The sequence below is a fragment of the Gadus chalcogrammus genome, chromosome 20, assembly GCF_026213295.1.
Source record: "Gadus chalcogrammus isolate NIFS_2021 chromosome 20, NIFS_Gcha_1.0, whole genome shotgun sequence".
Classification (NCBI taxonomy): Eukaryota; Metazoa; Chordata; class Actinopteri; order Gadiformes; family Gadidae; genus Gadus; species Gadus chalcogrammus.
This window is the reverse complement of record NC_079431.1, coordinates 22,810,563-22,873,248: the sequence shown is the minus strand read 5'-3', so window position 1 is coordinate 22,873,248 and position 62,686 is coordinate 22,810,563. Positions and strand designations below refer to the sequence as shown.

The following is a 62,686-nucleotide window of genomic DNA, read 5'->3' as shown; positions in this document are numbered from 1 at the left end:
AAAACACTACAAAAACAATAGGGATCCAACCTGTTGGCTTGGACCCCTAACTAGTATCTAGAACCAGAGTTGGAGCTGCGAGATATTGGTGCAAACGTTGATATGATACGCGGTGAGAATATAGGTTTTGGAGGATAGCAATATCTGAGTAGATAACGTAACGGGCGGTTATGCGACGTCATTGATTGCAAATATCAAGAAAACTAAACAAAGAAAAAGAGGAGGAAGAAGACGACACACAGACCACCATTCCCCAGATTCGAGAGAAGTTTAAGGGAATTTATTCTTTGCTGTTGAAAAGCTTACACAATGCATCAATAGGTTCTGCAGAACAGAGAAAAAACGTTAAAGGCCCGAAAGTCCGAGCAGTGGCGGACTCAGACTGTTTGAAGGGCAGGGGCGAAAAAATAAAAAAGGGCACATTCTGCACAACATGGGGCCCAACCAGCGTGCAAAAAGCTATGATGCATCATGTATTGCACTTTCTCTCGTATTCACCACTCTAGGGGCACTTTTTCAACCATGGAGGCACTGTAAGGGCATTAAGAGGGCACTCATTGAGGCACGTTATCGAATTTTCTTGTTCTAGAGGGCTCATCATAATTTATTGTATGAAGGGGCACCAGAGGGCACCTAATTATTTTTTTCACATGTAAAGGGCAGTCAATAAGGCACTTTCTCTCGTATTTGCCACTCTTGATGGCACTTTTTCAACCATGGAGGCACGGGGGGGGCAGTCCTGACAGTCCTGTCACGCCAGTCTCAAAGCCACATCACCAATACCAAAGTCTGCCCCTTCCGGGAGACCCCCATGGGACCTCAGGATAGAAAAAATTAGAATGGGTTTCAATGGAGAGAAAGTAATTGTTTTCTTGTCCCAGTCTTTATAGGCCCCGGATTACACATATGTTGTTTGTGGATTTAAATGATAATTTTTCATGTCAAGAGTTTGACCGTTTATTGTGCAATTGTTCAGTTAAAGGCTTTAGAGAAAACAAAATGAGTAAGACTACATGTCTCGTGTGTGACATCACGCTCCCTGCGACTGGCATGGAAAGGGCCGACAATCTCCCCATCGGCATAACTGAAAATCTACACATGCCCCGACTTACAATTGTTTTCACCTCTTTCGATGCTGTTATCCTCCCCTTGGAAAAAAAAAGCGGTGAAGTGGAGCAGAGAGATCGCAATGTCTGTACCAGAGTGGTGGTGACGTTTCATTCGCGTCGAGAGCAGCGAGGGGCTAGTTCACAAAGCGGCCTCACACAAAACCTAACATTATCAAACTTCTTCGCAATTTTTTTTGTTTTCTTTGCATGAAAAATTATAATTTAAATCCACAAACAACATAATGTGTAATCCAGGTTATATAAAGAAAAAAAAATAGAAAATAATTACTTTCTCTCCATTGAAATCCATTCTAATTTTCCAAGCCCAGCCCAGTCTACTAGTACAACGTAGTGATGGATTCAATGATTATTTTCCTTGATTCAGTTCACGTTGGTCAGTTCACCAAGAAGAATAGTTTGTTCGTTCAGTCGAGTTTCCGGTTGCGGTGAATCGAATCATGGAATGCACAGTTCTCAGCTGAGTCAGTCAGACTCAGCTCCTCCCTTGTTCTTATTCTCAAACGATCGTGGAAGTCACAAAGCCTCTTCCCTCTTCACCACTCACAGTCATTGAACGAACAGCAAGTCAGTGACTAGTGGGTCTGGGAGGAGTCGAGTCTGGGAACGAACAAGACGAACGAGAGAGAAGAATCAGTTTGGTTCGTTCTTGTTAAAGATTTGTTCATTCGAACTGATTCGGTCGCGAACGACCCATCACTAGTACACCGAAGGTAGGATTAAGCTCCAGCAGTCCCTTAATATCTGATGTGCGAGATCTGGCAAACACATTTGGTTGCGAGACCTTTTAATTGCTGGTTCTGGGTTCCAAGTTTACCAAGAAAGGCAATCTGAACTGGCATGAAGAGCTCCACCATGTAATAACTTGACTTACGACAACAGGTCAGGTTCTGTTGCTCGACCCAAGCTTTAGGGTAAGAGATCAGATTAATGGAGAATGGCAAAGCAGCGTTGTTTAGGAGGAATCCACTTCTCAAAAACCTCTCTCCAATCCAATAACAGAGAGATGACCAAATTATTTCTGTATTTATACAGCAAAGCCTTTACTATTAATACCATACATTAGCAAACTGTGAGCTCTGCATGCCACAAATCCACTTCAAAGCCCAGTGAAGGATTTGTTATCTGCCTTCACCACCAAGTCTCTCATCCTTATTATCATGTTTTATAAAAAACACGTCACACAAATGAAAAATTATAGTTTTATAATGTTGTAAACGTTTATTTCATTCATTTATATTCCATTCAATTTCCATCTCTTTGGCAAACATATGAAATCAAGAAATATCTCATACAGACTAAACCAGCAAGATTTCAGCATTTCAATGTACATTTAGACAGTGTTTGAATGATGTATTTTAAGTATCTTTACATTGACCTTTCAGGCGACACCATCAGAACAAACTTTAACTGTATCATGCCTTTGCAAAAGATTGTGTTCATTCAGTTGTGTTCAATATCTTTAACAAATCGCTATACTTTCAGGATTTGAGCTAGTGGACTAGCCTCAAATTTATTCAAATAATTTAAAGCTACCTAACATTAAAAATATGACAGTGATCCTCATCTTTACATACATGGCAACAAGGTGTTACAAAGAGAAGAGTTGGCTTAACCAACGTTCTCTTTCTCTCATGTGTAAAGTAATGGACAACAGATCTAAAAACCAAACACCAAAGAGCGATGTATCCACTACACATACAACTAATCAGGAAAATGTCAAAAAAGTAGAATGAGATTACTCTCCAAGTCAGCTGATGAATTTAGTCTTGACTCAGGATTGTAGGGAGTGTCCCAAACCAATAGCGGATTAGGGCCGGTTGTACTTTAATCGGTTACCCGCCTGGTCACAAAGCCAGGAGGGTGAATAGACCATCCGTTAAATCAGGAGGGACCACAGACCACCCGTTAAATATGAGGGTCAATAGACTAGCCGTAAAATCAGGAGGGTCCACAGACCACCCGTTAAAACGCCTTGAAGGAATAGGAGGAAATCGATTGAAATGATGTGAGATATCATGGAACATAATTTTCTGATGCTTAGTGCACACATCGATTCATAACATCATTAGAAGTACATTACAGTTTTCTGTTGTCCATTTCTTCAAATGTCAACAGATTGAAGAAATGTATTGATCTCATCTTATGAAAACTATGTATTTCCACCGGATGATAATGATCACATCCTCGTACAGTAGTACACCAGTACAACACAGTTATAAGTTAACAAACACTGAAGTTAATACGAATTATATACATGAAGAAGGTTATTCCAAAATGTTGCAATGAGTGATAGAGTGATGGACATCTTCAGATCTATCCTTTCCAAGCACTCAAAGCCACTAATTATTATAGTTTTCTGAGTGACATAACAGCTGTACAATAATATAACTTAATCTGGAGGAATTGTGTGACTGATCTTGTTTCCGAGGTATTAGTAGCTGAGAGCATAAACTTTGAGTTAGGATAAAAAAGGTCTTCTCTGATTTCTGCAAGCCTTATTCAAACATGGTTTCAATTTTAAATAGCAATAATAGTTTAAATGGAAGGGCCAAATGAGGCCAGCGCAGTGCAAGACAAGTTCTAAATAAAAGAAGGATTTTACCTCAGATGATCAAACCTTTTCCAGTGTATCGTCTAAAACCTTCCCGCATTTGATCGATTGTCTGAGAAACCAACACTCGTAGGCAGAGTCATACCCGGTCTCACACGGACGACGTCTGGGCCAGTTCGCAGGGGGCCTTGCTCTGCAGGGTCCCGGAGAGGGTGTCTGAATCCAGCAGCTCCACAATGCTGTATGGTGAGCAATCCTCCAGCCCCAGCTTCCCGCACGCCCAGCCGCAGAAGCCCTTCTCCAGGTCCCTGACCGCCTGCCACCAGGGCCCGAAGGCCCAGGACACTTGCACCACCGCTGAGTACAGGGCCAGCGCCAGTGCCACAGGCATGATGAGCAGGGGGTAGAAGACGATCAGGAAGGGGCAGACGGTGATCTTGTGCCAGAACGTCCGCTCCTCATTGTACACCAGGAACACGTTGTACCAGGTGAGGGTGCCGTAGTAGAAGGACGTCACAAAGGAGAGCAGGAACACCAGCGGGGCGCAGGAGAGGCTCCAGAGGACCACGTGGGGCCCCTGGCAGACCCCCAGGCCGCAGCGGCGCGAGGAGCCTTCGCCGGCCTCGCACTCGGCGTCCAGGCGCTCCTTGGACTTGGCCAGCTCCCGCAGCTCCTTCTCCGTCATGGTGACGTGGATGTCCACCAGCTGGCCCTTCTTCTTGCCCCGGGTGATGGTGCCGGTCAGCGTGACATAGCGGCTGTCGGGGGGCAGGCTCCAGCCTCCACCTGTAGAGAATCCACACACACACACACACACACACACACACACACACACACACACACACACACACACACACACACACACACACACACACACACACACACACACACACACACACACACACACACACCACATGAGGATACCTAAAGTCTTACTTCAAGAGAAACATGTTGTTTCAATGGTTTCTTATTGCATCCAATAATACTTTTTATTTGTACATTGTATTTTCTAAATAACAACTAGTTTTGATTACACTATTCAAAATCCACCGTAGTTGAACATTTTTGTATCACTTTGTATCGTCTATCACGATTAACCAACTGCTTTGGGTGACTTTAGATATTAAATGATTCATCCCATGTTTTCTTTGTTTTACCTTCACTTGTTGGCGTGCAGAGGAACTTGGCCGCCTCCTCGGCGCTCCTCTCCGGACCCTCCTCCCCACCGTGGTCCTCCCCGCCAGTCCTCTCCGACTCGGACCGGAACACGATGATGGACTCGGGACGGGGGTCCTTCTTCTTCCTCCTCTTCCTCCTCATGGCCGGTCCCACCATCCCCCCTTCCTCTGCGGGCTGCTCCGGGGTCTCCGACCTCAGGGAGATGATCTGGGAGCTGCTCTCCCCCTTGGCCAACTGCTCTTCTGCCTCGGCCATGGTCTCCAACACCTCAGCAGCCAGGAGCTCTGCTCGGTTCCTCTTCTGTCAGAGATCATATGGAGATAAAGACTCATCTTCAAGATATGGAAGATGATATGGAATAAGTAAGACAAGTTAAGTGGAATAACCATAAGTTGATGTACAGGGGGGCCCCATCACGGTGTCACACACACGCACACGCACGAGCACACGCACACACACACACACACACAGCGCGCCAGGGGTGATGCGATCCCAATCCTTCCATCATCCGCTTTGTTCACCAGAGCCGTCGACCTCAATGATCGGGACATCGACATATTTCTGAACCGATATTTGAGCGACCGATTCCGTAATAACATACAAATGGAAATAAACACAGAAGAAATGAGCCGGAAACCATCAGATAGCATTTTAATAGCCTCTAGCTCATCGGGTCTTATGAGGAGCATCTGGAGCGCCTCTGTCGACGCCTGGCTTTGATCACCTAGTGCTGCTCTAGGTCTTTTCTTTATACCAAAACTACAATAAACCATCACCAGGATTATCGTGAAGGATCATTAACATTAGTAAAATACATGACAATTCACAATGAATCCACAGACACCACGTTGATCCCTCTATCGGTCACACCCATATCTCCTCACCCACAGGAACCATGCACCGTATCCTGAAAGGCCGGCACATCTTACCTTGATCTGACCTGTTAGATAAGCAGCCACACAACCATAGTGGTTAAAATGTTAGATGTTATAGATCCATATTATGTAGGCACATGCCGATCCAATTCACACCGTTGTGTGTACATCCAGATGCGCCGCAAACTGGGTTCCAGCCAATAGGTCCATGGTTCCAGCGGAGGCCTCTAGTCCCGCCCCCTTCCTCTGCATGACCCAATCACTGACCAATAGGCCAACCGATCGCAAACCAATCACCTCGCAGTCATGTTCGCAATGTGAAAGAGGTCAGAATTAATTGTTTCATGTTATTCCATTTTTAATTTACATAAAAAAATATCACCATGCGCATACGTGTTTTTGATTAAAATAGCCTATTTTGACAGATATAATATAGGACAATTATTTGCTAAAAAATAAAAAATAATCTTGATAACAACATTGATATCTATTAGACTTCTATTAGCCTATTAGACTTCTATATTATTTTACATAAAACAGATCTGCATCTTGATCTTCTACAACCGGGCTTTCTCTAAAGACCTACCTGCGTGGAAAAGGTGTTAGATACCGTTCCCCCTCTGTTCCATAGGAAAGGATGTTCCATATAAAGGAGGCTCAGACAAGTATTAAAGACTTTAATAACTAACTTTTTAGAACAAACTGTTATTATTCAAATCCAATCAACACAAAATTAAATGGCAACATTTGCAATGCTTGTCTGAGCCTCCTTTCCTATGGAACAGAGGGGGAACGGTATCTGACAGTAATATTCCAAGCTGTCAGGATGTGTTCCCCCTGTTCTAAATGGTCAAATTTAGTGATATTAGCCTGAAAATCACAGCACTTATCTGTTGTGGGGAAATAAGTCAGCAGTATGAATTTGAAAGATGTGTGAGCCTCCTTTCCTATGGAACAGAGGGGGAACGGTATCTGACAGTAATATTCCAAGCTGTCAGGATGCGTTCCCCCTGTTCTAAATGGTCAAATTTAGTGATATCAGCCTGAAAATCACAGGACTTATCTGATGTGGGGAAAGAAGTCAGCAGTATGAATTTCAAAGATGTGTGAGCCTCCTTTCCTATGGAACAGAGGGGGAACAGTATCTGACAGTATTATGAATGAGCACACTTCCTTCCAAAAGTCCATAACATTCAAAATGAAAAGTCTCTCACAAAAATAATATTTTTTATTGATAGAAATCTACAATACAACATCTTCAGATAAAACTCGCTAAAGAAAGTCAGTTTTGAACCTTAGCTCTCTCCAAAGTGCCTCTGTGGTACGAGCACAGCAGCTCGTGGGCGAGCTTTTTGTGTACGCGCGCTTCCTTCGCTCTTCGGGTAAATTCGGACGGGGGCGGGGACTAGGGGAACAGTGTTGCCAGGTGTACGATAATTATCGTAATTGTACGATAATTTGGCCCTCTGTACGATGTACGATCAATAATCCCAAAAAAGGCCAAAAATACGATAATTTGACCATTCAGTGAATGTGTGGTTGTAATATGTTGTAATCAGCCTGTCGCAACTGTTTTTTTGTGAACCCTGAAGGCATCTCTTTCCATGTGACAAATTTCAAGCCAATCGTGCTTTTCTAAATGTGAGCTTACCTCAGAACAACGGCAATGATTGGCTGAATAGTCCGCTGCGCCCGCCCCAGGAAAAAGAAAAAAAAGAAAAGAAGAAGAAGCAGAGTACAATATCTTTATTTGAGTTTTAAGCACCATAGCAAAGAGAAATACGGTCTTTGACATTCCTGCAACATGTCAACATATGTCCGCTGCCTTACTATGTTCAGAACAGAACATAAAATAAAATCACATAGAACTGCACTTTATTTTAAGTTAGAACCTGGTGTAGGCACTTTTAAGTTTTCATAAGTGCAGTTTTTGTTTATTTTATGAATTGTTGTCATTTTGAGGACAGAGACAATGTTGTTTCTCTGATAATAAAATTTCAATCTGTGAAACCAGATCTTTATTTTCTTGTCAGTTATCATGAATACTATTTCCCTTTTAAACCTGGTGCTATGTCTATTTCCTAACAGTGGGTGGCCTCCAGGCCTCATGATTTGGCTCATTAGTTCCCACCCGTCATTGTTTATGGGGGACACGTTAGCCTAACGCAACTGTGGGGCTGCTGATGAATCCATTCCGTACCAACGCAAAGCCGTGAGTGCCCGTTAGATGCTATTCAACACTCGAGTGACTATATAGCGCATCAATAGCCACCTTATTTTGATTATGACGGGTGTACGATAATTTCCCTAAAAATACGATAATTTTATGTCTCTGGTACGATAATCCTACATTTCCCACCTGGCAACACTGTAGGGGAAACACATCTCGACGTGAAACCCATGGGGAAACCGATCTCGACACAACACCGGCACATCATGCGGACCGGAAGCGCGCGAACTCAGCGTTGAGCAGCCTAGCCGTTAGTTGATCTCAGTTTGTTTAACTCGTTAGTGTAATTCCTTAGTTAACCACTCCTTTAGTTTAACTCAGTTGGTTTAACTCATTTGTTTTAACTGTGTTAGTTTAACGTTTTTAGATGGAAGAACAACAACGTTCCGTCGTTCTGCTCGATAGAACCATTTTCCAGTTAGGCAAGTTCATCCATATTTTAAATTTCCCTGTCTAATGTCTATTAATTAGTTTTAAGGCTAAGCGTGCCAATAGGAGCATCTTAAGAGAATAGCTAGCTAGAAAGTTAACGTTACCCTGGATCCGTATTGCCCTAATATCACATACTAAAAGAGTACTAAAGTGAAAACGTCACGTTGTCCTGGCAACCGGATTTTCGGTTCTAAACAACCGAACGAGAGATGGCGTTTTCCATTTCTTCCAAGCGTTGTTTCTTTCAAAAAGAACATAAATCAATTTCAAGAGGTGAAAATCACTACCAATCGAAACATGTCGAGGCGTTCATGTATTCCCCTGGGGTATTAAAAGGAAAAGTTTACACGACGTTAGTATAGTTATTTTTTTTATATGAAGACAATCTATTCTCAATATTAATTACATCATTGGTAAAGCAAACTCGCAAATCAATTCGCAAAAAAATCGTTCCTTTTCTATAAAACGTTCGGGTGGCATAGGATTTCCCCTTGATCATTTGGTTAGTTTAGAACCGAAAACTGGCTGCTATGGAAACGTGGCATCACACTTTAGTGCTCTATTATTACAGCTTTACAAACAAGAGAGCTTTCTCGGAGGAGAGATGAGCTCACTCTGCAGATAAAAGGTAAGGGATGGTTCTTTAGAACAAACAGGAGCATTGACTTTAATCCTCCACTAATGACCAGCATAACCCTTGAGCTGATATTTTTCACAGCCTGCGGAGCGGACATCACAGAGAGGAAGTCATTCACTGAAACAATGCATAAACATATCAAGGACCTGGAGGAGGAGATCACCGTGATGCAGAACACAGTGAAGCAGATCAAGGACAACGCCAAAAGGTTAGACCCTTCTGAGTGGGGTCTCAGCCAGGTCATCATATTTCAGATGGAGAGTGATATGAGGTTGGAGGATTTTCAGTGACTGGTCAGAAGAACCATGTCCTATGGAGGTAGATGGGAATCTTACCCGTATCAGTCTCTCAAAGGCTGGAGAACCAGACCGGGCTGGGAGATGCAATGTGTATTTGTATAATTGTTTGTGTGTATATTTGAATTAGGCCTACATATACTGCAATTACAATTCCGACCACAGCATGAAGGCGAATAACCGCCTTCTACAACACTATGAGATGACCCTGAAGGAAGAACTGGAGAAGAAACAGGAGAACTACATTCAAGATAAGTATGTTTATCTGCTTATTCTGCTATTTTCATTCTGACACTTTCTGTGAATTATTTTAAAATTGTTTATCCACAAAGGAAGGAGTACGAGGAGAGGATTGCGAGTTACCGGAACGTGTTCCAACAGCACAAAGAGTTTTACTGCAGGAATCCTCTGGCCAAACAGCTCCTCGCTATTCAGTCTGAGAAAGAGGACATTGAGGGGCGGATTAAGGCTTTGGAGGATCAGATAGCCCTGAAACAGGAGGATGTACTGGGTAATCACATCATATGAAAAGAACATGACACACAGCTAGCTAGCTTGGGAAATAATGCAGCGGTTTAAATGGTTGATTTATGAATGAATAATGTCTGATTAGGAGCGGCAGTCAACTCCTCCCTCAGCGAGAGCCAAGCAGAAAGGTATCTTCATTAACATCATCAAACATATAAAGTCTAATTTCTTTGATGTTAACTCTCTCCTGCTATTCCTCACAGCGTCTCTGCCCAGCTGACTGAAGCAGAGCCAGTAGCACAACGCGACCAACAGCCAGAGGTGGAGGCTAGTTTCTCCATCGCCTCTCTCCATCTCACCCCCACAGAGGAACCCCTCAGAGTGGGTACAACGGACCTACTTTATACATACAGAGGGGAACGGACTATTCACCTGTTAACTGGAACAATACAACGTGTTACTATTCATGACCAACAATTACTACCTTAACAATAAAAAAACACTTATCCCACAACTAATACAAATCTCACATTATAACGTTTAGCTGAAGACTACTTTTTCACTTGGACTGCAGCAAAATTAAAGTAATGAATATATAAATATCAAGAATTAATACCAAGCCCTATATTGTATACAGTATTAGAAAGGTCTATTGATTGCATACTAAAGCACTGCTTTTACAGGAAGTTGATAACATAAGTTTGACCGGCGAGGAAATCTGTGGCGACGCCATGAACAAGAGATCGGCCCCAGAAACTCTCTGTTACCCCCCGGGGTCAAACCGGGAGGCCATGGGTATGTCAACGGGTTCATCCTTTAATCAAACACATCCTTTCCTTACACATTTGTATTGTCATTTGATAGTTAATGTATTCCCTTCAGCTCAGAAGCCTCCATCAGATCAGAGGTCCGGTTGTGCAGAGCCAGACCAACAATGGGGACCAAAGACACAGGTCATGAGCTGTTACATGTATTGTATACAGAACTGTATTGATATGAATACAGGATAATATCAATCCATTTAGTAAAGTATGATCAGTATGTGTGGATGTGAACCCGTCTACTACGAAAACCAAGGAAATACATTGCATCAAAGTGTTGGATATAAATCCTGAAGTACCATCAATATTCTGTTATCAGGATGAGCCGGCTGGCCTACCAGCAAGAGAGGAGGAGATGATGGAGGAGGAGGAGGAGGAAGAGCAGCCACTTCCACTCGCAGATGAAGAAGGCGATGCCGTGGATGATGATGATGATGATGATCAGAGAGACAATGCCCCACCTCATTCCTTCTTATCTCCCATGATCCAGCCTCAATCTGCACCGGGCCGCATGAAGCTGGTCCCATCCACCCCCACCTTCTCCATCAAGTAAGAGGGGGCCTGCCTCCACAGAGCCGAGAATCACCTCATTCAGGGGTGGCATAGCAGCCAACAGTAAAACTAATAGGATTTACAACATGTAAATTGAGAATATGCCAAGGATATATCCAGAAGCATAATATCATCAGTAAAGGCAGAATCTGAATTTTAAAGGATAACTTGGGGATCTTTTTACCCGGACCCTAATGACTGATGCGGACAACTGTGTAGGACATTTGGTCCAAGGTTGAGCAAGACGATTTAGCCATCAGCTGTGAAGCGGCCTGCAGCGTAACCCTGCTTAGGCAAGAGGACCATCCCCTTAAAGAGGCTGACAATATTATGGAAGGGATCCTCACAGAGAAATACTACTTCCGTCTTGGCCTTTCACATGATGTGGTCTGTTCGGTATTGCTTCTCGCTCAAGGAGAATTCTCACCACCCTTAAATTCACACCAATCGCAAGTAGGTAAACATTATATGCTACTAGAGAGTGTGTGTTCAGTGCATTCCTTTGTACTCTTGAATATCCTGATATTAATAAATGATCCATCTGTTGATGATTAGAAGATGCAGTAAGATAGTTAGACGGTGTCAGTACTGAGGCTAGCGTGTGGTCACCTTCCTTCTCTCAGCAGCAGCCCCAGCGTCTCCTCCCACCGCAAGTCCCCCACCTTCCTGTTCTCCACTACCTCCGATCCCAGCACCCCCAGTTTCTCTGGGTTTGGATTTGACATGGGTACTGCTCAGGAAGAGGTCAGGGCAAGGAAGGGAAGGAGCTTTTTTGGACTGATGTAGCCTTGCTACAGTTTGTTTAATATTAACCTGTATTCACAGGACTCCCCGTTCGCCTTCACCAGCTCATATTTCAGTGGAAAGGTACTTCTACGAACCCCTCGACACATTTCAATCACAGTCCGAAACAGTTTCTAAACACATCACTGCTTTGTCTTTCTACAGAAGGGCGACTCTGAATCCCCCAGTGGTAACTATCCCAAGAGCCTAATACCGTGGTCGTGTCCCGATGGTTGTGTTGTAGCTGCTTGAGCGATAAACCTGTCCCAGCAGGCCCAGAGTTTCTGTTCAATGAAGCCCAGAGACCAGAGGGCGAGTTCCACTTTTCCTTCTCCTCTAAAAGACCTGTGGGGAGCGGAGCCAGCCAAGACGAGCCGGCCAAGGAGGAGGTGTTCCCCTTCTCCTTCACTTACAGCTGAACAGGATCTTTAAATACCTGAGACTACAGTTCTTAGATGTCGGTCATTTGCATTGGGTTTAATAGGTTTAGTTTGCCCTGAAGAAAAATTGAATTTATGGGTCAGACAATTGTTTAACTCTTAATGTTTATTTATGTTTGTAAGTTCTATATTCTTATAATTTAGTGTTGTGTTCAAGTCTTAAGATAAACAATTAAACATATATGCAAATGTTTTGTTGAATTTTTTTTTATGTAATCCATTTCACAAATAGATTTTGCAGACATACATTCATGTCGATTTAGATATTGATAAAGTAATGGCGTGCATGTGCTTAATGTTTCAGTCAACAGAAATTACATTAAATTAATGAAAAGCGGTGTGAGATTTAAATAGTTGAAAAGGATACAGTGGTATTTTGATCCGTCCTATCATATTCCCTTTAAATCAACCCTTCCTCTAACTAATGACCTGCCGATCACATGATTACAATCGGTCAGTTTCCAGTTAGATTCAAATGGCATCATGACATCACACACTAGTTCCACTGACGGCCTGTCCAGTATTCCTCAGTTGTAACTTCATGTGATGAAGTCGATTTGTTTTTCCTATACTATCATGTGATCAAACAAACAAAACAACAGAATAAATTAGTTGGCAGAAATTTTTCACTACTTAAGTGCATGAATGACCTCAAAGCAGAGCTAGGACGTGAATCTAGCACTGTTGTAGCATCTGCTCTACATCACTGAGCAGTACTTAAACCAATAGCCACCCTTGACAGCTGATCTCTGGAGCAGGGCAGTGCAGTACTGAGAAGGCAGGAGAGACAGATGAAGACTTGAGGCTGCAGAGCGCTAGAACCCAGAGTCGATGCTTAGGGATCGGCGCGTCACGTGTTCGATCTCCCCCGGGACGTACTGGGTGAAGCTGGTCTGGTACTTGGCCAACATCTTCAGCATGGGGCGCAGGTTGAACCACCACTGGTTCTTGGGCATCCGGTGCCTGGCGAGAACAAGAGGAACCTATATCACACTGACATGCGCTGTTGACGGACAGGTTATTAAATGGATGAGGTCTGTGCTGGGCTTACTTGAAGTCTGTCACTTCTTTCAGCTCTGTGACAGGGCTGAAGGATACCACCTTGCGGTTGAGTCCTAGCACACACGCCGTCTCTGGGGAGTTGGCAAACACGCGGCCTGTGGGGAGACGGAACAAACCGACTTACTGCCGGGAAGTCTCGGATAGGTTCATAAACAATAGTGCTTCTGCTCTCTGTTGTCCTCACCCTGTCGGTAGTTCTCATTCATTCTGTCAGAGAGCCATTGAACAGCCTTTACTCCCAGCTTCGTGGCGAAATTGCGGTCGAAAGGACTGGGTGCCCCTCCCTAGAGACAGAGGAACAGATAAAAGACTGATATAATAACAACCAATCTACATCCTGACCTATAAAAGGGCTGGGGGACCCTCCGTAGGGACAGAGGAACAGATAACACAACCCATCTACATCCTGACCTATAGAGGAAATACTCATATCAACATCCTAATACTCAAGGTTGGCTCCTCCACTGCAGAGACACAGTGGGTGAGATCACCTGCTGAAGATGTCCCAACACATTGATGCGGCTATCGAAGACGCCCTGGCCCTCCGCAGAGTACAGCTGATGGATGAACTCTGTGGTGTAGTGCTGGTTGGCCTTCTCATTCCTGTTGAGACAAAGGGTCTTAGTGGTAAACAACAGACAGAAGGCCACTGGGTTGGAATAAAGGACCCATCCAATCATCTGATCATATCTGATGTCATGTATTAACAGTTGATGCATCATCAACCTTTTTCATCACACTAAAACAACTTATCATACCAAATCATTAGAAGCCAAGAAAAAACAGGAAACAGATGACTGAGCGACATGGATTTGCTGCTGAGGAGCTCCGAGCCAGAAGGGGCAGAAGGTGTTTACCTCAGTATGAGACCTCTCTGAACATCCTTCTTCATCTTCTCTTTTAAATGCTCCACGTTGGTCTGAGGAGAGGGGGGAGAATCACTGCCTCAAGCTCTCCCTTTTAAAATCAACATCGAGAAATATGTCATCGATATTAAGGAGGGGGAGGAGAAGGAGGAGGAGGAGACAATGACAGACACCCACAAGGACCCCTTATTAAGCGATATCCCCGAGGCCATGGTGTGGCGCCTTCATAGAAAACACACACAGGTCCCCCTCACCTTCAGGTCCTTTATGGTGAAGGGGTCTTCAAAGATGTAGGCCGCGTCGGCGCCTACTGCGAACCCGGTGCAGGTTGCCAGGTAACCACAATACCCACCCATGGTTTCCACCACAAAGACACGCCTCTTGGTGCCGCTGGCAGACTGCTTGATGGTGTCACAGCCCTGAGGAGAAAACCATGGCAACAGGTCAAACATGCCCCCAATAACGATTCCGTCTGTACTGGGGAGGCGGCCAGTAGCCAGACCATTGGTGGATACTGTTGAAGAGAGGGATCCATCTCATCTTTAGAAATCACAACATTCGCTAAGATTTGTGATTGGTTGCAGTCGCAGACCCCTCACGCAGAGCCCTCACGCAGAGCCCTCACACAGAGCCGCCACTCTTGGCCGTGGATGCGTCCCTTTGAACACGCAACACATGTTTGGTTTCTCATGTCACTCTGTCTTGGTCTCTGCTTCAGAATGAGGTCAAACCAAGCCTGCCTGTTCATAAAGCGTTGGAACAGGATCTACCATGACACTGTTACTGCAGACCTAAATCAGCGCGGGGCTCTGTGGAGACCTCTCTACAGACATCACAGCGGACGGTACCTCCATGGCGGCGTTGACGGCGGTGTCCGCTCCCAGGCTGAAGTCGGTGCCGGGGACGTTGTTGCTGATGGTAGCAGGGATGACACACATGGGGATGCAGAGCTCGTCGAAGCGGCCCCGAGACTCAAACAGTTGCAGCACGCCCTCGTAGGCCTGGGGGTCAACAAGGTACAGCCTTTACTACTCCTCCTCCTCCTCCTCCTCCTCCTCAAAGTATTATCTGCCATCCCCTTTGTTAGAAGGTCATGCTAGGTAGAACCGATACCTTCAATAAATGTAATGGTTCTATCTAGCGCTACCTTTATTTAAACCTTTATCGAAAGTAATCATGAGGTACATTTGGTCAAAATGGTATCCATCAATAATGAGCCGGTTGGGATTCTGCCTAGGTATCTAGATGACTAGGTAGACTATCTACTAGGTAGACTGAGACATTGTAAATCTTACCCCTCAAACCTGTGGCGGTTTAATAGTAATATCCATTAGACGATCCTACCCTGTATTCACTAGTTACCGACCAGTAATAAAAAGGGAAACCACAATATGCTGTTCAATTAAAGGGAAACTGCCACACATGTCTAGTTTGTAATGCAAGAGATTGATCTTCATACACTTAGACATTAACGATCTGCAACATCATCCCTTATGTGCTGAAAGAAAGATTAGCGTTGTCCGAGATAAGCGTTGTCCGATTTGAAAAAATTGATTAGATGGTACAACCTTTTCGCAGAAATTGAGTTGACCTAGCGGGAACAGAGTTGCCCTCTTCGACAGTTCCCCTTCATAAACAACAACCTGTACCTCAAACCCGCCGATCACCAGCAGAGCGGAAATGCCAAACTTGCTGATGGTTTCCACAATCTTCTCCATGAAGGCACTGGGAAGTGTTCTGAAGGAGAGCCACAGAGACACCAGGACATCAACCCCCTATTGGCCCTGCTTTTTAGATCAGGTGAATTTAACATGATAACATTATAAGTCCTTGGGGGTCTCACCGTTTGGTCCCCAGCAGGGAGCCCCCTTGGCCAGTCCACCCAGCCACACTGTGCCAGGTCATCTCACTCACCTGCAGAGGTCGGGTACATCGGGGGTTAAATCTAAACCTTACCTAACCACTGTTTACAGTGTTTCCAGCCACCCTCTGCAGCAGAAAACAGGGGATTTAAATATATGATGAAGATTCATGCACTTTATATGTCTAATGGTAAATGAAGTGGAATGTAATATTTCATAAAATGTTTTTTTTAAAGGAAAGACGGACCTAATCTCAATTTTTATTTGTTATGGCTAGTATTATTAGCCAGCATTACATATTATTTGATAATATATTCTTTGTAAAAGAGTAAATTAACATTTCTATTGCAGGTAAACAGTTGTTGACAACAACTGGCTCAACATAAAGTGATATGACCTGGCCTGCCAACACGCCTCATATAAAACCTGAGCCCACGATGGACCCCAGCGCTCACCGCTCCGGTGGCCAGCCCTTGGAAGCCGTCGCTGACGGCGTAAACCTTGTGCCCATGAGCAATGGCCACTCTGACGGCAGACCTGATGGCAGCGTTCATCCCTGCTGCAGGCGCCCCCACGTTCAGAATGGCCATGGTGTGGTTGCTCTGCACGGGGTGGAAGGGGGGTGGCGGGGGGGGGGGTGAGCCGTAGCCAAGAAAGCACTTTAGGTAGTTTCTACAGACGGTTATCAGACCAGTCAGACAGAGCTGCTGAAGAGATGTTTCAAGGCTTGGGGTCAAGAGAGCACTAGAGGATAACACAGTCCTGACTATCTCACTTTATCTTCTCTACTACTGGGATACAGTTATTCACAAAAATTCAATTAAGGAGGGCCAATAAAAAAAATTGCCAATCAAACCGTGATGGACAAATGAGTGGAAGTCAAGAGACGAGTGGCTACTTCAACAGGTATGGATAACCTTCTCCTAAACATTGTCAGGTTTTTTTCTGCCACAAGACAAATGGAAGTGGACCGGGGTTCATGGAGGGGCTGCAGCAACTGTATCCCCCCAGGGACCAATCACAACCCGGGACATGACGAGCCAATGAGGATGGACCAATCACAACCAGGGACAGGAGGAACCAATGAGGATGGACCAACCACAATCAGGGACAGGAGGAGCCAATGACGATGGAATAAAAGACCCAGAGAGCAGGTTTGCCCTGGTAGCAGTGCTGATAGGAAGTGAAATTATCTGTGCCTGAAATGATCAAATACATTCAAAGACACAATAGAGAATTGCCTTTCTTGACAATAAAAGGACAATATTATGCAACAATAAGTTTTTATTGCATAAAAGTGTAAAGTGCTACCCAAAGTGCATGCAAAACGTTTTCAGTCCCATTCAGACCATCCTCAGAGCAAACATACAAAGGTAAAATACTTCCTTATATAGACTACACCTAGTTGGTGGAAGACATGTCAATCAAAAGGTCAGGTAGGTTGACGTGTTGACCAGACATTTTAAAAAGGCACCGCTCACCTATTTTCACTTTTCTTGAAAACATACATGGCCGAGGCCAAGCCTGAATTCAGGCACCACACCTGAACCCTATCAGGCCTGTGGTAGTAAAAATAAGGTGGGCGGGGAGGAGGAGGGCTTTACCTTGATCAGCGCCGGCTTCTGGAAGGCCAGTAGCTTGTAGACGTTCCAGTTGTTTTCAAAGCTCCTAGAATGAAGCAAACACTTGTATGTTTAGTTTGCTAGAGCTGATGCTTCTCTATATGCAAGGAAAAAGGTTAATCAGAAATGTGTTTGCATTCATCAATGCTGTATATTTGCATTTTAAACATACACGTTTATTCAGGAAGGAATCATCTTGCGTAAAACAACTATACCTAGTGTGCACTTTAGTTTAAATAGCTCCAAAGTATTTCCCTCATATTTTAAAAAGGTGCAGTGTGTTAGTGTACAGTAAAACATAGACTTAGCGTCTGACCCTCCTCGCAGCTTGATGGCTTCATCAAAGCGCTTCTCTTGCATGGCCGTCTGGACCAGCTTAGTCTGCACACACACAGGCGACAAACAATGGAAAAAAACACTTGTTTTACCCACTGTATCCAGATAGATGTCATTATGGATGGAGGCTCCTTACCACCTCCACCCAAACAGAGAGGCTCTTACCACCTCCGCCCAAACAGAGAGGCTCTTACCACCTCCGCCCAAACAGAGAGGCTCTTACCATCTCCACACATTCCATCAGGGGTAGCCGGACGGCCTGGTTCCCCGAGAGGCCGATGACACACGCCGGGGTGTTGGGGGACGCCTCCATCAGCGCCACCACCGCCTCCACGCCCAACTTACTGCTCTGGACACACACACACACACACACACACACACACACACACACACACACACACACACACACACACACACACACACACACACACACACACACACACACACACACACACACACACACACACTTAAGGGCTCCTCTCCCACTGTAGGGGAGAGAGTAGGCTCCTCTCCTACTGTAAGGGAGACCTTAAGGGCTCCTCTTCCACTGTAGGGGAGACCTTAAAGGGATATTTCACCGATACAGAACCAGCGTTCTATCATTATAAAATCGCTATTATAATATAGAAAAAAAAGGTTTTTCTTCCCCCAGTCTAACACATTCTTCCCTTGGTCCAGCTGTCCTCCTTACATTTCTCCTGACCTGATGTCAAATGACGCGTTTGATGTCATGTCAGCAGAAATTTGCTTGCCTGCTAGAAGGGCCGAGGACTATAAACCACTGGTTTCGCAAATTTGTAAGCCCACCAATAAGGAATGAGGGGGCGGGAGCTTGCGTACAAGATGTAAACACAATGTCCGCCATGTTTATTCACCTCTTAGCTAGAGAACTAGAACGACTCAAACCTCCGACCATGTCAGAAGCAAATTTGCAATGGGAAACAGCCGAAGTGGAGACCCGTGTATTGATTCTCGGCCATGGTGGAGAAGGAATTGGTGGAAGAAACGTTGGCTTTGAATCTCTGAAGTCCAGATTGAACTGCAACTTCAGATTGATGTGGAAGGACCAGAGACGTCGGAGAACCCGACGCAGTCGTTGATTCATAAAATCATCTCAAACGACTCCATCGGGTTCTCTGACGTCTCTGGTTCTTCCACTTCCACATCAATCTGAAGTATGGTGAACTGCGAAGGGAAATTAGACACATTCATTGTAAAGCCTGGGAATTACACTATCTGGTGTTTTCCGTGCTGCTTAAGATTGCTGTGCAAAAAAAGCACATCATCCACTGTGGACGGTTTTAGTTTACTCCTCTGCTCCTGAATAACATCTCCAGCATCGGAGAAGTCTCGCTCGCAATTGCAAAACCCGCGAACGACCCGCACTGTTCAGGCGTCCGACCCGACCAGCACCCGTGTCCGACACAGTACCTACATTATTTTTCACCCCCGTTTCATCGAAATCGTGGGGTACACCCGTCGGGTACCCGAACCAGTGCAGGACTCAGGCGAGATAACCCCCACTACGAGTCTTTACTTGTTGTGGAAATACCAGAGACGTCCGAGAACCCGACGCAGTCTTTATCCGGAGGCGCACACAGCTTTTGGCCGTGATATTATATATTGTATTATATTATATAGATACCTATATTATCTAATATTATATTTAGATATAGAGCTCTGGGAGTCCGCAAACGGCAACAATCACTTCTCCTCCATGCTGCTGTTTACGCTGGACTGCAGGGAGTGAACGCTGATTGGCTGTTATGTTACGTCCCTCAGGGAGTGAACGCTGATTGGTATTGTGGATGTTGTCGTCTTCAATCCGCAAGCGCCAGAAAGTCAATCTCTGCCGTTTCTCGGACGAGGCACAAAATTTGAGATTTATGTTACTATTCGACTAAATATATGACCCACTTTCAATACAGATTCATGCCTCCACCGGTGAATTATCCCTTTAATGCTCCTTTCCCACTGTATGGGAGACCTTAAACGGGACCTATTATTATTTTTTCGACTTTAATGACCTATAAACGTTGTTATAATAATTGGTAGTCATGTTTAACCATACTAAAGTGTCAAATAATGACGTACATGCATTTCGACGTATTCCCTGCTGACAGTCTGGGGTGGCTGTGCAGAGCGCTAAACACTCGGGACAACGTTTGCGATTCACTTGTTCACGTTTCCGGGTAATCATCTACGTAGAGGCACTCCTGCCGCGCCCCCATATGCCTGGTCAAATCTGCCCGCGCGTGCGCTTCAAGGAAGGTAACCAATCACAACGGAGTTGGGTTGGCAGGAGGGGGGGTGAGGGGGCGGAGAAGGACGAAACCGAGCGTTGACAGATAATGCTGAAAGCGCCGAGATGAGAGGAAGAGTTTCCCGAAAATCTACATCGTTTTTTGTGTATGGTTAAACATGACTATTAATCATTATAACAACGTTTATAGGTCATAAAAGTCGAAAAGCATAATAGGTCCCCTTTAAGGGCTCCTCTCCCACGGTAAGGGAGACGTTAAGGGCTCCTCTCCCACGGTAACGGAGACGTTAATGGCGCATTTCCACCGATGGGTACGGGTCGGTCCGGTTCGCGTTTCCACCGTCAAAAGTGGGCAGGGTCCGGACCAAGCCTTGATGAGCCGTACTCATCTCGCAGTAGATGAGTCGCATTTCCTCCGTTGGGGTACTGAGACGTCCGAAAGGGTTCCAACAAGTTCGAGTTACACATGCCGTCCGTTGATTGGTCAACAGAATCGTCACTCCCGGGCAACAAACAAACACAGTAACCGCAAGGTATTTCTGGAAAAACCATGGACATAATAAAGGATGGACCACAGACCGAAAATGGCCGCCCATTCATTCCTATACAAACTGCTCAGTGGCGCAGGGCAACATACAGGAGCGATTTGCTTCCGCGTTATGGGGCCAAGACACGTGGCCTATTCCGTGACGTAACGGATGCAGAGATCTTCTTCTTCTTCTAGTTTAGTGGTGGATCATAGTTTTTCCCCATATACCGCCACCTACTTGACTACTACTACACAGGAGTTTGTGACAAGGACGTTGGCAAATTATACTTTAAATCATAAAAATAAATTCAAAGAAAAAACCAAACTAACGAAACAAAATAAAACAAACTAACAAAAGAAATGAATAAATAAAATAAAAAAATATATATACTTAAGGTTAAATTCTTCTAATTAGGTTAGTATCTTTTAGCTAATTTATCAGCAATTTCATTGCCATATATTCCATGGTGGGCTGGAATCCAACAGAACTGAATAACTAAACCAAGGCTTATAATATTTAAAAGAAGATGCTTTACCTCTATCACCAAATCTTCACGTATTGAATTATCTGTTATAAAACTTAGTATCTACAACCCATCTAAGAGCGGTTATCATTGTGGCCACCTCGATAGAGTATACTGATAAAGTCACCCACTCTATATCCATATCCTTTTTCAAATTCTGGAATATATATGCCAATACCACTTTGATGTGTGTTTGATCTGGAAACTTCATAAATATGTAAGATTGCTCCATATAATACCATAGTAACATAGTAAACGTATGTAGGCCTAAAAAATTCAGTTCAATGTTATTGCTTAAGAAACAGATTCCTTCCAACTAACTATTTACGAAAAATGCAATCAATAATTTATATAAAAGTAAATGTTTACATATCGACCAGCAACGAAGTTGGAGTAGCCTACCCAAATAATGAATTGTAATACACCACCAACATTGTCAACTGTCATACATAGCTAACCATAACCCTGTCATACATAGCTAAACAAGCAAATGAAAATGAAATACCTACCAACGCAACTGAAATGTTAATATCAGACAATTAACAATATTATGAAAATTACGTAGGTCTCCCATAATCATTCAGGTAATCAATACGTCCGTGCCTGTTACAGCTATTTCAATGATATGTGTGTTATATATCCGTGTTCAACGCCATTCATGTTAAGTAAAAGGACAAATCTCAGACTTTGGAAGTTAATGGAGTTAATGGAAGTTAATTCGGAATTTAATTTAATTCGGAAGTTAATGGAGCCGTGCACTTCAAAATAGGTCCATAGCAAGGAGCCGTTTGTTTCAGTACGACTCCTTTCAGCTGCCCACCCAACATCAACTGCTAATAAAACGCTTGAGGAGGTGTCACGTTAAAATTGTACCGGGGGCGAAAATTGTACCGGCCTAAGTCATCGTTTGTTTACATCCTGACAACCTGACAACCTGCCCTGCAACAGACGACGCGATGCAGAAAACATTTTTCCAAACGACGAAATAACATAATACAGATAGCGGATCGCTATCTGAATTATGATAGATAGCGATAACACTTGTTTTTACTTTATATTTGTATTGTATTTAATTGTTTAATCGAAACAATAAAGAAAATTGCCCGCGAAACGGGCGATCGCGTCAAATGACGCGTCAAATCACGTAGGAAGGTTCTTGAACATTCTAGACTATGAAACCTGCTTAAAACACTCAGTTTACTAGCTAAATTCGATTAAACAATTCAATACAATACAAATATAAAGTAAATACAAGTGTTTTCTAGCGATCCGTTATCTGTATTGTGTTTCAAGAACCCTCCTACGTCATTTGACGCGATCGCCCGTTTCGCGGGCAAAACATTTGTCATTTGACGCGATCGCCCGTTTCGCGGGCAATTTTTTTTATTGTTTCGATTAAACAATTAAATACAATACAAATATAAAGTAAAAACAAGTGTTATCACTATCTATCATAATACAGATAGCGATCCGCTATCTGTATTATGTTATTTCGTCGTTTGGAAACATGTTTTCTGCATCGCGTCGTCTGTTGCCGGGCAGGTTGTCAGGATGTAAACAAACGATGACGTAGGCCGGTACAATTTTCGCCCCCGGTACAATTTTAACGTGACAGAGGCGTTTTGAAAAGAAAAAACGTACATTTTTTTAGAACAGGGTAGAAAGATAATTATGAGCCTTTGATTGATATCCAGACATTTTTTGCGGAGACACAATCCTGTTCCCCACTTGTATTGGAGTGGACGGCGATATCTACTTCTGGGCCACATGAAATGACGGACCCCCGTCCACTGCCAGCTTAAACAGCTGTAATACCAGGCTTGGCCAGCTGTGTTCGAAATCGTTCCCTATCATGGATGTAGTGCACTAAATAGGGTGCACGCCATTTTGTAGGGTGTTCGAATTCTCAGTGGTCCACTATATAGGGCACTATATAGTGGACTTAAAATAGGGTACATACGATGTTCCCTACATGTAACTCCCGTATACCACAATGCAATGCGGTTGTATTTTTCCAGGGGAGAAGAAGAAGCTGAATAACCGCGAAAACGAATACATTTAATGATGGAGTCTCCGGCTTGTGTTAAGAAATGTCAACAATTTATTTGGTATTTAACATTCAAAATTAATTAAAAAAAACTTGAACAAGGAAATGTAACATTCAACATCAATACAACCTCCAGCCCGGTTTGTTTTGATGATGTCGGCGCATCACGTCACACAAATACCAGGCGCATTTACTGACGCAAATGACGTTTAGAAATGTTCAGCGTAGTGTCCGAATTCTCGTTCCCTATTCCCTATATAGTGCACTATATCATGTACACAATATAGGGAATAGGGAACGAGTGTATAGGGAACGATTTCGAACACAGCTATGTCTAATCTGAGGAGAACTGGCACTCGCGGGTTAGTTCCGGTTTTCTGGACTGGTTGCAGTAATAATCTTTGACCACGCGGGGCGCTCGTAGGCGAGTCCATAATGAATGGGAGCCAACAGGGTTTTATCCTCAGAATCCACTTTTCTCACGATGTAATTTTTTGTCAAGTAATTTTAAAGTTGCTATCAAAGGGTGGGGCTAAGATAATAAACTCAGCTGAATATTGCATTTTTTAAGGTCACGTATCTGTTCTAAAAAGGCGTTAAAAACATGCGATGACGTCACACACTGTAATACTGTCAGAGGTACTGCTTTACGGCAGTTTCTAAAGCACTTCCCTTGTCCCGCAACGATAACACCAGCTGTTGGAGGTAAGGCTTTTTTTTTGCCCTAGTTACTGAGTTTAAGTGAGCTAATGTAAAAAAAAGAAATGCGCGAATGTTTTACATATGTATGTTACTTACAGAGAGTGTTTTTCTAATCCTCACTAGTGCCGATGATAAAGCTTTTTTTTTTGTAACGATTATGAGCCATTTCTTTCTCCTAAAATAGAAACCTGGATTAGAATCATAATTTTAAGACTGCATCAATTTAGTTTATATCAGTAAACAATCTGCTAGAGAGCAGTGTTCTGTTGTTCTCCTCATGCCTCTTCCTTTCTTGATCTCTACAGTCGGTATAACGACTGTAATAGCAGATGTTGAAGTTGTTAAATCGTTAACTAACCATTTGTATGGAACAATCGGTTAAGGTAAGTTAAGTGCTTGAGTCTCGACACTTTAGAGAATGTCTAGCACGCAACTTGAATAAGCCATGTGCGATATTACCCGGGCTCCAGCGCAACTTTCCTTCCCAGGTGAAGCCTACTTCAGTAGCCTAGGAGGCTACTGAAGTAGCCTACTGAAGTAGCCTAGGACCATTCATACAGGAGCAAGCAAGAACGTTACCTTTTTCTGTCCTTGGGAAACGAAAAGACGGACAATCCGTTTCCACTGTAAGTGCAGTTTATCATTGCACATTTAAGAGGCATTTCTTTTTTAAACTATCTTTATTTTCGAAAAATAGACAATGACAGATTAAATGATATTGAGCGGGATATTGACTGTATTATTTAAGGTGGTCATACCGTACCTACCATGTATATAACACATTGAACATTGAACACAAGAAATGGAAGAAATTCCATTCATGGCCATGTACTTTCACCATACATACTATCTAAAAAATAAAAGGGTCTGCAGGAAAATATAAATACAGTACGCAAAAATTGAGTTAACACGTTTCTGAATGCTCTTCAGCTTCAGATGCCGTCAAGAGGGGTCTCTGGTCGTAATCAGTCGCAAGTCCGTCCCTGACCAATCAGCATTCATTAGCAGAATGCTAGCGTGTTTGGCCAACAACGGCCCAAACTGTAAGAAATCGAAAGGACATAAGTACTCACTCATTTGACTTTTGAACCATAATCTATATTGAACTTGCGGAATCTACAATAAAATTTGCGATATTTCAACGACAAGCAGGTGAAAGAGGCATAATTAGCCGTTTAGCCCCATAGACTCCCATTCAATCTGGACTCGCCCGCGATCACCCCCAGTGGATGTCTCATGGAACTACAACCAAAATCGGTACAATGGGGCGTATAGGGAGTGCCCAGGCTCTTCGTAGACGGGCTCTGGTAGGTCTATCTGCAGCCGGAGCCACTTGCCAAACACGCCCATTGCTCTGCCAGACACGCCCATTGCTCTGCCAGACACGCCCTTGCTCTGCCAAACACGCCCTTGCTCTGCCAAACACGCCCATAGCTCGTGCGCGTGCGTAATGCTACAGAATATAAGCCCGCCGCCCAGTCCCGTCCTGTTACGTTGCAGTCACGTGACTACCACGTGGTCGACTACCACGTGTGACTACCACGTGGTCGACTACCACGTGTTCGGCAACAAGCGCGAATGGTTTTTGAAACCTGCTTTAAACACGATTTAAATTCGATTAAACAATTCAATACAATACAAATGTCAATGAAAAACAAGTGTTATCTAGCGATCCGTTATCTGTATTATGTTATTTCGTCTTTGGAAACATGAGCCGAATGTTTTTTGAAACACACCCGGCAACGGACAACCCAATCAAATCAGTTGTCAAGTTGTCAACAACTGATGACGTAGGACGGTACAAATTTGCCATGACACCACCACATAGAACGAGCAATGGGCGTGTTTGGCAATAGGCGTGTTTGGCAGAGCAATGGGCGTGTATGGCAGAGCAATGGGCGTGTTTGGCAAGTGGCTCCGGCTGCAGATAGACCCTACTCATCCTGGGGGCCTGGGGAAAAACGGCGAAAGCTTTGTTGATTTAAGAAAATGTCGCACAAGTTTGACGTCCTTCTTTGATGTCCTACATTTTTGCTCTTTGTTTATGGTGACGCGTTCTTCTTTTTCCTTGGATTTATTAGCAGGCTGAACTGTGTCGGGCTGCTATGAGGTCACGATGCTTACGTAGGTGCCATCGCCATCCGGCTTAAACCCCGCCCTACCATGATAAGGGTACTGTCGGCGGTGGAAACGCGAGCCGTAACTGAGCTGGGCCAAACCGCACATTCACTACTGGGCCAAGGCGGGCTGGGCCGAAGAGGAGAAGTGGAAATGCCCCATTAGGACTCCTCTCCCACTGTAAGGGAGAACTTAAGGGGTCCTCTCCAACTGTAACTGTACGTCCACACCAGAAGCGAATTGAGCGACCAAATCGCCGGAAGTCATTCACTTTCTATGGGCAAGAGCGACCAAAGCGACCAACGCTACCAGCGGCCAAAGTTGAGCGACCAGAGCGTCAAAAAGAAGTTGAAAACTTTTTAACTTTATGCAAATGACTATGACGCGCTTCAGCGGCCAAACACTGACAGCCAATCGGAATGTAGACGCTCTTCGCTTGCGTGGATCCCAGGGAACACCGGCAGGCACATTGGTTCCTACCTAGCTTTATTCACTCACTGAACAAAATGTCGGCTGAAGTATTAATCGCGGCTGTAACTGGGCACCCGGTGTTGTATGAACCAACCCTTTTTCAGTTCAGAGATTGAACGCCATAGTGGTTTGGATACCAAGTGATGACAAGCGGGAGGATTTATACATCTAGAACGTTCGTATTTAAGCGGGAATCATTTTCATTTGCTCTCCATGCCACCAATCTAACCAACCAATCGCGTGTAGCATGCTTTAAACAAAACCAAAAAAGTTTTTGAAATCGTCACATAAACAAACTAATCGACAAGACGAGGGATAAATGACAAGGGATATATCTCTTGTCTTTTATCCCTCTATTCCCCACTATTCACAGAGCCTGAGGTGAATAATTGTTAATTAAATAGTCTAGATAGATAGATAGCCTAGTCAAGTCTTTATTAATAGGCCTACCAAACGACACAAATCGTCGGGAATCCATTTAGGTGGTTCGGCCCACACAGGACAGTAGCCTACAAGACCACACAGAACAAGTCTGACTGGACATGCACACAATACATCACATTACAACTAGACATGCGTTGATAGATAGACAGACAGATATGCCTAGATAGATAGATATGTTCCATTATTTGCCTTGCGGAGCCAACCAGTCCTGTGCACGTATGCAAATTAGCCATGTGCGCCAATGTCTATTTGTTTTGAGTGCGACGAATGAGTGCAGATCATGATTTGCAGATGCAGATCAGTGAAACATATTTTAACTAGCCTACTACAGCACGCAGGGCTTTTTGTTCTCGGTTGTAATTAGCCTACATTTTAGGATTTTTTTTATATTGGGGGGAATCACTGTCCTACTTGTTGTCGAAGCACTTTATCCAACAATCAAAACTGTCTCGGCAATATGGCCAAGGTGTATGGGAGAGTTCACTCTTTGATATGGCTGTCTGTAGGGCCTACTAAAAGCATACGGCTCCTTTAAATGCGTCTGCATAATTGAATTGTACGTCATAAGCGACCAAAGCGAACAGAAAAATTCGCACCTGATGTGGACGTACAGTAAGGGAGACGTTAAAGGTAAGGGAGTATTGTGAACTCACCAGAATCCGGTCAAAAGCGGAGGGGATCCCTCCTCTCTGGACGTGTCCCAGGACAGTCACCCGGGTGTCATAGCCCAGCCTATCCACCACCAGCTGCACACACACACACACACACACACACACACACACACACACACACACACACACACACACACACACACACACACACACACACACACACACACACACACACACACACACACACACACACACACACGTTGTTTTCTTACAGTGAACAGTGAACAGTACACAGGAGACACAGACTACACTTTAACAACATTTATAACAGCTCTTTATAATGTCATGAAAACCTTTTACCAACAGCCAAATCAAAATGCTAAACTTAATCTCAAAGGTGACAACAGGATTTTCATTCCAAACAGACGCGATCAAGTCACACGCTCCAGCTTGGGCTAGAGCGGATCACAGTTTAACAATTTCGGACGTTGCAGAGCCTAAACAATATCCATATTTAACCTAAAAACACAATGCTAAGCGTAACAATTACGGAATTTCTTGTTTCACTGGCTCTAAAATGATTAGTCGATTGGAAATAGGATTATTATATATCTGGGGAACCCGGTTTATATGGCATATGCAAGAGCCTAGGTGTTTCTTACATAGCAATTGTACTTAGGGTGGAAGCTAAATGCTAACCAAAATGATCTTTTCACATCATGCTATCCACACAAACGATCTGTCATATGAAAGAGACTCCAAGGAGTCCAACGGTACAAGCCTTATCATTTTGTGAGCTTATCTTGATTAACTATATGTGAATGAACAACGTCAATAAGACTTTTTCTGGTTACTACAGGTGATGACACACACACACTTGATTCATCTATTTCAAACTATCAGCTTTAACAGCTCAGCTATTCTATATTTGATCTTGAATGTATTCAAACTTTTTATGTTTCCAACCATCTAACGTTTACATTCTTTACTCCATTTAGACTTTTTGAACTCTGTTCAAATATTTTCACTTGATTTAACGGGGACATATTATAAAAACAACATTTCCCTGGGATTTGTTTGGTGTTGCATGGGTCTCTGGTGCTCCCACACGCATACAAAATTTGAAAAAAGTCTGTACATGATTTTTTGAGTGAGATATGCATTTCCGAAAGTACCCCGCCTACAGTTACCAAACGACCGAGTCAGTTTCGATAAAAAACTGGTTTTGCCAATACTAACTTTTTGCCCCCCCCTGTCAACAATTGCTTCTCCCCCCGTCAACAATTGGTCTTCCACCCCGCTCAACAATTCTGTGCAGGGGGCTGGTAGGGGGAATTCGGGGGGGCCCATCAGTACCTCTTGTATACAGGGCCGGGAATTTGGTGCTACGGCCCTTGGTGCAAACAGTAGGTGCGTTTCCATCCCCCTGATTTTATGCAAACTTTGAAGTATCGAATCAGTAAACAGTGATGGAAACACCAAAATTCGCATAGAAATCCTCTAATTCGCAAAAAGGTTTATCCGCTCGCTTGAGGTGGTTTTTGAGAAATGCGAAAGAGAGTCAATTCGCAAAATGGGAGATGGAAACACACTTTTCGAAACAGCTGTGACGTAGCGAACTTTGAACACACAGGACTGACAGTCTTTCCGATTTCCACATAACGACCGGCCATAGCAACCCTCCCGACATCAACGTGTAACGTCATCACCTTATTCTGCTCCAACCACTTGATGGAAACGCACCTAATTCGAATTACTTTTTTGCGAACTTTCTAAAGATTTGCATCATCTTTTAGATGGAAACGCAGCTACTGACACACAGCTTTCAACCGCTTCCGCCAACTTTTAATGCGTAGACAAAATATCACCGCACACTTTATGGGGTGATCACCGGACGCAGCTCCACACACACACACACAGCACCGCGCGACCAATTCCGCCGCTAATAACCACTGGTGGCGCGGACTCTGGAGAGTCAAGGTCGACACTCGCCTCTGATAGATTGAAGTCTTTGGAGACTTACGCTTCACAGGCACACACACTCTCACACAAACAGACGGACAGGCAGGTAGACACACACACACCACTCCATCGCTCTCAACGCCAATCAGTGATCCGGTAAAAAAATAGTAACACACACTGACTTTGATGAGTAACTTTAATCTGATTACTGGTTTAGAAATAGTAACTCGTTAGATTACTTGTTACTGAAAAAAATGGTCCGAGGCCACTAAGTAACGCTTTACTGGCATCACTGTCAGGCGGTGACCTCCGGGAGCTGAACTGCCGCCGAAGCTTTCCGGCTGCTCCAGCGGGTGTACTCTGGGAGCTGACTGCCGCTGTCACGTTAAAATTGTACCGGGGGCTAAAATTTTACCGGCCTACGTCATCCATAGTAATCCATTCCAAACCTGCCTGGCAACAGACGATCGATCGCGTCGAATGACGTGGAAAGGTTCTTGAATATTCGTGAACTCGTTCATTGAGCGCGACAAGACAGATAACACTTATTTTACAAATTACATTTATTAGCGTTCCTAACTTTATATTTGTATTGTATTGCATTGTATTTATCTATTTCACTACACAGTAATAGCTAAATGTTATGGGGATAACGTGAATAATAATAATAAAAAACATTTACCAGTTAGTAAATGCCTGCTCACCTAACTACCCATCTATTATCTATCTATCTATCTATCTATCTATCTATCTATCTATCTATCTATCTATCTATCTATCTATCTATCTATCTATCTATCTATCTATCTATCTATCTATCTATCTATTACCTATAATCTGTTCTCTAAATTAAATTAAGGAAATTCAATTAACACAAGCTATCTAGACTATGATACACATTAAACACTCAGTTTACTAGCTAAATTCGATTAAACAATTAAATGCAATACAAATATAAAGTAAAAACAAGTGTTATCTAGCGATCCGTTATCTGTATTATATTATTTTGTCTTCGGCAACATGAGCGCGATGGAAACCTGCCTGGCAACGGACAACCCCTTACGTAATCTGTTCTCCATTGCCTGGCAACGGACAACTGATTACGTACCCGGTACAATTTTCGCCCCCGGTACAATTTTAACGTGACACCGCCAAAGCTGGCAGGTCCAGCGAGGGGGAGCTCGGCGGCAGTCCGGCAGCTCCGGTGCGGTGAGCTCGGCGGCAGTCCGGCAGCTCCGGCGCGGCGAGCTCGGCGGCAGTATGGCAGCTCAGCTCCCGGAGTGCAATCCCTTTCTTTCTCCATGTCGCATTTCATGGACTTCAGAGAGTCAAGGCCGAAGTTCCTTTCCCACAATTCTTCTCAACCATGGCTGAGATATCCCCCACTACGATTCTTTACTTGTCGTGGAAGTACCAGAGACGTCAGATGCAGTCTATGATTAGGTGAGTGCTGCATGCAGCGCTCAACTATTGTTCTTACGTTTTATTCTTTCTTTCCTTCCTCTATATCTTAATGGTGACAAGACTGAAGTCATAATTTTTGGTCCCTCCAAGGCAAGACACACTGCACTGTCAAACTTAGGTCACCTCACGCCTCTTGTCAAACCCCATGCCAGAAACCTTGGTGTCATCCTCGACTCTGAACTCTGTCTTGACAAACAGATCAGCACTGTAGTCAAAAATAGTTTTTACCAGCTCAGAGTGATCTCCCGCCTCAAATCCTTCCTATCCCACAACGACCTCGAGATAGTTATCAATGCCTTTATTACATCACGGCTGGATTATTGCAATTCCCTCTACCTTGGCCTCCCCCAATCCTCACTCAGACGTCTGCAGCTGGTCCACAATGCAGCTGCGCGTCTTTTAACTGGCACCAGGAGGCACGAGCACAACACACCCATTCTGGCCTCCTTGCACTGGCTCCCAGTTATTTTTAGGATCCAATTTAAAATTGTTTTATTTGTTTATAAGGCACTCAATGGGCTGGCCCCGGCCTATATCACTGAGCTTGTTCAGCCCCACTCTGCCCAAAGGTCCCTCAGATCCTCTAACAAAGGGCTTCTGTATGTGCCACACTCACGGCTCAAGCAGAGAGGTGATAGAGCCTTTGCCATTGCTGCTCCACGTCTGTGGAACCAGCTCCCCCTGGATATTAGATCCGCCCCCTCCATTTCTGCCTTCAAATCTAGGCTAAAAACCCACCTCTACTCCCTGGCCTTCCTTGCCCCTTGACCTTTTAGCCTACCTCCTGTTCATGTCTGTGTGGTATGCCCTGGAAATGAATGTTCCCCCTTTGTATTATTATGACCTCTATGTATTGTTGTGTTGTTGTATTTTATTCACTTTTTATCTTTATTTATTGTTATTATTATTGTTATTTTTTAATTATCATTATTATTTTTATTATTTTCATCTTATTGTACAGCACTTTGGTCAGTGTATGCTGTGTGTAAATGTGCTCTATAAATAAAACTTACTTACTTACTATATTATTTTCTACAAACTTAAGGACCTATCTCCTTCCTCAAATTTTCACCTAAAGACTCCATTCAAGTTTTAAAATGCTTCAAATTAGCTTGGAATCATGCGCTTTTTTACAATTTTTTTTTTAACATGGGAGTCAATGGGAGTCATGGGAGGACAGCGGAGCCGTCCTCCCATTGACTTCAACAGTAAGACTTCAACAGTTTAAGACATAACTAAATAATTGTTCAACCGTTAACCTTCGATCAAACCATTTGACAAATCTACATGCTTATATCTTCAATAATATCTAAACGGAATTTTGATATCATTTCAACTTTCTTCAGAATCAGTTTTTGTTTAATAACGGCTTCGTTTTCAGCTGTTTTCATTGAAGACGTCTGCCCATTCTGACAATCCTACTTCTTAAGACATCGTAACTCAATCATTTTTCAACCATTTACCTTCGATCAGTGTTAATTTCGTTAACGAAAAATATGACAAAAAATGTTCATCAACAACCTTTTTTCCATGACTAAGACGAGACGTTGACGAGCTAAAAATCGATCTTTGATAATAAAAACGATGACGAAATGTAAGTTTTGTTTTCGTTGACGAGACGAGACAGGACTAAAATGTTAGTGGTGTGCTATTTGGACATTCAAAATGCACGATATTTTCCAATAATTACCCTTCCGTAAGGTTCTTAATGCACCTGTTCACTCCAGTAAATAGGACGGACCTTAGCTACGACTTGGCAACGGGAGGTATAGTCCACTCAGCTATGAGCTAACGTTATGCACATATTTTTTATTTATTTATTGTACATATTTATAATTCGAAATTCGTCCCAGCCTTTATACCACAGATATTCTAGGGTCTATAGCATATAATCCCGTTATCTGATTACAGTTTAATTCATTTTTCACAATTTACCAGCTCTCGTTTTGTAGAGAATCACACGCTTTTCGTTTCAATGGGAATCGTGACGGTGTATACTTTCCACATAAGGTGTACTTTGAAATTCGTCCCAGCCTATATACCCAAAATACTATGGGGTCTATAGCATATAACCGCGTTTTCTGATTACAGTTGAATGCAGTTTTCACAATTTACCAGCTATCGTTTTGAAGGCTGAAGAGACAAGAGTACTAAAGTGTGACGTCACGTTTCGATAGCAACCGATATTCGGTTCTACACAAACCAAATTAACAAGGGGAAATGGTATGCCACATGAACCTTTTATAGAACAGGAACGACTTTTTTGCGAATTGATTTGCGAGTTTGCTTTAGAAATGATGCAAGTAATATTGCGAATAGATTAAACTAAACTAAACTAAACTAACGTTTATGAACGCCTCGACATGTTTCGATTGGTAGTGATTTTCACCTCTTGAAATTCATTTATTTTCATTTTGAAAGAAACATGGAAGCAATGGAGAACGCCATCTCTCGTTCGGTTGTTTAGAACTGAAAATCCGGTTGCCAGGACAACGTGACGTTTTCACTTTACTACTCTATTTGATGGGAACAACTTAGCAGGTGTCCATATATATGGGGTGGGTTAGTCTAATTTAACTAGTTTAAAAAGAGAAAACATTTTGACTAAAAGTAATGACTAAAAGTTGACTAAAATGTAAGGACTTTTCGTCGACTAAAACTAAACTAAAACTACAAAGGAAAACAATTACTAAAATGTGACTAAATCGAATAAGCATTTTCGTCTAAAGACTAAGACTAAATCTAAAATAGCTGACAAAATTAACACTGCCTTCGATCAAACCATTTAACAAATCTACACACTTGTATCTTCAATAATATCCAAATGAATTTCAATATCATTTAAACTTTATTCAGAACCAGTTTTAGTTTCATACCGGCTTCGAATTCAGTTGGCCTCATTGTTTTACGTTGACGCTGGAGCGTGTGGACGTTCAGCAGTGTTGCCAGATTGGGCAGTTTTCCCCGCTCTATTGGGCTACTTTTAATCACGCACCGGTTCGCTATTCTCTTAAACACACACACACACACACACACACACACACACACACACACACACACACACACACACACACACACACACACACACACACACACACACACACACACACACACACACACACACACACACAATACATTTGACCTTTCAGATTCTTCAGTTCAATTCATTTTACATTTCTGTATTTTTAGCAATGCTTTGCGCTTTTCCTTCAGCTGGCTTTATTTGTTTCCAATCATTTACATTTTCTTAAATGGTGTGCATGTTAACATTGTTTACTCCATTTAGACTTTTGAATTTTTGTTCAAATCCCTCAACTTGATTTAAGCCATTTAAACGTTTCTTTATGTGGCCTTATTAAAAAATATTTTCAACCTCACTTTATACCACAGCACTCCGCATTTTCTGCAGGAAATTCATTTTCTAGTTCATAATATCATCCGAGGCGCACATAGCTTTTGGCCGTGATATAATATTATATAAATACTAGTGCTGTCAAGCGACAAAAAATATTTAATTGCATTAATGTCATAGTTAACTCGCGATTAATCACACATTTTTTTCTATTCTAAATATCTCTTGATTTCGTGCTGCTAGCCTTTTAGTGAGATCAGAGTGTTGAGAAGGACAATAATAAATATATTTGGTAAGATGGATCTAAGAGAAACCCGCAGTGATTTCAACCCCCACACACACACGGCGTGCACGCACGCACGCACGCACGCGCGCACGCACGCACGCACGCACGCGCGCACGCACGCACGCACACACGCAGAGTGATAATCGGGAGAGTCGGGAGAATTCCCGGTGGGCCGTTAACGTTTCGGGGCTGTCGGGCTGATTACTGCGGGATAACAATATTGCGTTTATAAAAGTTCCTTGCAGCGCCATCCGGCAGCCTGTGCTGTGCGCCCGCAACCTCCCTCCCAGCTGCAACACTCACTAACTGGCCCCTCCCGAAGTGGTACAGCCCAGGTGGGCCTTGAACTGCAATTGGTCAGAAAGACGTAACTGCTAATGACAACATTGAACTCTCATGCAGGCTCGAACAGAGAGACACACAAACACACACACACACTTTTAAGGAGTTTTTCACCCGCTCCGTATCCTTGCTTGCCCCAACAAGGTTGTGCGGCGTGCTGTTGTTTTGTTTCCGGTGTAGCTAGATCCGGTATGGTGTTGTAGTTTTTTTCTAACGTGACTAGTTGTTGCTAGACAGCAGGTGAAAAAACTACTTTTGCCAAGCCAAAAGAGCGTTAATTGCGATTAAAAACCAATTTTAACACCGTTAAAATTGGTTTGCGTTAACGCCGTTAATAACGCGTTAAACTGACTGCACTAATAAATACCCATATATAATATTATTATTATATTATATTATATAGATATAGAGCTCCAGGAGTCCACACACGGCAACAATCCCTTCTCCTCCATGCTGTGGTTCAGTCTGACAGCTCATTGGTCAATGGGCAGCAGCTCATTTGGATTAAAGCTACAGACACCAGAAACAGCGCATTCTGAAGGGACTGAGACAGAGGGGAATTGCGGTAGGCAAGATTTTTTTTTCCTAAAAGCTATTTCCAGCAAACAGCTTCAAAAACATGTTATCTGGCACTCAAATACTATGTTTACTTTTGGGAAAACACCATAATATTTCTCCTTTAAGCCATGCAACTTTCTTTTGTGTGTGTTTTTAGGTGGCTAATTGGCAATCATGAGCAAAGTGCTTCCATACGTTATTTTTTTTCAAGAGTAAAACAAGGTATCGTAATGATATTGGTATTTGAAGTGAAAAAGTGGTATCGGGACTTCCCTACTGCTGACAGGTCCAACAAAGCACTATGAAAACTCACATCCTTGATGTAGTTGGAGCTGATGGCCTTGCCTTCATCATCGATGGCTCCTTCTGCTACGATAATGATGTTGAGCCTGGAACCTCTGCTGCGACTCTGTAACACACACACACACACACACACACACACACACACACACACACACACACACACACACACACACACACACACACACACACACACACACACACACACACACACACACACACACACACACACTAAATTATAGGATGTGGCTGGCTTGGTGGAGGAGGATTCATTAGTCAACACTAGAACTATTGACTGTCAATAGTCAATCCTTACTGTCCGAATATTCTTCCTGCTCCTAAAGGCCCAGCTCTGCCCCAATCTGCTAGTCACAACCCCACCACAATCTGCTAGCTCCAACCCAATCCCATGATATATCTGACCATGTTCAAAACCCTGCTCAAAATGTAATCCTAATCCAGCTAGGCTGATCAAAAAGCACTCCAAACATCCAGATCCTCTCCCCTCGTATCGGACCACGTGTCTCCTAGACGCACCCCCTCCAGACGGGAGCACATGCGGTCTTCCCAGCCCTCTTTGGGCGGGGCCTCGGGGATGAACAGCCAATCAGCTCCGGACGCCAGCGCAGACACCAGGGCCAGGTACCTGCAGTGGCCCGGGGGGAGGGGTCATGGAGGACAGGCCAACACTGGATACAGAGGAGCAGAGATAGAGGAAGGGTTCCACTCACCCACAGTGAAACAGAGGGGATAGAGGAAGGGTTCCACTCACCCACAGTGAAACAGAGGGGATAGAGGAAGGGTTCCACTCACCCACAGTGAAACAGAGGAGATAGAGGAAGGGTTCCACTCACCCACAGTGAAACAGAAGAGATGCAGGAAGGGTTCCACTCACCCACAGTGAAACAGAGGAGATGCAGGAAGGGTTCCACTCACCCACAGTGAAACAGAGGGGATAGAGGAAGGGTTCCACTCACCCACAGTGAAACAGAGGAGATAGAGGAAGGGTTCCACTCACCCACAGTGAAACAGAGGAGATAGAGGAAGGGTTCCACTCACCCACAGTGAAACAGAGGAGATAGAGGAAGGGTTCCACTCACCCACAGTGAAACAGAAGAGATGCAGGAAGGGTTCCACTCACCCACAGTGAAACAGAGGGGATAGAGGAAGGGTTCCACTCACCCACAGTGAAACAGAGGAGATAGAGGAAGGGTTCCACTCACCCACAGTGAAACAGAGGGGATAGAGGAAGGGTTCCACTCACCCACAGTGAAACAGAGGGGATAGAGGAAGGGTTCCACTCACCCACAGTGTCGTCCCATCACCTCCAGGACGAAGGTACGCTGGTGGCTGTGGGGAGGCATTGTGGTTTAATGGTTATTACACACCGTGGAAATACATATTCATTGATATTATCCATTAAATAAATGCTAATTAATAGTACAGGGACTACATGTTAAAGTGATAATGCAAAAATATATACTTTTCACGGTTCTTATGTTAACAATGCACACAAAGCATTTCCTTTTTTAGACCCATTTGCCATGTCAATTGGTGCAAGGTTAGAGCCAGTTGAAGGAGCATCCGACCCAGAGCCAACAGTGATTAAAGGTCCCATGACATGCTATTTTATGTATTCTTTAATATAGGTATTAGTGGGCAACTAACACAGTATTCAAAGACGTTCCCGAAATTCAATTTATATGATATAGATATCTATGTATTATATGATATTATTTAGATATAGAGCTCCAGGACTGTAACGCAAGTGTTGTACACTTCCTTGTTATTTGGATAACCGTTCTGCTGTTGGTGTGATGGCGCTTAACACGTCGGACTCTCGTCTCTGGTATTTCTACAACGAGACTCGTATTGGGGGTTATCTCAGCCAAGGTTGAGAATGAATTGGGGGGAAGGAACTTTGGCTTTGACTCCCTCAAGAACATGAACCACGACATGGAGGAGAAAGGGATTGTTGGCGGCGAATGTCTCCCGCTTGAGCCCCGCTGAGGGACCACCGCCGGAGGCGGAGGTGCATAAGCGCTGCCCGGCAAAGATCCCTTTCTCCACCTTGTCGTGGTTCATGTTCTTGAGGGAGTCAAAGCCAAAGTTCCTTCCCCCCAATTCATTCTCAACCTTGGCTGAGATAACCCCCAATACGAGTCTCGATATAGAAATACCAGAGACGAGAGTCCGACGTGTTATGCGCCATCACACCAACAGCAGAACGGTTATCCAAATAACAAGGAAGTGTACAACACTTGCGTTACAGTCCTGGAGCTCTATATCTAAATAATATCATATAATACATATATATCTATATCATATAACATATTGTGTGCGCCTCCAGACGATATTATGAATCACAAACGACTTTGTCGGGTTCTGCGACGTCTCTGGTTCTTCCACTTTCACATCAACCTGAAGTCGACTGAACCGCGCGCTGCCTGCTGCCGGCTGCCCGCTGCCGGGCGGTGGTGCCTCGCGGCAACCGGCGGCATGTCGCAGTTCATGTACTTCAGCGAGTCAAACCAAAGTTCCTTTCCCCCAATTCCTTCTCAACCATGGCTCAGTTAACCCCCACGACAGTCTCGTTGTGGAAATACAAGACACGTCAAAGAACCGACAAGAAACACTGCGTGCGTTACAGTGTGTGTATTCACACACACACATGTGGCGCTCGCACGGTCGAATCACATTGGCGGGCCAACGTCTCTGGGCGGGCCAGGCAGAGTAAGGGGAGGAGCTGAGATTCCTGATGACGTCATGAATACAGACATTCCAAATCAGCGCGCTTGCAGCCTCCGTTTTTTCAAAGGCGAGCAGAACTGCTAGTGCTAGTTTTACACCAAACACAAGTTTTAGCCACTGGGGGACCATAGGCAGGCTAGGGGAACTCATATTTATGTTAGAAAACCTCACAAAGTGAGATTTTCATGTCATGGGACCTTTAACAACCATCTGGCCTGTGGGCATTCAGATTCTGATGCCAACTCGAGCTGTGGAAACCATGGATGTAGGAATAAAAGTGTGAGGAAAGCCACGCATGGTCCGGCTGACTTCATCAAAACAAATCACTGTTCATATTGATTCATTGAGCAGACACTGTACAGAGAAGCCTTGCTCAAAGGTCATTGAGGATGAGGAGCAGGTAGGCGAGGGTATCTTCCTCCATGATGCCTACTGGTAGAAGCTTCAGACCTCAGGGTTGAAACCCTTACCCTCTGGCTGTCAATACAACATCTTACCACTACTAGCCTTACATCACATTTTGAACAGTCACATGCTGCTAAGAACAACGTGTAGTGAGGCAGAGCCTTTTAAGAGGCAGGTGTCGCTCACAACCCTGAATCAGGATCTTAATGTGTGCTCTTCTAGGACCAGGACCCGGGTAGTGGACTAGACCAGTGAAGATCAGGCTGCTATCCCTGGTACATACCAGGAGCCTCACTACTCAAACGTTCTAGTCCTGTTCTACTCCATGACGACTCTGTGGAGATGCTCTACTGAGTGGTGATCCACCAATCTGAGAGGCTGCGTATCACCCGGTGCTGCAAGCGAGGGGGCGGACCTCTGGGCGGTGGTGGTGATGGCGTCCACGATCTCCATGATGCGGTGCAGGGCGGAGTCGGCGCCGATGGTCATATCCGTGCCGCAGAAGTCGTTGTCAATGGAGCCCACCAGACCTACAATGTTCAGGTGGTCGTGGAGCTGCGCCGTGGCCTCCGTGATCCGGCCTGACAAACACACACACACACACACACACACACACACACACACACACACACACACACACACACACACACACACACACACACACACACACACACACACACACACACACACACACACACACACACACACAGGGGAGTTCCGTTGGAAATTCGCCAATGAAAACGTTGGCCTGTTGACAATGAAGAACTAGAGATTTTGAAAAACTAGAGACATTGAGAGTGCCCTCAGAGGTGTCTATTCTATGTCCTCCAATAGCTCCGGAACAGTTCCATCTATGGAACTCCAGAACGTTGCAACACTGCGAGGTGGTAAGGAAACGACACGCCAAACATTCATGCTCAGTGTAGATGGCGGGCTAGCCTGATCATGTTCTACCGCATTAGTTAGTGAGAGTGCAGCAGAGAGGGAGAGTTCTGCTATGGGAGATCCCCTGACACCGCCTCCCCCCTAAAGCACACACCCTTTTGGGCCAGCTCGGCCAGCAGGCCGCTCCACTCGCTGCGGAAGACGTTGGCCCCGGTGAGGCTGCCGTCCCCGCCACAAACACACAGGTTGGTGATTCCACGCTTCACCAGGTTGAAGGCGGCCGCCAGCCGGCCGTCCCGCGTGGGGAAGGCCTTGCAGCGGGCGCTGCCGATCACGGTCCCGCCCTGCGGAGAGAAGAGGTAACTATGAGCCCCCCTGCATAATCGTATACACTGGGCGAGCTCTGAGTGGCCCCTAGAGGCCTCTCGATGCAGACTCTACATAGTAGAATCTGATATAATAGACAAGATACTATATAAACGTGAATGACAAAGTCAAAGCAGATGTGTACGTGTGTGTGAAGGTTATGGGCTCCTGCTCCTTCACTGGAACATCTTGGAAACGAGCAGTAGCAGTGAGGGGAGGAGCAGGAGGTGAGTGGTGGAGCAGGAGAGGAGAGTGGTGGAGCAGCAGGAGATGAGGAGTGAGTGGTGGAGCAGGAGGAGGTGAGTGGTGGAGCAGGAGGAGGTGAGTGGTGGAGCAGGAGGAGGTGAGTGGTGGAGCGGGAGGAGGTGAGTGGTGGAGCAGGAGGAGATGAGGAGTGAGTGGTGGAAGAGGAGGAGGTGAGTGGTGGAGCAGGAGGAGATGAGTGAGTGGTGGAGCAGGAGGAGATGAGTGAGTGGTGGAGCAGGAGAGGTGAGTGGTGGAGCAGGAGGAGATGAGGAGTGAGTGACGGAGCAGGAGGAGATGAGGAGTGAGTGGTGGAGCAGGAGGAGGTGAGTATTGGAGCAGGAGCAGGTGGGTGGTGGAGCAGGTGGAGCTGAGACAGCTGAGCTTCGTCTACTACATTAAAAGAGGATTGAGCCGAATGTCTAAAGAGTGAGGGCTGAGTGGAACGGCGACATAACGTTGAACGCTAACCCAAAGCTCAGGAGCTCACCTTCTTCTATCAAGTAGAGACAGTCATGCAGTGAGCAGACAACCTCAGGCAGTTAATGAGGGGTTCATACAGATCAAGATAACACGGTATGTCAAAAAAAATTAGTCTTCTGAGATACAAGTTTGTTATCTATGGATTTCCTCAGCTGGATTCCAGTTTCATCATGCGATCAGATGGGAAAAAAATTTAATGCCGGCATCCCATCCCTGACATGAGTGGAGCAAACTAATCTAGGGTCAGCAGCAACAGCAGACAACAGACATAAGCAACATGTGTGCAAGAGATGATCTCTGATCTTTATGGGTCATATATGGGTCAGGCACAAGAGCAGGACAAACTAGAGAAGAAGAAACGTCAAACTTGACATACAGACGGGGACACACTGAAGTACTACAGACTCAAGCTTTGGCTGACAAACAAAGGAAGAGAGGTGTTATTTAATAGATATTAAAAATGCAACTTGCTGCATTTTCTACCACTAAACTTACAACGCATGCATGGGCTCTCTTACCGAGTCTTTACAAGGTCTACAGAGACAGGGAGAGAGGGGGGGGTGAGATGAGGGGGGCAGACTGACCACAGCAGTAACATAACTTTACCCTAATCAGCTCCAGCTGGAACAATAACCATATTTTCATTGAAAATCAAGTGTGTGTTACGATCACAATTCTATTCTGTTTAGAATTATGATTGTACTTGGAGTGTCTTGTATTGTATACAGCGATGGACTCCCCTTGTGTTAATGATGAAGGTACAGGCACTGTGTGTACCTGCTGGATGATGTTGGTGACACTGTGCCAGTGAGCCAGTTTGATGTTTTCCCCTCCTTCCACCAGGCCTTGATAACCCTAGTGTGACATAAATGGCAGTTATTGTATTCGCTGAATACTAGACAGAATGACAAGGTGAAATATGGCATACAGTGAAACACTTTGCTGACCACTTGAGGTTAGCCTGAGTAACGACAGGTTTGTATCATGGTAATATACCTCATGGATTAGGTACACCTGTGCTCCGACATATATCCCCATCCGGGTCACCGCACGTACCGCAGCATTCATTCCTGTTTCCAAGGGCAAAGGGACAACGTTATCAGAACACATATCAAATCTGCATAGTCTACATGGCATGAAAATAATTATGGAGGTCGGAGGTATGTTACAGGCTTTCTCACTTAGGTTTTGTAGCGGAAAGGTGTTTCATGTTTCCACTTAAGCCCCACCCACACCTCTGCCCACCACTGCACCGGGACCTGTGACCTATAACCAGCTGCCCCAGTGCACGGAGCGCTGTACCGGGACTTGGGACCTGTGACCTGTAGCGCTGTGACGGGGGCAGTGACGCTCAGCAGCCCACTGACTACGATCAGATAACGAGGCTACTGGACCAAATATTCACAAATCAGCCACGTCTGCAACAGTTTGGTGGCACGATACAGCTATACTTTATCTGATAAGGCTGAGTAGGAGTCCAGCCTGGCATACATGATGACATTAAACCCTGTGGTGATTCTGCTCGTACCTTGGGCATCTCCGCCGCTCGTCAGCACCGCGAGGGCGCGTCCTGCGCCCGTCATCTTCAGCTTCTCCAGATCCATCGAAGTCATGGTGGCAAAACGTATTGAACAGTAATGAATCTATACAAGGTCAAACCTAATCTAGAACCTCTCCGATAGTAGGCTGTCCCCTGTCCGCTTCCTGGTAGTGTGTGTGGGTCGGTCTGGAGACTCCGCCTTGTTGTGAACCACCATGAGAAGAGGATCGCTCGTTTTCTGTGTCACTCCGCCCGGTAGGAGAGATCCCGTTAATTGATCTGTTGTAATCAGGGGTGCAAACTCATCAGGGATGAAAAAGGTGACAAGGACCCAAACCCCCTCGCGGAATATATATATATACATATACATATACATATACACACACACACACACACACACACACACACACACACACACACACACACACACACACACACACACACACACACACACACACACACACACACACACACACACACACACACATATATATACATACACATATACATACACACACAGTGTTGGGATAGTTCACTTTCTACGTGAACTAGTTCAAAGTTCAGTTCACAAATTTTAAAATGAACTTCAGTTCAGCGTTCATAATTCAAAGATTTGAACTAAGTTCACAGTTCCAAAAAATGAACTAGTTCATAGTTCTTTTTTTCAATATGTTGCTGTGAGTTATTTTTTTTTTTCTGTATTTTGAACATCGAGCCCAATTCGTGATTTGTCTAGGATGAAATAGAGTGGTTGAATCAAGCATCGTAGCGAAATACAGTTTATATCGTGTTTTATTGTACATTTAGCGCATTTTGTAAATCCCATTGATTTCTGTTGGAAGACTCATTGCTCGTTGGCCGGAAGCGGAAAGGGAACTAGTTTCGTTGTAGTTCAAATTTGGTTGTAGTCTTTTCGCTCGGTTCTAGCCCTACTGTTGTGTCGGAGAACCGAGCGAAAAGACTACAACCAAACGTAAACAGCCCCCATTTCCGTTTCCGGCCAACAGGCAATGATTCTAGGAGGTATTCTAGTCCGCTGAGCTATGAGCCAGAGAGCTAACGTTATGGATTGTACATATTTATAATTCGAAATTCGTCTCAGCCTTTATACCACAGATACTCTAGGGTCTATAGCATATAACCGTGTTGTCTGATTACAGTTTGATTTATTTTTCACAATTTAACAGATCTCGTTTTGAAGAATAATCACCGCGCCATTCGTTTCAATGGGAATCGGGACGGTCTATAGTTTCAACATGTATTTATATTTTTTAATTCGTCCCAGCCTTTACACCACAGACACTATAGGGTCTATAGCATATAACCACATTTTCTGATTGCAGTTTAATGTAACAGTAAGCTGACAATACCGCAACTGCAAATTAACCACACGGAGATAACCGGCGACCGGTCAAACAAATGTTCTCATTAGCACGTTAGCCTACGTTAGAAAGCCTGACGTTTTTGAAGCGTACCAACGTCACTCCTGTCTAGTACGGCATCAAGGCAGCTACAGACCCGAAGATGACATGATTACACGGGTTGGCCAAACGAACAAGCTTGGAATAAATATTTATGACAGCTTGCGTTCGCCGATTACTTGGACGCCCCCCCCCCCCCCCCCCCCCGAAATATTTTTATTGCAGATCTCCATGAATCACACAAATTACCTTTTTCGGAACAAAAACGGCGAATTTCGCCGAAAGGTGACAAGTTTGCATCCCTGTGTAATGAGCCCCGCCCCCCTCACTGTCACATCACAACAACATCGGTTTAATAACGATTTCCTGGGGAGTTCAAATGCTTAACTCCACCTTAAAATGTTTACTTATAAAGGTTTAAATTGCATACTCGATTTATAAATAACATTAAACCTTATTATGATGCTCCTGTATCAGAGTTAACATAGTTAAATCCTCAGTGCTGGTGTCATACAGTGTGTTTTATACCTGGCCGGCTCTAGTAGCGCTGCAGAGTCCTGCTGTGACGTCAGGGGGTGTGTGATTCACTAGAAATTAGAAATATTTATAATTGCATGCTTGTGATACATTTCGTGCAATTTTGGTACATTGCTATTATTTACCAACGCAGATAATGAGCATCACATGACTATTTGTTTCTACTGCAGGTGAGGGGTTGTGTGAATAAGCTATAATGCATATGTTATTACTAGAGCTGTCAAGCGATTAAAATATTTAATCGTGATTAATCGCTTTAATGTCATAGTTAACTCACGATTAATCGCAATTAATCACAAATTATTTTTCTATGCTAAATATCCCTTGATTTTTTTGTCCCATAATTCTTCTCATTTTAATTCTCTTATCAACATGGTGAAGTGCATCGGCTTGCCTTGTGCAAATGATTTTTTATTGATAACAACATTGGCATATACTGATCAAAACAGGACGATACAAAAAAAGAGCCTATAGTGCAATTAAACGACTGCTTTGAACAAATGTCATTTGAACATAGCAGTCAGGCTACTGCTTCTTTGTTTTGAGCCAAAGAAAAAAAAAAAAATATATATATTTTTTTTTTATATAATAATTGCGTTAATCCCGCAATAAAAAAATTAACGCCGTTAAAATTGGTTTGCGTTAACGTCGTTAATAACGCGTTTAACTGAAAGCTCTAGTTATTACTGATAAATAATATACATTCTGTTGGTTCAAAATGTTTAATACATTCTGCATATTAACGAGGAGTATTTTGTACTGTTCATATTGTTATTTGCAAAATGGTTGCTACTATAAGCTACAATTTTGACATAATTTTGAAATGAAGCAGAAGCGAGTGAGCATCCATTCAGTGTGTTAATAAACCATCACAAACCAAACCGGTACCCTACACTGCCTAGACTTTATTTTCTTGGGGTTTTGATTTGATTTGATTTGATTGAAATTGATTTCGAACATGTAAAAGAAAACCAAAAATATATATCAGACAGAAATTAAGGATGTTAAACAGAATATAAAGCATAATTAGATACATAAATGATAAATACTTGATAATTGTAACATGTTCGAAAAGGAGTGGGAAGAAGTTTACACTTATTTAATCCCACTCCTTCTCCGTGACTCATTGAAATTAAGATTCCTTAGTCATAATAATAATTATTATTAACATTTTCATTTATTATTAATAAATATATATATATATATATATTAGATGTATATATTATTTTTTAACGTATCCAAACATGTTATTTTTTGGAAAAATAAAATGTATAACTTATATGTTCATATCAGATATATACTATAATTTCTTACACATTTGTCAAAAAAATGAATAAATAAATAAACAAAATAAACAAAAAACATTCATGAAAATATATAGATATTATCTCACTATTGATATATTTTATTATTATTTATTTTAATTCAGAAAATAATTAATAAATAAATAGCCTACAAAAAAAAAGAATAAATAACAAACTAAATAAATAAACAATAAACAATTAACACCCAATGAAAATCAAACACCTTCATCCTTGTACCCTGTGAGAATCATGAGAATCATTTCCTTTAACCTTGTTTTGAATAGTTTTATGTTAGGACATTTTTTGAGCTCTTCTTTTAACCTATTCCACAATTTTACCCCACAGACAGAAATACAAAAACTTTTTCTGGTTGTACGCACCTTTTTCATTTTAAAATTAAACAAACCCCGTAAAAAATAACTCCCTTCTCTTTGTGTGAATTTTTTTTGAATATTTGCCGGTAGGTTGTTATTTTTTGCTTTAAACATTAATTGTGCTGTTTGAAATTCAACCAGATCTGTTAATTTGAGTATTTTTGACTGCATGAATAATGAGTTTGTATGATCCCTATACCCAGCATTGAAAATGGTCCGTGTAGCTCTTTTCTGCAGAATAAAAAGTGAATGTAATGTACTTTTGTAATTATTGCCCCAAACCTCTGCACAGTAACTTAAATAAGGTGAAACCAGTGAACAATAGAGGATGTGTAATGATTTATGATCCAGAACCTGTTTAGCTTTATATACCTAATACTGCAATGCTTAACTTGGAGTGTATATGTTTTATGTGAGATTTCCAGTTTAGTGTCTCATCAATTGTTAATCTGTACGCCATCAATCTGTATCTTTATTTGTTCATTTGTTCTGCAGTTTCCAAATAACATCAATTTTGTTTTGCTGAAGTTGAACGATAATTTATTAATATCTAACCATCATTTTAATTTTCTAATTCCTGATCGCCTCTGCTAATTGATATAAATCATCACCCGAAAAAAAAAAAAGTGGATCGTCAGAACAAGTTTCAACACATTTGATACATTGCATATATCATTTATGTAAAGAATAAACAATTTTGGGCCCAACACTGACCCCTGGGGGAGACCACAAGCAATGTCCAAACACACAGAGGAACAATGGCCGTTTCTCAATTCGCGTACTTGTGCGCATATTGGCCCTCATTTATCAAACGAGCGTACGACAGAAAACGTGCGTAGAATGGACGTACGCTCATTTCAACGTTGAGCTTGGCATTTATCAATTTGAACGTGAGCGCAGGCTGCGATGAAATCTCACGTCAGGTCTGAGCTCGTGTACGCAAGTTTTTTTGGCGCAACATACGGGTATTTCAATGATGAATAGTGCAGCACAAGTAGCCCATGTTCAACATCTGTATTAATTACTAAATAAATTGGAATTAGCCCAGCCGTTCAAACATTACAATCAAGTCAGGCCTAATTAAAAACAGTATTGCTATGAAAATAATTAGAATGTGACAGGTGAAATGTTTATTCAGCTGTCTATATTAACAGGAGCTTTGCCAAATAGGTGGTCGTGTCTCAGCGATGGCAGATCTGGCTCTGTTAAGGACCTCAACGCACAGACGAGAGAGTTTTTCGAGACCGCGCCGATTTTTTTAAGGAGGGCGATGAATGGCTCTTGAGTCGTTTTCGTCTCCCAAGGCATCTCCTGATGGAGCTATGCAATGCTTTGGAGCCACAGTTAAGGCGAGAAACTAGAGCCGTTTCTCAATTCGCGTACTTGTGCGTGCTCGTGTGCTCGTGGACTCGTGAAACGTCATCAGTCGTTGCCCGAGCACTGTTCCAATTCGAAGCACGCATCAAGCGAGTACTGTCGTAAAACCCGGAAGTGTTCTGGATGCGTGCTCGATATCGCCGTTTCACCGAGCATGCATCGGAGGTGGCTCGTGTGTGCTTGCTCCCGCTATAAATCCCAGGATGCATTTCGCACTCGCAGCAGTACGAGGGCGGACAATATGGAGAAGACGCACAAGTTACAACTGTAGCTTAAGTTACTCTTAACTTATATATATATTTATATAATATATAATATATAGGCCTAATATAATAATAATAATATATAAATATATATATGTAAGGTCGTGTGTGTGTATAGCTTATACACATGACAGGACACTCATATCTTTTCAATTGTTATTCATTCAGAATATTTGCATACTATTTGAAAATGAAAGAGGCTGGGATTTTGTTTTATATCATTTGTTTATATTGTTCAGTAGTATATGCCTAAATGAGGCCGTAGCACAGTTAACGGACGAGCAGAGGTGGTGACGTCATCGAGTCCGCTGCTGTTCCAATCGCAGGTGCGTACTCGCGTGCTCGCAAGTCTGTGCTTGAAGTACAGACTTGCCAAGTACGTGCTTGCAAGTCATCGAGTCCGTAGTACGCGTGCTAGGAATTGAGAAACGGCCTAGGCGATCAAACGCAATACCTGTGCAGGTTTGCTCTACCTTGGGGTTTTTGGCCGCCGGGATCTTGCAGCGGGAGATCGGGGACAGGTCTGCTATTTCCCAGCCAAGTATTAGCCGAACCATGCCAGCAGTTTTGGCAGCTATAATGTCCCTCTCCGAACGTTATATTAAATTCCCATATAATAACGATCAGCAAACTGGAATCAAACGGGATTTTTATGCTATTGCTAGGTTTCCAAATGTGATTGGTGCGGTTGATTGTACCCATGTGCGTATGAACCATCTATTAATGATTACGCGTACATCAACCGCAAAAGCTACCATTCAGTTAATGTGCAGATTATTTGCGATGCCAGAATGTCAATCCTGAACATGGTAGCCCGATGGCCTGGGGGCACGCACGATTCTTTTATTTTCCAAAATAGCAACGTTGGGCATCGTCTACATCAGGGCGCACTACATGGTCAGAGTAATCTCGGTGAGTTACGCTGCAGTCGCACTGCACCGGCCTCCTCCCGTTTTTTGCTTGGCCGGCTTCACAGCCGCAACACGTTTTTTGGTGCTGAGCTTCATGTTGGACCATTTTTTCTTCACCTTATTCGGAATTAGATAACTTTAACGGAATGCAAACAATAGCATATATGTGAAATGTTTTAAGCTGGATAACAGAAGTTGTACATTTAATTTATTATTTAATTAATTTAATTAACAAACCTCTGCCGTAGCCCGACGAACATTGGAAACACTATTCACTGCAACAGTTATTTCCTTCCATATAGCATTCTTTTGCTGGCCTTTAATGCCAGCTTTTAGGCTACCAAATAAAACCAGACGGTTCGCATCCACCAGTGACCCGAGCGTCTCCATTTGGGTCTCGGAAAAAATTCCTCTATTTTACCCTACTGTTGGACGTTTCTCCATGTCGTAAAAGTAAGGGGCGAGACTTCTGAAGACGTGCTTTTATATGGGCGTGTTACGTTAATTACGATCGATCTCAGCCGCCGTATTTATCAACACCAAGATCCTTCGTACGATGGGATTGGTGTGATACGAAGGTTTCGTAAATCTCACGTGGGTCCTATCGTAAGATGAATCATGCGTTCAGATTTGCGCTCATTTCTACGTTAGTTTGATAAATGAGGGCCATTGTGCATGCTCGTGTGCTCGTGAAACGTCATCAATCGTTGCCCGAGCACTGTTCCTATAGAGTGGCGAAGTCACGCCCCTTCCGGTAGAGCTCATGGGACCTATGAGATCGAAAAATATGAATGGGTGTCAATGGAGAGAAAATAAATATTTTCTGGTCCCGGTCTTTATATGCCCTGGATTACACATATGTTGTTTGTGGACTTAAATGATATTTTTTCATGCAAAGAGTTCAACCGTTTATTGTGCAATTGTTCAGATAAAGGCTGTAGAGAAAACACAACGAGAAAGACTACACGGCTCGTATGTGACGTCACGCTCCCTGCGACTGGCGTGGAGAAGACCGACAATCTTCCCATCGGCATAACTGAAACTCTGCACGTGCCCTGAGTTTTCACCTCTTTCGATGCTTTTATCCTCCCCTTGGAAACAGCGGTGAAGTGGGGTAGAGAGATCGCCATCTCTGTGCCGAGTTCCAAGTGCGGGTGTTGTGACGTATATCATATGCGTCGAGAGCAGCGAAGAGCTGTAGTTCACAAAGCGGCCTCACATAAAACCTAAAATTATCAATCTTCTTCACGAAAATTGTTAGTTTTCTTTGCATGAAAAATTATCATTCAAATCCACAAACAACATATGTGTAATCCAGGGCATATAAAGCAGTGTTGTTTTCGTCAGGTAAGACGAAAACGAAAATGACGTCGTCAGACCCCTTTTTTCCATGACGAAAATGAGACTAAGACGAACGTCACCAAAGCCATATAAAGACTAAAATGTGACGAAAAATGTAGACATTTTCGTCAGACGAGAACTAGACGAGACTAAATTGTTAGTGAGAGCATGTGAGCGGAGCGGAGCGTGGAGCGGGTGGTGGAGCGGAGCGGAAGAAATACGTTGGAGCGGGTTGGAGCGCAGAGCGGTTTTAAATTCAAAGGCCCGGGTGGGGATTTCACTCCGCTCCAGTCCGCTCTAGTCCGCTCCGTTTTTAACTGCTTCTAGCGGCTTACATGTAGGTGGTTCACGTAGAATAGAATGGGTTTCAATTGGAGCATCCAAGCAACCTGATTGGATAAAACGCGTCACGTGAGACCCTTCCACCCCCCGACCCCCCCCCCCCCCCCCGCAACACTGGCTCGTGTGCTCGCGCGCAGCTGCGCCTGCACGCACACGGCACACACACACTCATACACTACAGAGAGAGGCTGGTGGACGAGTTTTCGTCGGACTAAAACTAGACTAAAACCTTTTGAGTTTTCGTCAGACTAAAACTAGACTAAAACTTTCAAAGATAGAAATGACTAAAATGGGACTAAAACTAAGAAGCATTTCGTCAAAAAGACTAAGACTAAAACTAAATCTAAAATGCCTGCCAAAAACAACACTGATATAAAGACTGGGACCAGAAAATAATTATTTTCTCTCCATTGACACCCATTCATATTTTTCGATCTCATAGGTCCCATGAGCTCTACCGGAAGGGGCTTGACTTCGCCACTCTATGGAGTGGCGAAGTCACGCCCCTTCCGGTAGAGCTCATGGGACCTATGGCCGTTTCTCGATTCCTAGCACGCGTACTACCATGCGTACTACGGACTCGATGACTTGCAAATACGTACTTGGCAAGTCCGTACTTCAAGCACAGACTTGCGAGCACGCGAGTACGTACCTGCAATTGGAACAGCAGCCGACTCGATGACGTCACCACCTCTGCTCGTCCGTTAACTGTGCTACGGCCTCATTTAGGCATACACTACTTAACAATATAAACAAATGATATAAAACAAAATCCCAGCCTCTTTCATTTTCAAATAGTATGTAAATATTCTGAATGAATAAAAATTGAAAAGATATGCATGTCCTGTCATGTGTATGAGCTATACACACACGACTTTATGTATATATATTTCTATATTATCTTATATTATTATTATTATTATTATATTATATAAATATATATATAAGTTAAGAGTAACTTAAGCTACAGTTGTGCGTCTTCTCCATATTGTCCGCCATCGTACTGTTGCGAGTGCGAAATGCATCCTGGGATTTATAGCGGTTGCAAGTACACACGAGCCACCTCCGATGCATGCTCGGTGAAACGGCGAGATCGAGCACGCATCAAGAACACTTCCGGGTTTTACGACAGTACTCGCTTGATGCGTGCTTCGAATTGGAACAGTGCTCGGGCTATGACTGATGACGTTTCACGAGTCCACGAGCACACGAGCACGCACAAGTACGCGAATTGAGAAACGGCCCATGAGATTGAAAAATATAGCCGTTTCTCAATTCGCGTACTTGTGCGTGCTCGTGTGCTCGTGAAACGTCATCAGTCGTTGCCCGAGCACTGTTCCAATTCGAAGCACGCATTAAGCGAGTACTGTCGTAAAACCCGGAAGTGTTCTTGATGCGTGCTCGATCTCGCCGTTTCACCGAGCATGCATCGGAGGTGGCTCGTGTGTACTTGCAACCGCTATAAATCCCAGGATGCATTTCGCACTCGCAGCAGTACGATGGCGGACAATATGGAGAAGACGCACAACTGTAGCTTAAGTTACTCTTAACTTATGTATATATTTATATAATATAATAATAATAATAATATAAGATAATATATAAATATTTATACAACAATATTTATACAACCTGCCACCTCTCTTCGCCCGTGGCCGGCTCCTTCCAGGCCTGCTGCAGCACGCCCCGGCAGAGGCGCAGAGCCCCAAACTTGGTCCACAGTCCCTTGACATCTCTGGAGAGGGCGGCCACCTCCTCCCATGGTGGTTTTCGCTGCGGCTCCACCCACTGCAACACCGGCTGAAGGTCGGTATCCTGCTCCTGCTGCTTTCTCCAATCGCCTCCATCTATGGTCTCCAACCCTCGGCAGATGACCTCTAACTGCTGCACCGTGGCGCATTCCTCCTCCTCTGCCCGCAGCTCTCTCTCTCGCGGGCCTCCTTCCTCTCGCAGCAGCGACACCCCTCGGCAGCGCAGGGCCGCCGAGAGAGTTTGTCGGCGTTGGTGTGTCGGGCTCCAGCCCGGTGTTCCACTCGGAAGACGTAGGCCTGGAGTTCCTCCAACCACCTGGCCACCTGCCCTTCCGGCTCTTTGAAGGTCATGAGCCACTGGAGAGCAGAGTGGTCGGTCCTCACTGTAAAAGGCAGGCCGCAGAGGTAGTACCTGAAGTGACGGATGGAGAGCACTACGGCCAAGAGCTCTCTGCGGGTAACGCAGTAACGCCGCTCCGCCTTGTTAAAGGCCCGGCTAAAGTACGCCACCACTCTCTCTCCATCAGGCCCCACTTGGGAGAGCACCCCTCCCACCCCGACGCCACTAGCATCGGTGTCCAGCATGAACGGCAGCGAGGGGTCAGCTGGGGCTAGCACGGGGGACTCGCTCAGGGCACGCTGAAGGCTGGTGAACGTCCTTTTGTAGCAGCCTGTAAAGAGGAGCAGCCAAGCATGAAAAACCCCGCACAAACTTCCGGTAATAGGAAGCCAGGCCCAGGAAGCTCTTGAGCTGCCTCTGATTAGCCGGGGTGGGCCAGTCTGCAACCGCCTGCACTTTCGCTTCCATTGTGCTGATGCCCTCCCCCCCACTGTGTGCCCCAAGAACTGTACCTCTCTGCGCATGAAGTGACACTTATCTGGATGCAGCTTCAGGCCCGCTGCACGGATCCGTTCCAGCACCCGGCGCAGGGACTCGAGGGCGGAGTCAAAGGAGCTGCCATGCGCCAAGATATCGTCCAGGTATACCAGGCACTGTTGGCGGGGGATGCCTGACAAAACCCGGTCCATCAGGCGGGCGAAGGTGGCTGGAGCGTTACACAGTCCAAAACTAAGGACTTGGAACTGCCACAAACCCCGGCCCATGCAGAACGCTGTCTTGGGTCTTGCTTCTGGGGAGAGGGGCACCTGGTAGTACCCAATGCGGAGGTCCAAGGCAGAGAACCAGGACGATCCCGAGACTAAGTCCAGGGACTCGTCGATGCGCGGCAGCGGGTACGAATCTTTTTTGGTCACCCCGTTCACCGGCCTGTAGTCCGGGCAGAGCCGCCAGGTGCCGTTCTTTTTGGGGACCATGACGACAGCGGACGCCCAAGGACTGTCACAAGGCTCAATTAGGCCTGCCTGCAGCATGTCCTCCACCGCTTGGTCACACGCCTCCTGACGTGCCAAAGGGAGACGACGCGGCCGACACTTGATAGGCCTGGCCTCCCCAGTGTCGATCTCGTGTAGCACCAAGGGAGTCCGGCCCACGTCATCCTCCCCCATAGCAAAACTGTCCTGGAACTCCAGCAGCAACTGCCACAACCGCTCCTGCTGCTGGTCATCCAGCCCTTCCCGGTTCTTTAGCCATATCTCCCTCACGGTCGGCGGCGACGCCCCCCCCCCTCCAGTCGTTGTGACTGGGCCTGGGCTGCTTGGGGCACATAAGTACTGGGAAAGGTTACGGACGCCACGGGCAGGGGATCGCTGACTTCGGGCTCTACTGCACACACTGCCGGCGAGATGGACCCCACGGGCGGCCCCGAACCTGAGCCAGTGGGCAACAAAGCGATCACAGGCCCCCCTCGGAAGCTCACCGTGCCCCCGTCCAGATCGAGTCGGCAACCTGTGGCCTTCAAAAAGTCAGAGCCCAGAATACATGGGTCCTGCACCGCTGCTACCCACACTGGGTGACGTACGTCCTTTCCCCCAAAAGTCAATGTAAGTAGCCCCGTACCTTTCATCAGGGCCAGCCCCCCTGTGGCCGTGCGCAGCTGCACGTCAGTGGGCTCCAACCGAATCCACTCCGGGCACACGTCTGGTCTGAGCACCGTCACTGATGAACCGGTATCCACCAGGGCCGAACACGGCACCCCCTCCACGGCCACAGGAACATAGCATGAATCCCAGTCACCGAGTCGACCCACCACCACCGCCGTCCTTGAAGCTTCGATGACGTCTGCTTCTGGGGGAAGTAGGTCTTGGCTCCCCCGCCTGTGCTGACGTGGCCCCTCCGTTTCTGGAACAGCTGGGGCGGGGGGAGCGGGGGAAGAACTGTTTAAGGTCCGCACATCCCCCCCTGTGCGGGCCCTGTGGCGTTTCCCGGACCCGCGCGTGAAGTGGGGCAATCTCTGACCAATTGTCCAGGTTGGCCACACCCCCAACAGGCTCTTTGGTCGGGACGCTGTCGAATGCGTGACGGCTGCAGTGATACGGCCCTTATCAGTTCCGTCATTTCTGTCGCCCACGACGGCTTTTCCTCAGCCACCGGGCCCCGGGCTGCTCCCCCTGCCGGATAACTCCCTCTTGGGCCCCCCTCAGTGACCACGCCCCACACGATTTCCCTCTCCACGGCCATCTCCAAAGCCGACTGAAGAGAAATTGGGTGCTGTAATTGCACTTGAACCCGCAGCTCCAGAGGAAGGAGGGCTCTGATGAACTGGTCCCGTGCCAACTCGCTCTGCACGCTGGGGGGCATGTGTGCATATGCCCTACGTGTCAGGCTCTCAATGTCATTAGCCAACACCCTCAGCGACTCCCCCGGCTTCCTGCAGCGGTTACCAAGCTCATTACGAAGGAGCTCCGGCTTCACACATTGTCCAAACCGCCTCTGCAAGGCCCCCACTAAAGCTCCGTAATCCCGTCTCTCCCCCGGTGAAAGCAGCAGCAGGCACGACAACGCGTCGTCTGTGAGGCACAAAGCCAGCTGCAATGCTTTAGCCTCTACTGTCCATCCCCCAGCGTCAGCAGGCAGTTCAAATTGAGCATGAAACGCCTCCCAGTCAGACCTACCGGAGTACTCAGGCGTCTTAACCGAAACGGCGGCAACTGGGACATGGGGGGCGGCAACTGGAACATGGGCGCCGCCATGTCTGTTTACCTCCCGAGCCGCGGGCTCCCGCTCCGGGCGCGCGGGAAGAGAAGACAGCCCTGCGTCGGCCGCCAGCTTCCTTGCAGCTTCACTCAACCCCTCTCTGGCCTCTTGGGAAGCTCTGCGAAACTCCTCATACGCGTCCTCTGTCCATCCAAACGCACCAGTCTCCTGCTCCACCTCCTCCTCTTTCACTTTCGGAAAATACATGACCGACGCGAACTAACCGACACACTGAAACTAACGCTGTAGCCCGACCGCGACGTAAATCCAAAGTAGCCCTACGCTTGGACGCACAACTCTCCACCCACTCCCGTCGTTTGTTCACTTCTGACACCAATGTAATGACCACAGGGGAGGTAGTGAGCGAAGTAAGTTGATAGCAGCTTTATTAGATTCCACAATCGGACAGACAGGCGCAGCTCAACCGGAACACTCAACAACCGGACACACCCACCCGGAAGGAAACCCCTGGGACCCCCCTCTCAGAAGGCCCGCCCCTTCCTCCCAAACCCTGTGACGCTACAATATGTTGGATGATGGAGAGCGTGTAAATGTTGTTACTCCCGGAGTGAGCAAGGCGATGGAGAGACTAACGAAAGCTTAGGCACACGGCGAGTGAACTGCTCTATAGGATAAATTGCCGGCGAACCGCTCTATCGGAGCCTTCTCTCGGAGGGAAGCTAAAGTGTGTTGCATAGCGACCGTCGATGCATAGCGGCAGCCAGGAGGGACTACTTTTTTGTATTCTTTAATAAAACGGCTATTTTGACTTTCTTGGTTTCTTTTTAAATGTAGTGTGTCTATGACTTTCGTTTCGCCATAATAGTAACCGTTGTATAAAAGCAATAGATCACTTCAGTCAGTGGCGTGCTCATTATACCACTGTGAAGGGGGTCGCCGGCCCTCCGCTGCGTGTCGGGGCCGGACAACGCCCCTTAACAGTGGTATAATGAGCACATACCACAGCCTGGCGTGATCTATTGCTTAAATATATATAAAGTCGTGTGTGTATAGCTCATACACAGTAGTAGTACTCAGTAGTATATGCCTAAATGAGGCCGTAGCACAGTTAACGGACGAGCAGAGGTGGTGAAAAATAATTATTTTCTGGTCCCAGTCTTTATATGCCCTGGATTACACATATGTTGTTTGTGGATTTAAATGATAATTTTTCATGCAAAGAAAACTAAAAATATTCGTGAAGAAGTTTGATAATTTTAGGTTTTATGTGAGGCCGCTTTGTGAACTACAGCTCTTCGCTGCTCTCGACGCATATGATATACGTCACCACACCCGCACTTGGAACTCGGCACAGAGATGGCGATCTCTCTGCTCCACTTCACCACTTTTTTTCAAGGCGATAAAAGCATAGAAAGAGGTGAAAACCACTATAAGTCGGGGCATGTGGAGAGTTTTAGTTATGTGCCATCTCTATGTGCCATCTCTGCGCCGAGTTCCAAGTGCGGGTGTGGTGACGTATATCATATGCGTCGAGAGCAGCGAAGAGCTGTGGCGTGTTCCAATACCCGTACTTCCATGAGTATACTTAAAGGAAGTATATTATCCGCACTATCTACTACGTTCATTTTTCAGATGTGAGTGCTGTTCCAAATCGAGTACTCCGTGGTGCACTAAGCGGAAATTACGATCACGACTGCCGCCGTGGCTCCCCCCCCGCAATAAACATCCCGCTTTGAACGGTGAACTCTTTACGCCTAGCAGCTATAAAAACTATAAAAACTACAAAATGACTCTATTAATGCAGGCTATGTGGAAAATGCGCCGACTTTGGCTCAGCCTGGCTCCGCCGCTTCTGCTACGTAGCTAAGATGGCTGCCGTTGAGTACGGGGAGTTTCCTTCGATCCACACTTCACGATTAGCCCGTTTTGAGTACGGCATCCGGGTCCTTGAAGTATACTTCTTTTCGCCGGATCTGAATTGGAACGTACTGCATACTCAAATTTTGGCTAGTAAGTACGGACAGTACGGGTATTGGAACACGGTGCTGTAGTTCACAAAGCGGCCTCACCAAAAACGTAAAATTATCAAACAATTTTTAGTTTTCTTTGCATGAAAAATTATCATTTAAATCCACAAACAACATATGTGTAATCCAGGGCATATAAAGACTGGGACCAGAAAATAATTATTTTCTCTCCATTGACACCCTTTCATATTTTTCGATCTCATAGGTCCCATGAGCTCTACCGGAAGGGGCGTGACTTCGCCACTCTATTCGAAGAACGCATCAAGCGAGTCGTAAAACCCGGAAGTGTCAAGTCAAGTCGTAAAACCCGGAAGTGTTCTTGATGCGTGCTCGATCTCGCCGTTTCACGGAGGATGCATCGGAGGTGGCTCGTGTGTACTTGCAACCGCTATAAATCCCAGGATGCATTTCGCACTCGCAGCAGTACGATGGCAGACAATATGGAGAAGACGCACTACTGTAGCTTAAGTTACTCTTAACTTATATATATATTTATATAATATATAATAATAATAATAATAATAATAATAATAATAATATAAGATAATATATAAATATAGATAAAGTTGTGTGTGTATAGCTTATACACATGACAGGACACGCATATCTTTTCAATTTTTATTCATTCAGAATATTCACATACTATTTGAAAATGAAAGAGGCTGGGATTTTGTTTTATATCATTTCTTTATATTGTTCAGTAGTATATGCCTAAATGAGGCCGTAGCACAGTTAACGGACGAGCGGTGAGAGGTGGTGACGTCATCGAGTCTGCTGCTGTTCCAATGGGCCTATCTCACAACTTCCTGGTTCGGCGTTCGATTTTGCCTTCACCGGGTAAAGTGACTTCCGGTCGCGTGGTCCATGATATTTGACAATGGCGCAGTCAAAAAACAAAAGCTTCTGTTTTGTACCTCTATGCGCCAATTCAAAACAAAAACAACCGTATTTACATTTCCACGACTTCCCAAATAATACCCAATACAGCAGTGGCGATCAGACGGAATGAATGAGTTAATTTCGTAATTCAGAAGGGGAGTACACTGGTCTGTAGTCGGCATTTCTCAGCAGCTGATTATGACGACGGGAATGCTACGCTGCATACTGGAGCTGTTCCTAGTCGTTTTGACTGTAACAGCTACACCACAGCCCCGAAAAAAACACCCGTGTATAAACGTGTGTCAGCTCGAAAAGCTGAAGGAGAGGACAAAACACAAACGGACCGGAGAGGTACCGGGGAACATGACTACGCGACACGCCCCCCTGCCGGTAAGTAGATGTGTGCTAACTAGCTGTTATGTCTGTTATTTGTGTTCAACACTTGTTGGGCTATTGTATAATTTTGCCAAACATGGCATGGTTAACGTTAAAACATTCAATCAACATCAGACGTACTGTTAAACTGGGGTTGCATATTAATTCAGATTCAGCTTTATTGGCCAGGTTTGCGAACAAACGAGGAATTTGACTTTGGTTTTTACTCTATGTACAACACTCAACCTATAGTTAATACATAAAAAAGAAAAACAGAAAACAGTACAAATAAATGTAATAATAATAAATATAAATAAACTGTTAAGTATACAGAATAACAATACAATAAAAAGAAAGGGTGAATACGAAGGAATGGTAATGAAGACTGATTTGTCTTCTTTTTTTGTAGGTGCACTGGATGATGCCAGGGAGTGTATTGCTGAGCTGGAGGCAAGGCTGCAAGAAATGTCTATGGGGCCACAAACTGTCCTCAACAGATTTTGTGTGTCTGATCAGACCATGACATATTATACTCGGTTTCCATCTCAAGAAGTGTTTCAAGTGTTTTGGGAGTCTGTTTTGCCCCTCAACACAATATATTCTTTATTGGAGCAAAGCACAGAGGATTGGACAAGAGGCGATTCCAACACCAAGCCCTTCAAGGAAGATTCCAGTCATTGATGAGTTTTTCATCTACTGTTGTAGAGTAGCAACTGGCCTTAAAGAACAGGTCATTGCTGACATCTTCCAGGTCAGCACAGCTGAGATGGTACCAACTCCAAGCTGGATATTCCCTCTAGGATGTGGGACATCAAAGGGCGAAACGTCAAATAAAAATGTGACTGTTTTTTTTTTATATTGGAGTGATAACAGATGTATTCTAATATGCATCTTTTCATAATGAGCAAGTTTAACAGAGTGCAAATTGCAAAACAAATGTCTTACCAGCATACGCTCTGTAGAGTGTGGGCTTGACTCCAGTCTTCCCCACCGACTTGGGTTTCTTCACCACCAGGTCACTCACAGCCTCTGGATGGATTCCCTGAGGCGAACAACAAAAATTTAGTCATACAGGAAATGCTCATATACTCTAGACAAATACTGAAGTGTATGATTTGAACAGAGGACACAACAGCACACGTGTGTTCGAGGTCGATGCCACATCTGTGGTTGACTGGTACAGGCCAGGGAAGGTGGAACCACATCAAGGCCAAGCTGCACATAATGCGCTGTCTGGAACAGCAGAGCGGTTATATGGCTACAGAAGCCTTTGCCCGCAGCACAGCTACAGCTCTGAGAGACCCAGTTGTCCAACAGCCTCCAGGGTGATCTGTGAACACCATAAGAATTGAGTTACTGAACTTAGTAGGTAGGACCTTGATATAAGGCCATTGGAAACTGGCAAGGAGCCTGCAACCGCAGAAAAGCCATGTACAGTTCCGTGCAAGACTCTTGGGCCACCATTACATCTGTTGTTTTAGCAATGTTATAACATGAACTAGCCTAGATGTTTGTCCTTTTAATGCACTCAACAAATTTCCTTTATTTACGGCTTGTGCCTTAATGAAGAGGAAGAAAAATACATAGGTCTGTACAGCCACAACATTGCAGCAAGCTAGGTGGGCCAAGTCTTAAGCACGCTACTGTTTGTAAGAAAGAACAATGAAAATTATCTGAACTTCAGAAGAAGAGGAAAACTGCAACTGCAGTCGTTAGTCCAGACAGACTATCAAAACTAACAGACTTGGGCCAACGGTCCCTAACTCAGCAGAAACCTGTAGTATGTGGGGCTCCTCATTCCTCCTCATCGAGCGGATGCATCTACCTCTCACTACCACCTTTCCATCAACTATATTTGACACTTATACACTTATATACATAATGTTAATAATATGTCGCTGATCGGAAGAAAACTGGTCAGCAAATAACTAGCTGAACCTATCCTTGGCTAAACTAATGCTAACGCTACACACGGAGACTTCATAGCCACCATGGCTAATTATATTCATAATATTATAGTCTACACGTAACAAATATGATCATTTTACACACATTTCACACACAAATAATATTTCTGACGATTTATATGGATCGTATATGGTTTGCTTGTCATCGCAAAACATGAATGAGCAAGGCGGTGTCACGTTAAAATTGTACCGGGGGAGAAAATTGTACCGGCCTACGTCATCGTTTGTTTACATCCTGACAACCTGACAACCTGCACGGCAACAGACGACGCGATGCAGAAAACATGTTTCCAAACGACGAAATAACATAATACAGATAGCGGATCGCTAGCTGTATTATGATAGATAGCGATAACACTTGTTTTTACTTTATATTTGTAATATATTTAATTGTTTAATCGAAACAATAAAAAAATTTGCCCGCGATACAGGCGATCGCGTCAAATGACGTGTCAAATCACGTAGGAAGGTTCTTGAACATTCTAGACTATGAAACCTGCTTAAAACACTCAGTTTACTAGCTAAATTCAATTAAACAATTCAATACAACACAAATATAAAGTAAAAACAAGTGTTATCTAGCGATCCGTTATCTGTATTATGTTTCAAGAACCCTCCTACGTCATTTGACGCGATCGCCCGTTTCGCGGGCAAAACATTTGTCATTTGACGCGATCGCCCGTTTTGCGGGCAAATTTTTTTATTGTTTCGATTAAACAATTAAATACAATACAAATATAAAGTAAAAACAAGTGTTATCGCTATCTATCATAATACAGATAGCGATCCGCTATCTGTATTATGTTATTTCGTCGTTTGGAAACATGTTTTCTGCATCGCGTCGTCTGTTGCCGGGCAGGTTGTCAGGATGTAAACAAACGATGACGTAGGCCGGTACAATTTTCGCCCCCGGTACAATTTTAACGTGACAGCGGCCATTGAGTAGCCTACTGACAACAAAACACCTTAGACAACTTACCTTGATAATTGTGTACAAACTCCTCCACGAAAAACTTGTACCCCTTTGTCAGCCTGGGCTGTGGTGTTGCTGAGTGTGTCTCCACAATCTTCTGCACATATTCGAATCGCAATTTGGGAAAACCCACCAGGGAAGTGGCGAAGAAACAATCCATTTTTGCATTGACGGCAATACAAAAATGACTACGCCGGAAGAATGTTTACCCGGTGTGACGTCATTTCCGATTTTTGTGAGATAGGCCCATTGCAGGTAGGCCTACGTGCTCGCAAGTCTGTGCTTGAAGTACGGATTCGATGACTTGTACGTACTTGCAAGTCATCGAGTCCGTAGTACGCGTGCTAGGAATTGAGAAACGGCAAGTGTCACAAATTGTTGCCTGTCACTCAAATAACTCCCCACCCAGTTACCCACTATACCCCTGATGCCGTAACGTTCCAGTTTTTTTATTAATATGTCATGATTTATTGTGTCAAATTGTTTTTAGATCTAGGAATATCCCTATTGATTGTTGTTTTTGGTCTATAGAATTAGTGGCTTTATTCAACTGAATCTAATAAAGCCATTGATGTAGATCTATTTACTCTGAATCCGTATTGATTATCAGTGAGCAGTTTGTGTTTATCTATGAAATTTTCCAGTCGATTATTGAATAGTTTTCCAAGAATTTTGGAGAATTGTGGCAATAATGAGACCGGTCTGTAATTTGTGAAGTGGTGTTTGTTCCCAGATTTGTACAAAGGTATGACTTTTTCTATTTTAATTTTGTTTGGAAATATACCAGTTTGGAATGAAAAGTTACAGATGTATGTGAATGGTTTTGTTATTCCATCAATCACTTTTTTTACCACAGTCATATCTATCTCATCACAATCATTAGATTTGTTACCCATACAATTCTAAACAATATCAACAATTTCCCTTTCGTCCACTGCTGTGAGAAACATAGAGAACTAATTCATTTTTCCATATTTTGCTCAGATGTTCCTTGATCAGGA

At 44.4% G+C, this 62,686-nt stretch overlaps 3 protein-coding genes and 1 pseudogene across 12 annotated transcripts; 2 read left to right on the top strand and 2 right to left on the bottom strand.

The window, feature by feature from the left end:
- Window positions 1–2,332: 2,332 nt before the first annotated feature.
- On the bottom strand, window positions 2,333–5,946 carry tmem169b (transmembrane protein 169b). The gene is made up of 3 exons (XM_056579802.1): window positions 5,790–5,946; window positions 4,839–5,160; window positions 2,333–4,467 (listed from the first exon to the last, which is right to left on the bottom strand). Exons 2-3 carry the CDS (start codon window positions 5,113–5,115, stop codon window positions 3,833–3,835), a joined length of 912 nt encoding a protein of 303 aa, XP_056435777.1. The 5' UTR covers window positions 5,116–5,160; window positions 5,790–5,946; the 3' UTR covers window positions 2,333–3,832.
- Window positions 5,947–7,220: 1,274 nt separating this feature from the next.
- On the top strand, window positions 7,221–12,683 carry LOC130372945 (uncharacterized). 9 transcript variants are annotated; one of them, XM_056579092.1, is made up of 15 exons: window positions 7,222–7,947; window positions 8,110–8,387; window positions 8,969–9,025; window positions 9,116–9,242; window positions 9,496–9,585; window positions 9,663–9,841; window positions 9,944–9,986; window positions 10,062–10,179; window positions 10,482–10,593; window positions 10,681–10,751; window positions 10,939–11,168; window positions 11,795–11,915; window positions 11,997–12,038; window positions 12,120–12,144; window positions 12,225–12,681. In XM_056579092.1, exons 2-15 carry the CDS (start codon window positions 8,333–8,335, stop codon window positions 12,371–12,373), a joined length of 1,419 nt encoding a protein of 472 aa, XP_056435067.1. In that variant the 5' UTR covers window positions 7,222–7,947; window positions 8,110–8,332; the 3' UTR covers window positions 12,374–12,681. The 9 variants fall into 9 exon arrangements, with proteins under 9 accessions (XP_056435070.1, XP_056435071.1, XP_056435072.1 ...); XM_056579091.1 differs by having other exon boundaries at window positions 7,222–8,215; window positions 8,319–8,387; XM_056579095.1 differs by having other exon boundaries at window positions 7,221–8,387; window positions 11,798–11,915; window positions 12,225–12,682.
- Window positions 11,880–42,997, bottom strand: pfkla (phosphofructokinase, liver a). Of its 2 annotated transcripts, XM_056579090.1 has the most exons (23): window positions 42,777–42,793; window positions 42,245–42,318; window positions 42,026–42,103; window positions 41,767–41,782; window positions 40,311–40,500; window positions 39,687–39,852; window positions 37,421–37,465; window positions 36,653–36,761; window positions 36,129–36,224; window positions 27,894–27,986; window positions 18,366–18,491; window positions 18,123–18,187; window positions 17,789–17,852; window positions 16,640–16,786; window positions 16,166–16,236; window positions 15,972–16,059; window positions 15,171–15,323; window positions 14,577–14,741; window positions 14,314–14,375; window positions 13,948–14,059; window positions 13,641–13,740; window positions 13,446–13,551; window positions 11,880–13,357 (listed from the first exon to the last, which is right to left on the bottom strand). In XM_056579090.1, the coding sequence occupies exons 2-23, from the start codon at window positions 42,247–42,249 to the stop codon at window positions 13,210–13,212; spliced, it is 2,205 nt and encodes a 734-aa protein (XP_056435065.1). In that variant the 5' UTR covers window positions 42,250–42,318; window positions 42,777–42,793; the 3' UTR covers window positions 11,880–13,209. The 2 variants fall into 2 exon arrangements, with proteins under 2 accessions (XP_056435065.1, XP_056435064.1); XM_056579089.1 differs by lacking the exon at window positions 41,767–41,782 and having other exon boundaries at window positions 11,886–13,357; window positions 42,777–42,997.
- A 15,371-nt stretch (window positions 42,998–58,368) lies between these two features.
- LOC130373626 (uncharacterized) lies at window positions 58,369–59,951 on the top strand (annotated as a pseudogene).
- The last annotated feature ends 2,735 nt before the right edge of the window (window positions 59,952–62,686 follow it).

What these genes read in the sequence shown, in the direction of transcription:
- tmem169b (XM_056579802.1), bottom strand. Translation starts at nt 5,115, where the DNA reads ATGGCCGAGGCAGAAGAGCAGTTGGCCAAGGGGGAGAGCAGCTCCCAG. An exon ending in CTGCACGCCAACAAGTGAAG is followed by an intron (nt 4,468 to 4,838) that starts GTAAAACAAAGA and finishes GATTCTCTACAG; the next exon opens with GTGGAGGCTGGAGCCTGCCC.
- LOC130372945 (XM_056579092.1), top strand. Translation starts at nt 8,333, where the DNA reads ATGGAAGAACAACAACGTTCCGTCGTTCTGCTCGATAGAACCATTTTC. An exon ending in TAGAACCATTTTCCAGTTAG is followed by an intron (nt 8,388 to 8,968) that starts GCAAGTTCATCC and finishes CTATTATTACAG; the next exon opens with CTTTACAAACAAGAGAGCTT. An exon ending in GCTCACTCTGCAGATAAAAG is followed by an intron (nt 9,026 to 9,115) that starts GTAAGGGATGGT and finishes TATTTTTCACAG; the next exon opens with CCTGCGGAGCGGACATCACA.
- pfkla (XM_056579089.1), bottom strand. Translation starts at nt 42,861, where the DNA reads ATGACTTCGATGGATCTGGAGAAGCTGAAGATGACGGGCGCAGGACGC. An exon ending in TCCCTGCTGGGGACCAAACG is followed by an intron (nt 16,060 to 16,165) that starts GTGAGACCCCCA and finishes GCTCTCCTTCAG; the next exon opens with AACACTTCCCAGTGCCTTCA. An exon ending in TGTTGGGACATCTTCAGCAG is followed by an intron (nt 13,741 to 13,947) that starts GTGATCTCACCC and finishes CTCTGTCTCTAG; the next exon opens with GGAGGGGCACCCAGTCCTTT.